This window comes from Vidua macroura, chromosome 15 (assembly GCF_024509145.1).
Source record: "Vidua macroura isolate BioBank_ID:100142 chromosome 15, ASM2450914v1, whole genome shotgun sequence".
Lineage (NCBI taxonomy): Eukaryota > Metazoa > Chordata > Aves > Passeriformes > Viduidae > Vidua > Vidua macroura.
The window spans coordinates 7,374,179-7,446,267 of record NC_071585.1 but is presented as its reverse complement, the minus strand read 5'-3'; the positions used below and the strand labels follow the sequence as shown (position 1 = coordinate 7,446,267).

At 37.2% G+C, this 72,089-nt stretch overlaps 1 protein-coding gene across 3 annotated transcripts; it reads left to right on the top strand.

Annotated features, from left to right (window-relative positions):
- Positions 1 to 23,968: 23,968 nt before the first annotated feature.
- GABRA1 (gamma-aminobutyric acid type A receptor subunit alpha1) lies at positions 23,969 to 65,561 on the top strand. 3 transcript variants are annotated; one of them, XM_053991112.1, is made up of 10 exons: positions 23,969 to 24,052; positions 27,044 to 27,131; positions 30,794 to 30,906; positions 40,485 to 40,552; positions 45,007 to 45,227; positions 46,805 to 46,887; positions 51,351 to 51,494; positions 56,511 to 56,663; positions 59,197 to 59,399; positions 62,744 to 65,561. In XM_053991112.1, the coding sequence occupies exons 2-10, from the start codon at positions 27,058 to 27,060 to the stop codon at positions 63,050 to 63,052; spliced, it is 1,368 nt and encodes a 455-aa protein (XP_053847087.1). In that variant the 5' UTR covers positions 23,969 to 24,052; positions 27,044 to 27,057; the 3' UTR covers positions 63,053 to 65,561. The 3 variants fall into 3 exon arrangements, with proteins under 3 accessions (XP_053847087.1, XP_053847086.1, XP_053847088.1); XM_053991111.1 differs by lacking the exon at positions 23,969 to 24,052 and adding an exon at positions 24,598 to 24,712; XM_053991113.1 differs by lacking the exon at positions 23,969 to 24,052 and adding an exon at positions 25,146 to 25,214.
- The last annotated feature ends 6,528 nt before the right edge of the window (positions 65,562 to 72,089 follow it).

Genomic DNA, 72,089 nt, shown 5'->3' with positions numbered 1-72,089 from the left:
ATTTTATCAACGCATGGCACACCGTGTCCATTTACGGGGTGGGTTTTTTCCCCTTTTCCTAAGGGAAATAGTCCACTTACTTTTCTTTGACATTCCTTCATTTCTGATGGTACAGAGGCACATTTTCCCAATAACATTCCACCAGAGGAAACCTTTAGGGAGATGAACACTACTGCAACAAGGACTTGTGAACAAAACTCAGCTAGAAGTGGTGTGTGGGGACCAAACTGAGTTTCTGTACTGTCTCCCGCTGTAACTTAGGGAAGCCCTACAAATTTGAGATAGTTTAGGTTTTGATTCAGAGGCCTTTGTGAAACACCCATTTCACCTCACTTCGAAGGGTGCTTGGGCTGGGGGAAGCAGAAGCTTCCTCTGAGCATCAGTCGCTTGGCTTGAACAGGTGCATCGGATTTCAGACATGAATTCTGCCCATGGTTAGATAACACATCTGAAACCCAGAGGTTCTGCTGCCTTGAGATGGCCATTCCCCCTCCCCCCAAGCTTATATATAGCAAGAATATTTGTGTGTTCTGAATCATTATTTTTCTTTGAAACATCTAAAAATACTATTGCTGGAGGAAGCCAGCCATTTGAACTATGTATATTTAGTCTTCTCCAGCTGCTGGAAATGCTGATAGGATTTGAATTTATCAGAAATTTGGTTTAGGCTGCAGGTTTTTTTCTTAGCAACAGTTGCTATGCAAATTATTCAGAGAGTTTCTGCTGCAATTGATGCTGGATAGAGATTTGGAATATCAGATTCTTAAAAATCTTTGCTGCAAGACACCAAGTTCTTAACCTTTCAATTTGCTGAAATTTGACAGCTATATCAACACAATCACTTGCCCTTCCTCACTGCTCTTCAGCCATGAAATCTTAATATTTTCTTGATAATACATAGAAAATTTAGTTTCTAATCTTCACAGTATTACACAAGAGAGCAGTCAAACAGACATTAAATTTTCTCTACCCCTTGGTTACCACAGAGGGCTCGGTTCTTTGTAAAGGAGAAAACACTATTCCTGCCTAGTGACAGTGCCAGACTCCTGAGGGAAAAATGGGAAAAACCAGAACTCCCATCTAGCATAATGTCTATTAACATCTTTGTGAAGTTTCGTTCAATTTTGCATTCACTGTACAGACACATAATTCAAGTCATGACTAGGCTGAATCAACTGTTAAAACAATGCAATGGAAGTAGGAATAAAATAATTCCACATTTCCAACACTCAATGCAAGTCTGTAATAAAGAAATACTGATCATCTTTCTCAGGTCATCTCTTGAAGGTGTTGAATTTCCATTATCTGCTACTATGCATTTATGCAAAAGCATTGTATACAAGTCCTCTTGTTCTGCCAAGAGTGCCAGTGGGGGAACTGACCTCATGCTACCACTGCCATTTAGATGTAGATATTAGATATGGGCTGAGTTCTAATCATATTTCAGTCCAGTTTCAAAGCAAGGATTCAGTGTTTCAGTTTCTGGGTGAGTTAGAACTATAGTTCAATCCTCAGTCAAAACTTGTCTTTCAAAAACCCCATGAAGTTAATACAAAAGCATTAATTACTCAGAGATTTTGTGTTCAGTCTAGAACGAGAAATTTAACCACTAACATGTTGAGCTCATACACATGTTTCTAGAGCTACATATCTCAACAACCTTGCCTTAACCTAGGAAAAGGATGACTTAAAGACAGACTTTTCTCAGCTCCCTGAGAAATTTTATATGGCAAATATTATCCCTTTGCTCATTCTATCTTCTTTAATAGAGGGGCAGGGCAGATCACCACCAGTGACCTATTGACACTTCCTGAACCACGAACACATGAGAAGATGTGAGAACTGCAGGTCTGTGGTTATAGTTTGCAAATTGCTACAACACTGATCAGCTTAGAGGAAACCTCTAGCATTCAGCTGGCAAGTCCAAGCTGCATCCAGAGGAATGACTAAAACAACTAAGGCAAGGAGATCCTAGGAAAAAAGCTAACCCTGTCAAAGCTAACTAGGAAGTGAAGAGTAACAAATTTACAGAGATCTTCAAAAACTGAACAGAAATTGAGCTGCTTGGAAAATTTCCCCAAGTTCTAGTTCTGTAGCTCTGTTGGGTGCATTGATATTGTATATCTGGGAAGATGAGCTCAATCTTTATATGCCCTTCTGTAATCTGTGATTACTTCTGCAAATGTCACACTGATTAACCAGATTCTTATTGTCAGAGACTTGTGCATTTCTGTTTTGTGTAAACAATCAATGAACAAGGAGTCCTCTTCCAAGGGCATGACAGGCAAAAACATTATGTAATAGCTTACATTAAGGAAGAAGAAAGCATCACACTTGGGATCTTCTAAACTTTCCAGCTAAAAATGATGTAACAGCAAAAAAAAAAAGCACCAAACATTTGTTACTGTGAAGAGAAAGACATAGATTTCAATTATTGTGTTAAGTAGCATGCAACAGAAGCAAATTCACAGTTTAGTTACTCCTGTCCTCACTGCCATAAGCGATTGTAGCTCAGCAGATGTGGCACTCACTTAACCTTCTGTGTCAGCTGGGGAAGGTGGGCCTTTGGGTAGACATGACAATGAGCAGCACAGAAGCCTTTTGTATAGGTAGCTGGGGGAGAGGAAAAGGGGTAACATCTATTGTAGTAACTTCTTTGTAAGCCATGAGCAATGAATTTACTCACTGAACTGAACTAAGAGACAAAATGTTAAGAAAAGCTTGCCTTGGGCAACAACCTTTTTACAAAAGAAGTTCTCTTGCCATCATCTCTGAGCATTACAGAATCTTCCTCTGACTATTCACCAGAACGTTTGCTCCTGTGGCAGGAGGGCTGCAGAGCCACACTTGGGGTGAACACCCTTTCTTGGGCAGGGTTCATTGCACCTTGTGTCAGACATGCTGTAAGCAGCTCCATTTCATCAGGAGCTCGGACTCCTTTAGGCACACAGGGGAAAACCAGGTTTGTTCTGGGTACAACTTCTCCCACAGTGGGGCAATTGTCTGAACCAGCAGACAAAAATTATACTCTAGAAATGAGTCTGTGAGGAAGTCTAGTTGAGCAGTTCAGATGCAGGCACCTATTTGGTAGGGAGTTAAAATTAGGTGAGGAAAAATTCCCTATCATTCCATCTTCAGTCTCAGTCCAGTGCATACCTGAAGCCATAACATATGGAAGAAGTTATCAGACAGATAAAAATGAGTATTTTAATAACTGTTTTTGAACAGAGTATCATCAGACAGATTCCTTTGTTCTGCTAATTCCTAATATCAAGGTAGAAGGCTTCCCTCTGTCTCAAGAATTGTCTGTTCTATTATAGCTTTGTCATTAACATATTTCTGATAATTTGTTTCTCCCAGGAATAAGCACAGTTCTTTGAAGCTTTTTGGTGTATTTTAGGTACATCATGCTTCACAATCAGTCACAAAATAGGGCCTTTCACTAATGGGTTCATTGGATGGGTCACCAAGAAAAAACAAAAAAAAAAAAAAAAAGGAATATCCATTTGCATTGTGTCCCTTTATACAATAGGGATTAATCATGTTCTCAGAGTGAAGAGTAAAGAAAATTAGTCCATGTTTCTTGTCTGGGTAAAACTATGCTCATTTAAGACAGGTAAAAAAACTATATGAGTTTGGCCATTGAATTTAAAGTACTGGCCTTATGTACAATATCTATTGCATGATATGGAAAACCAATTTTATCTTTGGGATTATTTCTAGAAGCACAATATAAAAATAATGAAAAAAAACTACAAGTATGTTTAAAGTTATTATATAGACCCTAGAAAAATTGAGGAAAGATTAGCCTAACTTCACATGAAGGTTTCAGCACAATAAGCTATATTTATTTAAGCATTTATTCACTTTTCATTTCTTATAGAAATTAAAGTGAACTATTATCTTATAACTTATTATAAGTGAACAAGTTAGATAAAATAGCATATAGATCATTATCACATGGCAAATTTACTGTTATTTTAATTACTTTGCCTCTAGACTGTAGGTTACTAAGATTCATTGAGAGATTTGAAAGTTAAAGTTGATTTTTCACTGTGAAAGACCCTTATTCCATCCTCCTGTCAACCCATTGCTTAGATACCTCCTATTTTGTCTTTTTACATAGCTTCAGCAACCCCAGCCTAAGAAAACTAATTGCTTTGCTGTTTTTGAAATTGCTGTGAGCATTCTACTGTAGAGAAGCTGCTTTTCTAAAGCAAACATATATGAGTTTCTGAGATAGAAAGGCTTCAATTGACATCAGAGGGCTTTAGAATTGCTTCTTACTGTTCACATACTTTTTAACAAGGCTGAATTCCCTTTGTAGAAATCATTAGTGCAAAATTCTTTAGTGGACTATGTTCACTTCAGTCATTTCAGTTGCTGTTTATTCTGAAATTATTTAACATTCCAAGCAAATGAAGGCCTGCTGCAGTAAAAATACAACTTCTTTCTGTGCCTCTCTGTGCCACTGCATGCAATAAATCCAGAGAAGACAGAACAGAATCAGAGCAAGAGTTATTCAAACCACAGCCACTTTTCTAATATGTTTATTACTGACCACTACCGCTTGTTGTGCTGATTTAACTGACAGAGTTGTGGTACTTTGCATCTCTCAATTCCTACCTGTTTCTGTAGAAGTCAGATCAATTTATCTGATCTTAATCTCATAGCTCAATAAAATGCCAAAATCCTAAGCTATGGGAGTAAATACATTCTCCAGTTAAAAGCTGTTCTTTTCTATGAATCTGTCTCTAGTGAGAATCCTTTCCTTATGATTTTCAACTCCTTAAGGTAGGTTTGGGACAGTATTGTCAGACCTTCTCCAGCTTCCACAGTCTACTGAGCCAACCTGACTGATATGGTCCTGACAGCTGCTATAAATTGAGTAACAACTAAATCCCTCCCCAAATCTCATAACAGAGATCCTTTCTGCCAATGACAGGGCCAGCCAGCTGACCCTGAAAAGCCCAATAATGCTACCACTCTGAATTTCACAAACTCAAGGCACAGGTAATGGAGAGGGTCAATCTCACATATTTTCCCTTTTTACACACAAATTTTGTGGCAGCCATCAGCTACTGAATTAAGTACAGACCTGAAGAAAACTTTCATTTCAGGATAAAATCATAATATATGTGAAAATCTAGAAAGAAAAATTAACAAAGCCATGTAAAACTTCTTTTATATTTGCTTTATTGGATTCCTACTGAAAAATTCTCAGAGACAAACACAAGCCCACAGAGTAATGCATTTAATGTTTTCAGTATTTGATAACCTAGTGCTTAAATAATGAGCCAGACTTGGGGTATAAACCAGGAAGTTTGACATGCAAAGCAAAGAGGGAGCTGAGCACATCCACTTCCATCAGCATTCCTGCAGCACAAGCTTTAGTTACCTGGAAACAACTCCTGTGGTCATGCACAGCCCATTGTGGTGCTTAATGCAGCTATGAAAAACATCAGTGCTGGAAAAAAGGCTGTTGCTTGCAGGGCAGGACAATATCAAATAGAAAACGAAGAGACCCTTAAACAACTTAAACAACTTGGGATGGAGTGAAAAAATACTTATTTTTATCTTCAGTTTCTTTAAACAAAAACAGAGGAAGTAAAAAAAGGAAATCTGACTCTTCCTGGAAATTTTCAGTCTTCAGTAAAGGTGTGTGTGAGAGACAGAAGAAAATTCCTCTGAACTATGTGTTCAACATTTTAAAATGCAACAGTTCCTGTTACTTCTCTGCTCTTTAAAGAGCCTCTGCTTTGTCACAAGAGGCTGTCCTACACTTGATAAATTCCACTTTAATCAGCAGGTGCCTTAATTTATGACTCAGAAGAATAAAAATATTGGTTCATCAGTCAAAAACGTATATAATCAAATAAAGAAAAACTCACAGAACCTCTGGGGCACAGTGTCTGAAGGTGATTAATAATTAACATTCCCATTTTCAAAGGGAAGTTTTATTCTTAGAGGTGACTAATTTTCCAATCCAAGATTCCACTTTCCTTGTTGCTTTAATATATTTTTGGAGTAAGGAAAAATGTTATTCACAAAAAATTGTAACTCTCAAATAAAATGAAAATGGAAATGCATTTTAGTACCAACACTTGCTTTCCTGAGGTTAATGTGGAAATTGTTTGTCGTTTCCCTCGCTTTATTTCAAAGGAGAGTAGGCTGATACTGTACAGGAAGAATATATTCAGAAATGAATGACATTAATTAATTATAAACACTGTAAAAAAAATATACTCTTACTTGTCAAAATGTCCTCCATCTTAAAACAATGCCTATCGCATAATATTTGCTACAATGCCATTCACAGCTTTCTCTATTCTCTCTCACTCCATATAGAGATGCTTGAGAACTGAGATGGATGATTAAAGACTGTCCTCCCATTCTAATAAGATAAGAAATAAAAAAATAGGTGAGGTAGAATATATTTGATATGTAGTAAAGAAATCAAGATCCTGCAACACTTTCTCCTGTCTGCAGAACAGTTTAGCAGAACTGTGATAAACTATCCCTACCTAAAAAGAATGCAGTTAACAGTTTCTAGTGGACCATGGTCAGTAGAAATTACTTTACTATCCAGAACTCTAACACTTAAAACTCTGTGACTTAATGAACATAACCTTCAGCAGTAAACCTTTTTCAGAAAGAACTTGTGTGCTTAGACTGCCAAGTGAATTTAAATACCTTCCTAACAGAGAAAGAGAAATTCCCTGTATGGTGTGAGCAGGCATCAGCTCCACCCGGATCCTCCAGCCCAGCTCTCAGACACTGCACACAAGCACCAGATCTGCCAGAGGGCTCTCAGGGCTCTACCAGCTTTCCTTGGAATCCCACCACCAAACCCAAGGCAGGATTGATTTCCCCATGTCCAACACAGCACATCCCTTACTGGATACTGCTTCATCATCCCTGCTAGAAATTACTTTTCCCTGGAGCTTAGGAAGAGGCTTCTGGAGAGAAAATCTCTCTTTCACAGTGTATCAGGCTGCCCCAAATGGCAGGTATTTTCAGAAGACTTGTTCCTGAAGGAGGATAACCTCCCTACAAGGTCTTTACTCTTCTGCTTTACCCATCTCCCCCAGCTGAGCTCTGCACCAGCATATTAGCATGCACAGCATCCCCTTCTGAAAAGCAGAAACATTTCCAGCAAGGGCACTCCGTGCGAGTTGGTCTGCTAAGTGGCTTTGCCTTCTCCTTAAAATATGCTTAAAATAAAGCGGATCTCAGCAAAATAGTTTCCTTGTTATTCCTCTCCCTGTGCAATGTATTCAGAGTCAGGACATTTTTAGACCCTCTCCATTAACTCCTGTGAGCTTGCAGCCAGCCCCTCTGCCTGTTTATGGAGGAGATGTTGCTCCAGGCTGAGGCACCTGCCCTGTGCCCTCACTCTGCTGTGGCACCAGCTCAGAGCAGGCACCCCTTGTGAGTGGGCTCTGGGCTGTGCCAGCAAAGCCAGGCCTGGGAAGCAGCTCTGGGCCACCATTTCAAAGTCAGGACAGAGGATATTGGTGTCTAATGGCTACACATGGTATTAGAGTAGGCTTCAGTATTCCTGTTGGATGTTACTCTCTACTTGGAAGAAATAGTAAGAGGAAATTTATTGGCTCTGTTTAGTCTTTATGTCCTAATTAGGAATCTTCAAGTGCCAAAATAATTTTCCAGATCCTTTCAGATTTCACCATACAAACTACAGTTTCTGGATGGGTTCAAAACCACTGCTGACTTTAACATACCAGAGGTTATTGTACTGTTTTCTTACACCAAGAACAGACTTCACAATTAGGTTCTGCAGCCAAGGCTTTCTTGTCAAAGATAAATACAACTGTGACCTGCAGCTATTGCTATTACTATTAATGTATAATAATTATTTTTATTTTTTCAGTAATCATGGCTACAGATCAGATGTTCATATCAGTTTGCTTTCAATTAATAAAAAATATCAACTGAGGCCAACATTTATGCACTTACATTGCTACAATTTCATACATCTCTGGAGATTCAAAACCCACCTGGATGAGTTCCTGTGTCACCTACTCTGGGTGACCCTCCCTTGCACTGGACAATCCCCAGAGGTCCCTTCCAACCCCAACAACCCCAACCTGCACATGCATCCTGCAGGTCCACATCTACTTCAAAGGGCAGATACTGACCAAGACTATTCTAAATACAATTTTTTATGCACAATGGTACAACAGAATCTCTGATTTCATGTAATGACACAACTGGATTTGAGCTACTAAAATTTCATCCCAGCAGAAATAGCCATTCCTTACTTTGTCATAGAGTATGGATTATATTCTGTTAGATCTTAACTACAATTTGAAATATTTAAAATCCTTTACACAATCCCTATGAATTTTATATTTGCCATTTATCTTTGACACTGCATAGAGGAGTTAAGAAATTAAAAATATCTATTACATAAATAGAAACAATGCAAGACAATCAAAGACAAAAGATCCAGAGGGACTATTTACATGCTTTAAGTCGTATGCTTTGGGCCGAAGGCCAAAGGAGTGTGGCTGTGCTGATGATGAGTTTGGAAAGATTTCACTTTCTGACCCACTCCTGGCCCCAGCTCAGTCTGGAGGTGAGTGAGTGGCTCTCACAAGACCAGAGGAGGGGCATCTCCAGGCTGACTGCACAGCACTGAATCCAACCCAGCCACCAAGAAACTCAGGAGCAGAGTAAGGCTTTGCTCCTCTCCAGGGCCTGTTTTGCTGTCCCAGCCAGCACAGCTGGAGTTCCAGCAGATGGAAACACCAAGGCACTGTAGGTGTTTGCTACTTCACCACTCACAGGTGCTCAGACTTGATTATGCTGAGCACAGAATAGGAATGAGACTGGCAGGGAAAAGAATACAAGCTTAATGAAGAATACCTGTTAAAATACTGACTGGTATCTTTTTTAAATTGTTATAAATATAGACAATACAATCTCTGGCAAAGCTCTCCGACCTTCAAATCTATACTTAGCTCAGCAAGTGAACAGGAGTAGAAGCTAAAATGGAAGTGATGGTATGTATTTTAAGAGAACTAATAAATCATTCATCAGTCTCTAATTATCCTACTCTATAATCAGAGAATCAAGCAATAAGTATTTTGAACCCAAATTGAATACTTCTACCTGGCCATTGACTAAAATTGGGAAGCACTTACAGACTTCTGTTTTGGTTTAATTATAGACAGCCCAATTTCAATCTGTTTATTATGTCATTTGCATCTCATCCTGAAAAACCCATATGCATTTCAGCATCTTTAATTGTGTGATTAGACCAATGGCATTAATATCTGCAAGACTTTTATTTTGAATAACATTACTCTGGTACGAGAATTAATCTGAAAATACTTAGTCACACTTTACTGTATTTTAATAATGCTCTTCAGCACTCAAATGTAAGGGTTCTTCTTTTGCTGACCTGCTTAGACATATTCACAGGGAAACTGGGTTTTCTGGGCATATGGTAAAATTAATATTAAAAAAAAAATCCATCCCCCACAAACAAACAAAAAGCCCAATGCCTAAAGATAAGGTCCAGATCTCCTAAGTGTTCTGGCAGTAGATGCCTCCAGCAATGCTGGGGCTTACCAGCCCTATCTCAGAAATGCTGTTGATAAAACTCTAAGTCTTGAAAACTTTCCAACCAATTAGGTCACCAACACAACTGAAACCAAGAGGAAAAATGTTCACTGATATCAAAGGCAGAAAGATTTGGCTGATTTATTTTTAACCTGCTTAAAATATGAAGTCCTCCAAGACTCTGTGTGAGGGCACTGTAATTTAATTAAATCCATTTTGAGGAGAAGATATTGGTAACAAAGTTGCTGGGAAAAGATTTTCATATTCAAAGGGACATCTTTAAAAAAGACTTTCATTTTTAAGTGATTTTAGACCTTCCAGTGAAGAATACTTGTATACACTGGCTAAATATACTGTAGAAATTGTAGCAGATCTGTATGTGATTGTGCAAACTGAATACCAAAAGTAGTCTATGGGCATGCTTTAAACAGACTATCGAGATTGCTACTTTATTTAGGCTCTGTTAGAGCCTTTTATATCTGTCAGACATAACAACTGAAATAAAATGTGAATGCATATTTTTGACTGAGCAAATCTTTAAATCTTTAAATGTCTCAGAGATTCTCCGTTATTGTTAAAGTTCCATTAACATAATAAAAAAATCTTGCACATATCATTATAGATTATAAGCCCTATTTAAAATTTAATTATGAATTTTTACATAAACATCTCCATTCAGAACATAAGCATAACAAGATTAAGTGGAAAAATACCCTTTAAGAGAGTGAAACCCACATATTTACTAATATATTCTGTTTGTAGATGTTGTGGTTTGACCCTGGCCCAACTCCAGGCACCCACCAAAGCTGCTTGCTCACCCTTCCCTGCCACAGCTGGGCAGAGGAGAGGAAAAAAGTTAACAAAATGTTCATGAGTTGAGATGATGACTGAGACAAACACTTCAAGGGCAAAAGAGGCCCAGCTTAGAAGAGCAAACTGAATTTATTACTAAGAGAGGTCCTTAAATTTTAACAAGGGAAGAAAGCTGACATTATTCCCTGCTTATTGAAATCTCCTCTATATTATCTTCATAATATAAGTTTTCATTGAGAAGATAAAAAATAACACCATGAACTAGCTTGACAATCCATACCAGTTTTATGTCTTGACACACAAATAACTGGTATTGACTGTTAATACTCTCATGTTGTATGTGAAGAGTCTTTCTCCTTGAACTTGGGAGAAATAGAGCAGTCACACGAAAAAATATGGCAAAAAAAAAAAAAAAAAAAAGGTTTGGCTAGTGTAAAGATGTGATTGTGCAAGGGAAAGAAATAGAAACAAAGTTTCACATTTTCTATCAGTTCCTGTGCTTTGTTCTGCCTACTGATTTTATTGACTGGACATGAATGTCAGCAGGTGTCCTGGTACTGATAGGAAGAATAAAAAGAAGAATTCTTTTAATTTTTTTTTCTTGCTTTAAAAAGAATGAATGTAGATTACAAAGAATTTGTTCCATAAACTCATGTATTTCCTTTTTGATTTATTTTATTAGGTGTTTGGTCAAAAGTTGTGTTTGTAAAGTGTAAATGCAGAATAATAATTTTGCTGGGAAAAGTAAGGATTGACTTAATGCTCGAGCTTTTCTTGTTTATGAGGTATGACTTGAAATCCTGGAGACACTGAAATTCAGGATATTTTGAGTGCAAGTGTTTTTATACTTCTCTTGATAGTCTTAAAAAAAAAAAAAAATCAGAAAACCTGCAAAACTGCTCCTAAAAGACACGGACATTTTCCTGGGAAGTTTAGTTATCTGTCTACTCATGCCTGGTGCTAATCTTCTGAAGAGTTTTGAAAGGGGCTTTGAAGTGGCAGGAAGACAAGTGCCAATATCCCCAGCAAGTCAATATATTAATTCCTCTGAATACCAACTCAAGGCTTTGGAAGCGTACATAAAAGGCTGAGGCAGAAATGGCACTTATAACTGCATTCATTAAGAGCAAGTCCATACCCATTTTCTGCCTAATGAGCATCCAAGATAAATCAAACTTACTGAGCTCCCCAAGCTTTGATTTAGAGAGATCCTTAATAACCTAGGGCATAAGATATAAGTGCAACTATAGTTACACCATCAAAACCAGGCCAAGAATAAGGTCTTGATCCTTTGTAATGGCTAAACATCACTTATCATATACTGACACTGAATTTCAGAAACCTTGATTTACTTCCTGATTTGTGAGTAGTTTCTATTCTAAGCAAACAACTGCAAATTCTGAGTTGATGAAAAATGTTGCAATATAAATAAATGTTTAGAATATTAAATTACTTCCATAATTCATCCATGGCATACAGTCACTACATCTCTAGCCCTGTATAAGAACTTACTTAACTAAATGTATTAATAGCTGAAGAATGGTGCTGGGAGATTAAGACTAGGAATTGAGCATATAATGCATGTATTAAAATTACATAATGTTAATGCTCTTTTAAAGAGCAATTTTTGTAGAGGAATTTAACAAACATTCTGGCTTAAAAAATGATGGATGCAAAGTTCAAGACCAGACCCATTAATAGTGCTGCAATATTTTTTCCCAATACAAATCTGACAGTGTTTCATAGCTTTGACTTTCAATTCTCCATATTTTGTTACAGCAAGATCCATAAGGTGTTTTCCTGGCTAGATTTATTCTCAGCTTAATTCAGAAGCACATGTGTAATCCCATATTTTCAAGGGAGCAGTAGCTGCATCAGGAGTGTGTTTCACATCTTGCTTCTCCTACTGTGGTGCTACACCTCTGCTGATTCTTTTCTGTGCAAGCCTTGTCTTTATTTTTCTTGCTATACTTTTTACCACCAAATTACCTTCACTTAGCAAGTTTATGTCCCATGATTGCACACTTGAAACATAGATGTCAATGCATGGACACTCTCAGGTGTCACAGGTCGTTTTTGCAATTATTGTGACCAGCTCAGGGGTATAAAGTCCTGCTCCCTTGCTGAAACACAAACGCTTCTGCACAGGCCATGCTGGGACCAAGGCTGCCTGGTGGTGAGGCAAGAAAACTAAAACTAAATAAAACTTTCTATCAGTGCTGGTAGGGCATAAACCACCCCTTTTGAATGGGACTATTCTACACTACAATAGTCTGACAGAATTATCAAGGAGTAGAGAATACATGTAGATACTATATTTGAAGGTCAGAGAGAGAAAGGACGACAATTCACCCTTCAGGATCTTTTAAAGATTATAGTTTTCATTGTTCTAATATTTCTTCCTCCACAGCAGTAAACCTGTGTTAAGACTAGTTGAAGGGAGCTTGCCTGTTGTGCAGTTCTATGAATTGCCTGTCCCCATCACTTCACTGGAAAAACTCTCTTATGTGGTTATAATAATAGAAGAATCCGGCATATTTTCCAGCAAATTTAAAGAGCTTCAACATAAATTTTGTTCTGTGGTGGTTTGTTTCCTTTTTTTATCTTGCTAAATTTTAATACAAATTGAGTAGAATTACCTGAAATGCCTGTTCAGTTCTGAATCCTTGCTATTGCTTTATAGTTCCACTCCTACTGTAAAGCACAGCTTCCAAACTACAGCAGAAAAGAGGCTTCCAAATTATTCCTGCTGCATGAGTGACATAATAACATCTGATATTGATAATTAATTCCTACCATGATGTCATCATTGCCATCAAACAAGAACACCTTATAGTCAAAAAAGTATTTCCTTCTTACTCATTATGGGGACAGCTCTGTCTGCATCTTTGCATTTTTACATTGAACTCGTTAATAGATAATTTTGTGAGGATTGGACATCTCACAAACATATTTCACATTTCTCTACAGTACCTTCAGACACCTCTCACTTGAATTTCAACTGCAGTGGTTGCTATATAGTAGGTGAACAGACACAATCTGATAAGGATTTCCTTGTTACATTGGCTGACTCTTGCCCTCTGAGAGCTTTAGCTTTCCAATTTCTTCCTCCTGTAAAAAACTAATGAGGTCCCTTCTGTGCTGCTCATATTGTCAGCCATTCTTCATTGCAGTGGTCTTTAAAAAGCTTTTCTGTCAAAGAAGTTGCTCTGAAGGTATTAACTAGGCATACTGAAATAAATGCATCCATTCACCTTAATTATAAAAACTGTCTCTCTTTATAACTCGGTAAAAATATATTTGGCTAAATAATACTTTAAATTATAATCCAATTTTAGCTCATATTTTCCCAAGCAGATTTTTTTCCTTTCATTGTTGAGAGCAGTATTGTTCACTATATAACAGCAATTATATTTAGTTTACATACTTTTTCTAATTTTGTATATTTTGAATAACCCAAAACTTACAAAATAAATGCAAGAGTTTTAGAGTTGTGAAACCATATAAAAAGGCACAGGAAAATACAGTAGGCAGTCTTGGTGAATCCAGTGTCACTGCTAACAGGCTTAAGAATGGGCATTTGCATAGCATTTGCTGACCATTTCTAATGAGATATTTATTTTGAGGTGCTGAAGCTGTTGGGAGGGGATTGTTAAAAAAAAAAAAAAAAAATTTCTTTATATTTCCATTGAGATCAATGAAAGATAAGGAAATCCAAACTTCTCCACCGTTACTAGATCATGGTGGAACAGCTCACAGGGGGGTGGCATTCTAAACCAAATAATTTTTAATTATGTGCAGAAATGTTGATAGAGAAAAAGCTAGGTAATTCCCTAGCTTTCAAAGATTGCTTTGTATTTTGTTCCTGATAATACTCTATACTGTTGAAGCTGTATTTAAAGTTCTTTATTCTGCTGTTGAATATATACCCAGATCCTCATTACTACTGACACAATGATAATGACTGGAGATATTGATCCTGGCTCCTTCCCGTCACCCCACATGAGGCTCTCCATAGCCCTGCTGGGACAGAGGGAGCTGGCAGGTCTCTCTCAAGGGAAATGGGAGGGAAGTGCAGGATGGGCTACATGACTGCAAATTCCTTGACTTGCTGGAAAGGATGAGTCTACCATTCTGAGTATTTCACTTTGCTGGTTTAAATAATTTTCCAGGCAGTCTGAGTTTGTAAAAGGTACTTTTTGATATTTTAAAAAAATCAAAAGCCAAGAAATTAAAGGAGTCTTGCCCAAAGTGCTCAACTGTACTTGCTCAATTAATCTGCATGATTGACCTCATTTCTCCTAATAATAAATATAAAAATGCCAGCATACAGCAAGGGAGGAAAAATCGGACTGGTTCTAGGACACCACTGAAAATCCTTTACATGACAATAAGCAAATCTGATGATGCAGGAAACACTGGCTGTTCTACACAGCCAAGGCCTATTCTTGCAGAGATGAGAAGGAAAAAAAAACCCATCAAAACAGTAAAAGATAAAGGCAGAACTCCATAGGATGTTAGAAGCAGGGAGGCAACATTATAAATAATATAGAGAAATTCATGGCTGCCATAACCATAAACAGATACATGCATATCTGTCCCATGAAAGAATTCTGAGTGTTGGGGACATGGATATTGGCATGTCTAAGATTTATAACATCAGCCTCAAACACATGACAAAAGCTAAAATGAATTAATGTAAGATAAAATTTATTTTGAACATCTAAATATCACAGGCTGGCTTTTCCTTAATGTGTACCATAAACCAGTAAATGGAGGTATCCAAAGTAAACAGCAGATGCTGTGGATCATCACTCAACCTTTTTGAATTTTGAGAGGGTTACTTCTAGTCTGGCCCTGTAGGCTGAACATGCATTACTACTGGACCATATCAGATACACACCTGGAGACCATCATCTGATTATGTTCAATTTGCAATGATTTGAATTTTCATGTTCCAAGACTCCTCCCTAATGTGAGCCAAACTGCAGGGAATAGGAACAGCCATATTTGCTTTAAAAAGCCACAAGATAGAAACACAACACTAACATAAATCCTCATTTACATAAGGGATTGATTAAAAAGGCTATCTCTGAAGCATATTCTGATCTTAATTATTTTCCATTATTTAGATTGTAAGAGCTTCTAAAATATGTATATGCTTGCTCTGCTACCTAGAAAATAAAAACCTTTGAGCGCTAATGGAAAAATGTGACCTACAATCTGTTACCTGCTCCCTGTATGTTTCTACAGCAATATATTAATGAAAAAGGAGTTTTAGCTTTAGACAATAGAAATAATTATGCTTTTTGAGCACATGTTTCAAAACTAGGGGGAAATCCCTAAGTTGCCTGGGTGACTGATACTTTTTTTCTATGTTACTTAATTTCAAGGTCAATGAAAAGATGAAACAGCTAAAAGTTCACAGGAAAACCATGGGGGTAAAAGTGTGAAGAGTACATGTTATCTACTTTGAAGAAAAAATGGGTAGAAAAATATAAATTATAGGCAGAATTATTTCCATAAGCACCTTTTGGCTGATTCTCTTAAATTGCAACAAAATTTGCCATTTTGACAGAACTTATATTTTACAGCAGATATTTTGTGATAGTGAACGTTTTGCCTTCAGGAGACTTCCTTAGCTTCTCTGTTCTGTTTTGTTTCTTTCTGGGGAGAGGAGTAGTCCAAGGCTGAGCCCTTTCTGGTTGCTGTGTGCCAAGGATCAAGCATTAGGAGATTGGAGTAACTCCATTTCTGTTCATTGATCAGTTTTATTTACAGACATGTGCTGCTTTGCAGTCCCACTTGATAAGTTTGTATCACTGTCTCCAGAAAATGACCTCTAGTCTCTTTCTTCAGCATCCAAGGCAAAGCATACCTTGATATATTTTAGTTACTAAAGCAAACCACTCTGCATACTAAAGAAAATACCAGCAACTAAGATTTAGCTAAATGTTTATTGGTATTGTGAGGGTACATCTCATTTTTTGTCGATTACAAATGGTGTCTACATGAGGCTTTTAGGGATCTAATTAGTCAAAACTGAAGATGGGTGAGATGAGCCCTGCCTTTAATAACCTGCAAAAGAGGTTTACTTTGAAAATTAACAACTGCCTTAGTGGTTACCTTACCACAAAGTGAGAAAGTCAGGATAACTTTTTTGTCAGTCTCTGAAATATTGCTAATAATAACATTGTTTTGTCCAAAGTCTGTGCAGTCTGATCCTCTTTGCTAAGAGTAGACCATGGCAATCAAGAGGATGGTTCCATAACCATGCCAGCAAGTACTCTCAAAAATACAGACCTCTTTTCCCCACAGCAGAACACAAGTGAAAAAGTGGCTTCCCTCCCAGTAACTGTTAGCCTAAGTATTCCTCAAATTTCAATTGCTTTGCTCTTGTTTGACAGCAGTCAAAAAGACAAAAGGCTCAATAATCCTTTTTTAGGGAACCAATACTGACCTAGGAGGCTCAGTTTCTATGCAGACACATTTCCTAATTTTCATAAGCAACAGTTTAAGTTATAAACCAAAACCAAATTAATACTAGGACATGGAATCTCAAAGGATGTAAAAATGCACACCAATACCCCTGCAGCGAAGACTTGGTAAATATTAAGAGTTTTTATGAAAGCAGCAAGTAAAGACTATGGATGCTGAATATGGCTTCATGTGAACTTGGTTCATTTCACATATTACCTGAGCAGGCCTCCCTGCTTACATCAGTTCCCAGTTTGCTTGAACAGGGTGGTGGGCAGGGACCAGACCAAGCTGTAACAACCCAGCTGAACCCAGCTCGGCTGGGCTGGTTACAGGTACTGGGCAGCTAATCCTTACACCTACAACACTGTTGATACTATTCAACAGTAAAAAAAAAAAAATGATTGCATTCAAAAATATCACTTGGATTATCTTGGATTATCAGAGACCTTCAGAAATTGTATTGGTAGAACTCTCCCTTAGAATAAAGGGCAGAATTAGATTATAAAACAGTATCAATTCCAACTAATATTTACATTCATTAATAATGTCAAAAAATATTGATTTTCAACTGTTGGGGGTTTGATTCTACAGCCCAGTGATTATTTTGTCTGCTTCAGGATGAAAATGATCATTTCCTAGTATAATATAAGCATCCATGCAAACTACTGCAAATGCAGATTTGATGTTAAAAAACTTGCCATATAAATATAACAACTGTGACATATTTTTTCTATTAGTCAAAGAGATGGAATAGAAATTGTAGTTCAATCAGCATGGTTCAATGAACAAGAAAAAAAAAAAATTAAAAGTTCATCAAGTAGCTCTCTACCTAACATCAAAATTTCAGTTCTGCCTAACACCAGGAGCTCTGCAAGGAAATTCAAATCATATAAATCATGATTTAATCTGTAACAGCAAAAAACAAGCAACACAAATGAGAAAATAAATCAGAAAAACCCATGTTAGAAGGCAAATGAGTAGAAACAAGGAGCTCTGGGCAGAAGAAAGGCTTCCATCTACCATACTCTGTTCTTCTGTTGCCTGTAAATGCCTGCCACTAACACCTGGAGCTTCAATTTCCCAGCACAGCTCTTCTGGAAAAATTATAAAGGTTTTGCCCATGTAATTTCAGTACATATAAAGATAAACATAAATAATTTTAAAATAGGAGGAAAATGAAGAAGATTTGTCTTTTGGACAAGGACTATAAAAGAGATGAATGCAAAAGCTAAGCTAAAAATCATATAATTACATCCCTTTGTTAATGATTGCCCCAGTGTATTCCCCATCTCCATTTGCTATCGCTCACTACACTTGGAAATTTAGCACTAAGCAGGTCATGCAAAAATTAAATTTGAAAATGTGAATATCACTGCAATATTCATGTGGCTGTTTCGACAGCAGCCTTGGACCTCTAGAGCAGGATGGTGCACGCAGGGGAGCTCTGAGAGGGCACTGCAGTTGTGCAAGCAGAGCTCCATGCAGTGACACCAGCAGTCAGGGAGCATATGGTGCTCCCAACTGGAAGACAAATTCATCTTAGGAATCTCCTTGTCATCATCTCTAGGAAGTAGGAAGGTGCAGGAGCAGGAGGAATGGATGAGTTGGAAGCTGTGCCCCTAACTGGGGAGGGATCCAGCACCTGACAAAGCAATGTGTGCCTTACCTCTGCCTCACAAACTTCTGTGACTTCATATTTGCAGGAAAGTTCCAGCTTAGCACTGCTCCCACTGAAATCTACAGGCATTTGGGCAAATTGAACTTCACAAGCTGCACTCTTCTCAGTCCAGATAAAGGCACAGAGACAGGGAGAGAAAGTAAATGTGTCTAAGGTCACCTGAGAAATCTGCAGGGATTTGGCTTGCAAAGAAGCAAAATTCAGCCTAGAGGGACACATTTAAGTTTAAGAATATTTATGACCCATTGCCTTAAGTAGATTCTGAAATGTTTGGCTGAAAAGGGATGGATTTAAACATGTTTTAAGCATCTATCTGAATATAGATTGAGATATTCTGACTCTACATCTTTTAGTTCAATCCAAGGCAAGGACAGGTGAACTGAAGTTTTAATGAAACTTAATGGATTTTTAATGAATTTTTGGACTTAATGAATTCTTAATTCTTAATGAATTTTTGTTAATTTTTAAAAATTTATTTTATTGTTTCTTATTTCTGTAAATATTTATTTCCTTTCATAGTCACTAATTTTCCTTATCCTCAAATAATCAGTATCAAGGGCTTCTTAATGCACTAAACACTGTATAGTTTGATAATTTTTTTCAAGGAAAGAAGTATAGGCATTCAAGAATTTTGAGTAATCTAGAACTTCTCCTTTCATAGATTTTTGTCTTATCCAACTTTAGGAAAAAATCATCAATACTGTTACTTAAGAAACTATGAAAATACAGGTGAGTTCATTGGTCCATATACTTAATGAACTGTCATTAAGTATATCAAACTGCAAGTCATCATTCTAACATCTGAGTCCTAAAGAAATGTTTTCTTTCATCTGCAGAGCAGGAAGCACAGTAAGCCACAAAATTATTTACTTATTTTTGAAGTACAACAGATTGACACACCACAATGCCAGTGGGGAGAGCTGCCTTGTTGTTTGAGGACAGCTGATCTTGTGCTATGAAAGCTCCAGGGGACTGCAGATCTCTTGTCAAGACTTCACCTCAGCAGCAGCAGTGAGAGGGTAGGAGATAACCCCACATGGTGCTTGTATTCCACTGCAGATAAATCCAGCTGTTGGAGGAAAAGCCTCCCAACAAAGATCTCATCAATGATCACCACTGGATTTATGAGTCTCCTGGTAACCCCCAAAAACTCCCAGTTGTGACCTTTGCTCTTTTTGGTGTTTTTTTTTTTTTTTTTTTTTTGTAAATTTCACAATGGGTTTTTTAGAAAATAGATTCATTTCTCATTCTTCTTTACTGACACCAAACAAGAAATCCTATTATTATTTAGGAAAGAATCCTCCACTTTTGGCTTTACAGATTGAACTTTGTGGTGATGTTTGGAAACAGCATGGCAAGGCATAATTAATTGTTGCCTCTGTGGATTAGAAAATCTGAGAAACTTGTCAGTAAATGGGTTTTCTGTTTGAAATACTGTACTCAAAGACTTTAAAACTCAAGAGACAATCATCTTCTCTAAGTTTCTGGGCATCAGCAATTTTATCTCTTTATTCCATTTTTAATAAATAATGGGTTCAAAGAAGTGCTACTTCCAATTTTCAACACAGTTCTATAAAGAACAGTCATATGTCTTTAATGGACATTGTAAGAGAGACTGACTCTTTGAAAAGAGTGCAACTTGTTTTCATGAAGATTCTCAGTTGCATTGCGCTGAAAAATTCTACTCTTTTTTCTCTATCTACTAATTTTTGAAGAGGAAAGAGACAAAGAATTAAGCCTTATTTTAAAATGAAAGAGGCATAATAAGAGTGAACTTTTTTATATATCATCACTTGCCTTTTACAAAAACAAAACAAAAATCCACCACTAAGTGACAAGTATATGTCCTATTTTCTTTACTGTGGCTATAAATTGAAGGGGAAAAAAAAGTTAAGCCACTGAATTTTGTAATGTCTACTAAAAGGTTAACAACTATGCTTTTGGTATATTACTGAAACACATTTAAATAGAAATCAAATTGGAGTAATAGATTTTACAAAATATTTCCATTTAATCACGTGAGCAGGACTTGTAAATAACAGAGCTCAAAGCTTTGGAGCAGATGGTCTTTCTGTTTTAATTCTTCATTTGATCTGCTGTATGCCAGTAAATCTCTGAGTTTCATTTGCTTTATTCAAATCCCTTGTCTATTCAGGACACATTGTGTCAAAGCATTCTGCTGTGGAATTTAAGTTGTTTCATGTATTCCTAAACTAAAATAAAACATATGTATATTTTGCCTACACAAAGAAAAATATGATAAAAACCACAAGACTGAAAAAATATATTTTTTCCAGGTGACCTATTTAAATACTATATATATGTATATGAATATATACCAAAGGAATAGGGCAGACTTCAAAAAGTGCTTATTAGAAATTTAAAAGCAAAAATAGTTCAAACTATGCTGAAAACCTTTCTCTATGTCAATTTTAAGCCATCATTTAATAAATATATTTTACCAAATTAGGATTCAATTGGTTAACTTCAATTGGTTTAACTTGCTACTAATCACTTGCACTAACATCAGGGTTCAAAGCATTGCACAGAGCTGTGCCAGGCTCGCTTTGGCTGACTGTTTATATTTAATAATATTGTTTATAAAGGATATAGTTCTACATTCCCGGGTAACATGAAAGACATAAAACTCTTTTTGAAAACTTTATGGAGTCATAAAGCTGGCTTGAAAAAAACACATCTGCCTGACATCTTACTTTTCCAAATGTGACTGTAAAACTGCAGAGATGCACATCACCTAATACTGAGTTACCTGGAGACGTGTGTTCAAAGGCATCTTTCCTTTCTCATTTGAACAGTTTGTTCAGGAATGAAATCATATGACCCTAAGACTCACTGGTACTGTGCACATTCCTGTATATAACTTGAGATTTTCAAAGATATTCTCTTAAGTTAGGTGCCTGAAATCCACAGACAGACTTGTTTGATAAATGCATTACCCCTAGTTGTGTTTGGATTAGGTCAGTGGAATTCAGATGAAAAAGGGAAAAAGTAAGAATTGCAAGACACTTAGCTTTTTTTCCTTCAAAAGAGCACTTTTGCTGGTAAAAACAATTTGTATTTTCTTGTATTTTTTTAGAGCAGTTGTTTTGATAACACAACCCATAAAACAGCCTATTTGTTTGATTACATCCAAATATTTTTAGCGTTTACTATGGAATGACATGATAACTGTGATAACAGCTTTTGAAAGATAAAATCTGGGTTACATGTGAGCACTGATGGACAGGAATCTCAGCCATGGAGGAAAAATAGTTTTGTCCTACTTTCTGAGCAGATGCGAATTAGAGAGAGAATGAGCAACTTCCAATTTTAGGTCAATATTTTCACCCAGTGAGAACTCAGGAAAACATATAATCCTTTGGCACACAACAATTGTGTCCATGGAGGCAAAAAGGCAAAGAACATCATGTGTAACCCTTGACACTTTAGTAAACTAAAACCAGTTGCCATTGTTTATATACTAATTAAAATAAGTCAAGAAAACTATAGGATGCAAGGCTATGTCTCATGGGCTCTGAAACTGCTTCAGCTGTCCAGTTGCTCAGATTTTAGTGCACAGAGGTACATGAATCTCTGTCCATTCAGTCACCCACCTTGCAGCCCTTTCAGCCCATCTTTCCAGATACCTATGACAGACAAAGTGAAAATACACTTACAACCTCTTTGTTCATGAGCAATGAAGGACAAAACGAAATATCAAAGTTTTGTTGAAAATTTAATTATTTTTGTAAATATATATTATTCATCTAGAAAAAAATAGTTTAAAGGCATTCTAAGAATGCAATTAATGCCTTAATGACAGGGGAAGGAATCTCAGTGGTTTTACAGCCACAAAATGTCCATGTACTTCAATAAAAATCTATTCTGTTGTTTATGTAAACTCAGCTGAGTTTACCTCAGTTTACTTGTTGCTTAAGCAAAGCTCTTGCGTGCTTCAGTGGAAGAACAAAAACAGTAAGTTGTGTTAGCTAAGAGCAAATGAAGGTGAAAACGTTGCATATCTGAAAAAAAAATCCCTCTAGCCAATAAGACTATGTCTATGCAATGGTGATTTGAAAAGTTGCTACTTTCCTTGGGAAGTGGGTAGGTTTTTCTGTTCCCTACTTTTCTGTGCGCTGCTAAGAGCCTTGAATCAAAATGAGATGAACTACATTGGAAATGCCAAGAAACTAAGCACAAAGTTCATTGCAAGCTTTTAAAATAACCTGTGGCTATTCAGTGCTGATCATAATGACTGGGTAACTTGGTGCACCAGGGGACTTTGATAAACAAAATTTCAGTTTTCCTTGTGCTTAGGGAAATCATTGCAGTGTTTGGACTGTTATATCAGGCACTTATCCAAAATGACTGCCACCTTGGAAGTTATTGCCAACCTTAGCTATGAATGTCATTGGTTTCTTGGGTCAAATCAAAACCTTCTTGTGCTGTTACAAACAGATCATGCATTTCATGAGGATGCACAGAATGTGCAATATTTCATTTAAAAATCTGGATAAAGCTTGCAACAGATAGCTTAACTGTAATATAAGATATCAGTTCATGTTACTCTGACAAGATATATGGCTTTTGATCTTCCTTGGAGCAGCATCATAGGAAGGAAGAGAAACTGAATCAGTGATGGCGTTGAGAGAAGAGGGAAAGAAGATGGTATTTCAAATCCAGTAGGTGCATATGATCTTAGGAAAATTTTTTTTCACCCCACAGATGCTGGTAGTGCTTTATAAGGAAGAGCTACTGTTGATGAAGGACTTAATTTTATCTTTACATTAACCAGAGCAAGGACAGCTGACCATGCTGTGATCGTAGCAGCAGTGTCTGATACCTCTGCAGAAGGCTTGGAGCTGGTGAAAGGCGCCTCGAGCTAAAGGCACGATAACCTGTGCTGGGCAGGTGAGCGCTGCCTGCGTTCCCCCGCACACCGACACCTCCCCGGACCTGATGCATCCAACTTTCTCCTTGTTTCTCCGCACAAGTGCCGGCGCCCGCCGGGCTCGCCCAGCTCGTTCCCATCTGAGGGGAGGAGGTCTGGATAGGGGTTAGAGTGACGTTAATGTGGGGCAGGACTGTGCCCCCCGGTCACCGCGGGTGGGGCAGGGCAGGGCAGGGCCACCGCGCGTGTCCGCGGGGCGGCCGAAGCTGCCCCGCCGCGGGACCGAGCGGGCGCTCCGCGGGCTCTGCCGGGGCCGGGAATGTCCCGGCTCCGGTGCCCGGCGGGGCCCCGAGGGACAGCGGGACAGTGGGCAGGGGCTGGCAGCCCCCGAGCACAGCCCTCGGCCGAGCCCCGGGACCGCGCCGGGCAAACGTGGTACCTGCCGGCTAAAGGCGTGTGGAAGTGGAGGAGAGGAGCCTGCTCCTGCAGCTGATCTCCTACGGGGCTCGCCCAAAATGCGTGTTACCTGCGTTTAATTAGTATTGCACAGCATCTCTGTCCCCGTCTGCTTACAGCCGTGGTCTGCCGCCTGGTCCCTATAGGTACGTACAGTCTATAGGCACACGCGCGTAGTGCTGCATCCTCTACACCCCTGGGCAGCCTTCATTCATATTTATGCCGCGACTAAATATTCGATCAAAGGTTGAACGCTAACGCAGATCGGTTATATTTTTAATGTACGAGCCTTAAAATAGACTGTTTTGTAAACTGCGAGTGTCTAAAGATGTTCAGCGCAGCCTCCCCCGGCCGCGCAGCCTCCCCCCCAGTAATAATAATGCTGCAGATTGTAGAAGGATTTGAGTCTGCAGCCAGAGAGAAAGGGATTAGGGCGAGAGCACTGGAAGTTAAATTGTGCTGCATATAAAAAATGGGCGGATTGGTCTCTAGATGAGAGCTTGGTACCACCTTCCTTTCTAAAATAAAATCTCTCTGGCATGAAGTCACAGCCTATTTCACATCCGGTTTACCCTGGGACGTATTACTACTGTCTTGGTAAAGAGAAAGCTTTTGTTGTATAGCGGCGGTCGGAATATTGGGAAGAGAAATTTGGGTGCTGAGCCCGGAGGAGCGGAGCAGCGGCGGCGATGGCCGAGGCGGAGTGAGCGGCGGAGCCGGAGCCGCGCAGCCTCCGCGCCGGCGGGCGGGCACCCGGCAGGGCAGCGCCGGGCAGCGGCGCCGCGGACCCGCGCCCGAGGGCTCCGGTAAGGGCGGCTGCTGGCTCGCACCTCCGGCCGCGCGCGGGCACACACGGGCACACACGCGGGCACACGGACACACGCGGACACACGGACACACGCGGACACACGGACACACGCGGACACACGGACACACGCGGACACACGCCCGCACCCCTCCGGGCGCTCCCGGCTGCGGGCACCGCGTCCAGGCGCGCGGGCGGCTCCTCTCCTCTCTGTCCGCAGGTACAGCCGGATCGGGGTGATTTTTTTTTTTTTTTTCCCCTCTCTATCCCTCCAGCTTGAAAATCCGCAGCGATCGATGGGCATTGTCAATTATCTTATTTATTTATTTTTTAGCGCGGACTGATTTCCTCCGCTCCCTCGCAAAAGGGTTTTGGGTTTGGGTTTTTCCCTCCCGCGGGCGCGGTGGGAGGGGTGGATGCTCCGGGCCGGGGGATGCAAAGTTGAAATGCCGGGAGGAAAACAAGTCTCGATTTAAGCCTCCGAGAGGAGCAAATCTCTCACAGTGAGTCAAAATGCATCAAAATACCCCCCTTTTACCCTCGATTTTGTTTTTAGTCGTTCCCCCCTCCTTTTTTTTTTTTTTTTTTTTTTTTTTTCTTCTTCCAGTGGGCGCTGCTGAAACGCTCCCAGAAGCGTGGCTCTTGCTCCCATTTTGAATGGGAGAACCGGCGCTGGTTTCTCAGGCGGTGCGGGTAGGGGAGGCCGGGGGCTGCTGGACTTGAACGCTCATTCAAAGCCTTAATTAACATTTGCTTTTTCCAGCTGCAAGAAACTTTCCTTCTTCGGGATTTATTGTGCCTGGATGGGTTTATTGAAGCAGGGGGTGGTGTTGGGAGAAGGGGAGCGAGCGTGGAGCTCAACAGATCAAAATAGTTCAGAATAATTCACTTTCCGTTCTTCATCTCGAGGAGCCTTTTGCAAAGGCAGAAGTTGGCAGGACCGGGAGAAGGTGATTTTTGAAGCCACAGATGTTGTCCTTCCCTTTGTAAAGGGGCTGATTACAGGGCAAGTTAGGATGCAATGTCGTCCCTGAAGATCTTTATCCACACTTTCCTGCCACAGCCAGCTCCTTCCTATCCAGTGAGATTAGCTCAGCCCCATTCAATGCATATCTGCCGATCATTTGGCTATAAACGCATTAATTATATCTCATTGCTTACATACCGCCTTGTAACAGTATTTTATTGATTTAAATTGTCCCTGAGAGTGTGCAGTGAATTGGGGGAGCTTTATTTAAAGCTACAACAACATTTCTATGTATAGTGCTTCAGCTTCTCAGGCACGTAAAAACCCCTCCAATTCACTGCTGGGGGAAAACACAGGCTTCGCATTTGTTAACCTTATTTTTGTAATGAATCCTAAAAATCGACTGTATTCCAGCACACTTTGAATTGATATGTAAAGGGACCTGCAACCTCTCCTGGGCAATTAGTTGAATCTGCAGCACTGATGCCACAAATATCAGCTAACTTTTTATTTTATAGTTTATTAGAAAGCAGAAGAAACTTTCTGAGTTGTGTTACTTCTTACTCAAAGGTAAACTGAGAATAACTCAGTGAAATCAGGAGAGAGTACAGGAGATGTTTGGAGAGGAGGAGATGGCTGCTAATGCAAAAACATTTCCTAGCAGCATTCAGAGACTGGTAGAGATTTAGCAGATAGTGTGTAGGTTGTCAGCACATGGTTTCATTATGAATTGTGCCCTTTAGCCCTAAAATGTGCCTATGTAGCAGCAGATCATAGAGTTAGAATCTGCTCATTTTAGTCCTTTTCTGATGCTGTACTTCAGGGAAGAGGAGGATAGTTGTATCTCTAGAAGAAAGTTGCTTCCACCACATCAAGGCAAAGCAGTGGTTGTGAGGAAAGCACCACTCTCCTCAGTCACACTACCACACACTGACACCTTCCCAGAGGTTTGGAAGGGCTCAGGCTGGTTCAAGTCAAACAAAGAGGCAATCACACTTGGTTAGCTGGAAATGCACTGGAGGTGCCTTGACACATTTTCAACCCAGGGGGAAACTGAGCAAGAATTGCCCCAGAGTCTGGGGACAGCAGCTTTTACTTCTAATTGTTTTTGCTAAGGTTCAAGAGTAATGCATAAAAAATACACCCTTACCACAAAATAAACCCCGTCCTCAGTCTGTGGGTCTAAAAGTAAAAGGTAACCAGGAGAACAGCCAAGGCCATGCACCCTTATTCAGAATGGCATCAGCTCTACTGCTGTGAGGTCATTGGCTGACATCAAATGATTCTGCAGAAGTTTCCAATGTTAGATTTTTTTCCCTAATACCTGTTTTAATTTGGGGATGTTAATGGTTATTTTCCTCCTAGTTCCAGAGTCCACCATGAAGAGATTCCTGGTGCTTTGTGACTGCCTCTGGGCCTGGAGCCTCCTCCTCAATGCACTGACTGAAAGAAGGTGGGGAGATATTTTTTATTTTAGGAACCTTTAATTTAATGTAGTAGCATAAGACAAATACTGCATGGGCTGCACTACTACTAACTGTATTGGGGGAAGTTAATCCCTGTTCAAGTTCCACCTAAATCTAAGTGAAGTTTAAAAGAGAACTACAATTTGCTTGCATGAAACTTCTTTGTTCAATGTGGTGAAGAGAATAAGCAAAAAGCTTTCTGAAACAAATTCCTCTTAAACACCTGTGCAATTTTTTTCTATTCTTATATAATGACTACTCAGAAATACAAGTTTCTTCAAAGGGGAAAAAAAGTATAATAAAGGGTTATTTTTAATCTAATTTAAGTACTTTTAGTGACTTTATTGTGTCTGCAAGCAGAAGCATAATTTAACTTCTCTGTCGGTCAGGACTGTGTGCTAACTTAGTAGTTGTATTGAAAATCTGAAGTAGACCTTCCTGCTGAAGGGAGACTGCTTGCATGAAGCATTTGTAAGCTCAAAGCCCATGACAGTTATGTCTGAAAGACCATTCTGCACTGAGTATTTGTGGAATATTTGTTGAAATCATAATCTAAAAATAATGTTAGTATTAAGAAAAATGTGTAACCATACAACACCTCATCAAACAACTAGTAGCTTAACTAAAGACTATAAAGCAGTTTGGAGTATGCTTGAAGTGCTGCCTGCAATTCAAAATTCAGTGAAGACATTTAAGAAGACTCTCAGATGTATTTTTGTAGTATAAAAAACATGAATGTGCTTGTCAGTGGTGTTACCTAATGACCAGAAAGCAGTAAAATATTTTTATTGTCAATAGGGATCTCTAAAAGATCTATTTGTGCCTTGATCTCCACAGTGTCTTCTAATGCATTCATAGTTTAGAGGAACTTATTTTCTGACTGTCTTGAAGATTTTAAATTTGTGTGGAGTGGTAATGGGAAAGGTTCATCTGTACAAGCATTTCCTTAAAAAAAATAAAATAAAGAGTGTGTGATTCATATAACAGCTGCTTTATCAAAAAATCTTTTAGGAAAAAAACCTTTTATTTTTATTAAGATTTGAAGTATTCCTGAAGTGCTTCATCTGACCTAGCTAGAGAATTTTGTGAAAACATATTTATTCTACAGACATTTGCACATATATCTATGAACATATATTTATTGCAGCTCTAATGGGTGCATGTGCATTCTTAATGTGAGAATTAAAACACATTGGACCAGAGTTTAAAAATCCAGTGGTGTGTCAGGAATATAATGACCTGTAGATGGAGTCCGTGCACAGTTTTTTATGAGACTGGGGTTTAATGTGAAAACACAATTGCATGCAGTAATTTTTTCTTCAAACTGTACACACCTTACACGAAGTAGATCTGGGTTTAAAGCCATTCTGTCACTGCCAGTTGCCTTGCTTTCCCTCTAGAGTGCTGTTAGTGCTTTATGATAAAAAAACAACTGATAAATTAGATAAAGTGTCTGTGATACAGACAGTCTTCCCATGTCACTCTTGTTATCATAAAAAAAGCCAGCAATAGGACTATTTTAATATGTGTGTTTTGAAAGAAAAATCACAATCCCTCTGGAGTTACAGTCTACTCCATATGTGCACAAATGTTCAGAACCTTCCCGTGGTGCCCATCTGTCAGTTAAACCTCACGGTGCTTTCTACCTTTGCTAAGATGGCAGGAAGAACAGGTGAGGGCACTGACAAATGGGACTTCCACATGGGAGCGGGGCACAACTGCACTGCCTCCAGCCCATCTTCCTGGTGCCTCCTCACAAACATACTCCTTTATTTACCATTAACATTTCTGAAGTAGTTTTATATCCTTTTCCCACCTTAATACTGATGACCTTCTGCTATCCTTGAGATATGTACGAAGAGCAGCTTTTTTTCTGACAATGAGTGTTGATATAAAATTTAATCCACTAAAGGTCCTGTGCTGAAATTCTGGAGAAGGGGTATGAGGAAAGATCCTTTAAAAGATGAAATACTTGCTAGAGACAGCAGGAGAACTTGTTATTTGGTAACATAAAGGAAGCATAAAAAATATTGTCTGTGACTTAAAATTCAATTGTAGACATGATCAATAAAAATAAATCAACCTATTTTTTATTAAATGAAGTTGTACAATATAGTTAGAAGAAATTAATGCTATTTTTTAAAAACTGTTAGGTATTTTGCCTTTTCATTTGAAATAATGATTTTTATGCATTAAAACATCCCACTCTATGGAAATAAACCAAAAATTATTAAAACTACTGTGGATGTCAGTCCTGAAACTGATTTAAATTTGTAGTGTTAAATACTCAAACCTATGTTGCAAAATAAACTTGGAAGCATTTCCAGGGTACCTATGTACAGGGTATCCTTCCTCCTTCTGTCTGTATTTGATCCAAGTGGAATGTAAGCCTGGGATACACAAAGGATGTCTGACTGATGCAGCTCATAGAAAAAAACATGTCATAGGTATTTTAACAGAACCTGATTGTTTTGCATATCATATTCCTCCTGAGAGGGTCTTTAGTGGTTAGAGCAGGAAGGGCTGGCAGGGCACCTAGAGCCATGTACCCCAAGCAGAAAACAGGCTGGCCAGTGGAAGAATCACTTCTGTCACTAGACCTGATCCTAAGGAAAGCTTTTGGTGCTGCACTGTTTCTCCAGTTCAGTGGTAAAGTGTGCAACAAAATGATGTTTTGAAAAGCAGCACTTTTGCTTTTATCACTGATGTCTCCACGTGTTTGTAATGGAAGTCTTCCCAGCAATGAATGAAAAACCGCTGCCGGGTTAGGATTTAAGACAAGTGTAATCTATGATTAAGGGAATCATCTGTGACAGGGTATTAGGTAAAGGTCTCAGATTTAAGAAAAAGGTTGATTCTGGTGTCATCTACAGCAGACAGAAACCATTAAGCCTAAGGATTTCATTCTGATTTGTATTGATGGAAGTAAGATTTTGGTAGCTGAGTTCAAAGAGCTTTAATTTTATCATCCTTCAAGTAAAATTTCAGGACCTTTGACTGAGTTAGAGATATACATAGGGATCTATAAGGCAAGCTTTATAGACACAAGAGATTTTCATATCAACAGATGGTTCTGTTGCATATTTGAAAGGCAAAGATGGAGATATTCCTCCAAATCTAACTGCTACAGGAAAATGAGAAATAAAAGCAAAATTACATCCCGATCTACAAAAATGTACACTCACTCAATCTACTTCTGTATTTAAAAAGAAGATATCTCTATTTTTGTCAGTACTTTTCAGTGTTCTAAATTACTTTGTAATTTGTATCTGTCTTTGTATGCAAACCGTTTATAGCTATCATGAATTAAACACATTACACTTTGCTGACAAATGAGCATTTTCCTGAGGAAAACACATATTAGCACATTATAAACATTAAGGAGTAATGAGAGAAACATTAAGGAACTGGCATTCTATTTGCTCACCATTTATGGAGGGGCACTGATTATTTATGATTTTAAAATCTTACAACTGAAGGAGAAAATATAAATATACAAGAACTCTACAAAGCACTAAAATCTTGTTATACGGAGGAGGTTATGTGACCATAAACCAGTATGAGCGAGATTAAACGCATTTTGGAATTACTGTTTTCTAAGGTTATTGGTGGATTACCGTTTTTCAGTGTTAACTGTTGTGCATTTCAGCTATGGACAAACCTCATCACAAGATGAACTCAAAGACAACACCACAGTGTTCACCAGAATATTGGATCGTCTTCTGGATGGCTACGACAACCGCTTGAGACCAGGACTGGGAGGTGTGTTGTATTATGATTTTCAATGTTACATGCTAGATAAAAAGTCAGTTAAAACATGATCATTTTTCCATAATATACTTGTTTTAATTCTGTTTGTATAGACACATAAAGTTATGCTGATATATAGCTTTTTTTTCTCCCAAAAGCCATGCCTTCCCTGTCTTTTGCATATTTGGTTTTCTCACACTTACACCCAAAAGAAGAAGAAAATGGTTCACAATTCAAGAAGACCTCTGAATGGGCAATAAAACTTTGAATGTATAAAGAATAGAAGATAAAAAAATACAACCTGTGGCCTGACAAATGACAAGTTGATGAATGAGGCCTAAATAGGCCTCATATATCTATGACTGTTTTCATGAGGATTTGTGTTTTTAAAAGTGAAAGTATCAATCTATCCTAGTAGATTGTCTCAGAGAAGTTTTTAAGATTTTTTTTCCTATTTAGATATGTAAGGATTTGTTTCTGCAACATTTTTTCTTCACAGTTTGATAAAAATGTCTTCTTCTGCTCTTGGTGCTGAATCCAGAGAAAGACATAAAACCACATAGCAATTATGTCTTTATAAAAACATTGTTAAAAAACTTGGTCTTCATCATAATCTCTGTGTTCACTCTTTGATTAATTCTACTGTGACATGGTCCCAAAATTGGGTCTTAAAAGCTTATTGTTCACAAACGTGGAAATTCTAAATGGACAAGCACAAATCTATTCTTTTCAGTGCATGGAAAGGTTGGCTTTACTTCTTTCAAACATCCTTTTTTCATTTTGGACTCTTCAGGTAAAATAAAACAGAGCAACCCACCCCACGAAATATAGTTCAGACTGTTTTCCTATACTCACTCTCAGAGGAACTGCAATATAAGGGGGTATTACATTAAGAATTCTTGTATCATCTCCTGTGGATGAAATGGAAGGTAATTAAGCGTAAGGTTATTCTGTGGTTTGAAGCTACCATCCTGCAACTGTTCTTGAATTGTGAGCCAGGCTCTTCAATAAATTGACTTCACTGATTTTGAGGAATAGCTAAAGATAAAATTCAGATTAAAATTTATTAATTAATATATTTAAAAATGTCTTGGTCTATAAATCTTGCAATTTCAAGAGATATGCAACAAAATAAGAGTAATTTTTAACTTTTATTTACCGGTATTATTGCCTACTTTCTAGTAAACCCTTGACCTAGGGTAGAGAAATATTCCTTTATTCTTTGTTTAATGGAATTGTAAAGTTCAGTCAGCTACTCTATCACAGTAAATAAAGCACAGAAGGCAATAAATAAATGAGACTCTGTAAACTGAGTCTGGTACATGTCTACAAGAAAAATCTGAGCATATGATGTTTTCTTATATGAGTTTTATAGCTATTATGTTTTTTTTTAACAGATACTAAAAGGGAAAACAAAGGGAGATGCAGAGAAAAGATTTTCTCTCACTCTCTGGATTGCAATTTAGAGAACTAAGCATATCAGTATCAACTCTTATGTCTGTGTCTCTGCATATATGTTTCTGAATGCAGACTTCAAAAGTGTACTCATGAAAGAATCATCTGGTCCAGTTAAAACTTACTCCTGACAGAAAGGAAATTAACCTCTTCACAAAATTAAATGGCAATATGTATGGTTTTTGAAAGCAACAATGAGTGATGGGGAGTATGGGGTGGAGGGAAGGAAGGATTAGAGTAGTTTCTCTAACTAAGAGTTAGAGAAATTTAAATAATCTCTGCATCCTTCCTTTTTTTGAATTGTGTTACCTGTTCCTGACTGTAACCAAGAACCTTGAATTAACAATTCTCCTTCTGCACAATATACTGTATTTTCATGGTGTCAGTTCAGCAAATTTCTCTCTTGTGTTTGTCAGCTTTGAACACTAGAAATAAGAGTACTATGGCTTTAAAAAAAAAATCCCACATCTGATTAAATTGTGAGCAGTAAATTAATGTTTGAAATCAACTATAGTAAGAAGGAGATATAGTCTTTTGACCATTGAATAAGGCATTATTGAAAAGATATATATTTCAAAAACTAGGGACAAATACCTAGGCTGATGTTTTCAGTCCTGGTAGCAACTTATAAGAAAGGGTGTGCTCAGGAATTTGGAAATTCACATCTTCAAAACCTTCTCCCTAAGGTATCTAAATCTGAGTGAAGAACCTCAGGATGACTCAATTTTGACAGCTAAGTTAGATTCTCAGTATAATGGGGAAATGTATTCTGAAATGTTCCATGCATAAAAATATCCAGTGAGAAATCTAAATCAATATAAAAAATATAGCATGAGTTTTGGAGTTGGAAGTTCAGTAGCCTTCCATCATAGCATGACTTGATACTGCAAATTTTAAAGTGTATGGAAAAGCAGTGGTTTCATTTTTCTTCCCAACATCAATGATGGCTTCTTGTTAAATATTTTGATCAGAACACAATTTTTATCCACTCTGAAGCAAAAGTTAAGAAATCTACCAATGTAACAATATTTTTAGATATATATAATTGTCTCTAAAACTACTTCCATTTAGCTGTGATGTAGCTATTGGAAAATTTAAGAGGCCAGAGACCCTCCTTATGTGTTATGTTGATAAATTTCATGTTGTTAGGCACAGTGTACATCTGTGTATCACTGAGTGCACTATAGCACTCTTCCAATCATCCAGAATTGTCTATTTTCTTCTTTCTGTGCCTTCTGAGAAGCAGCAGCTGAGGTAAAACAATGCCTGGTGCAGTTACTTTGTTTTACAGAAAAGGGCAAATTGAAGAAAACTCTGGTTATCCAGTGCGACCTCTTCTCCTGTAGTGCAGGTTTTCAAATCTGTACACCCACAGAAACAGAGGTGTGTGCATGAACAGAAGCAGAAAAGAGACCAATTTCTCTCTTTCTCACCTATGGAATAAAAGGTAGATGATAGTTTCTTTCAGTAAGGTTATTTGTTTTTCCTTCCTTGCCATTATGTGTATGCATGAAGGATTCAGCGATGAAAAGCTATCTTTAGTTACTAAAAATTGTAATGAATTGTGGAAGAGGTTTGATCTTGATCTTGGCTCTACTTATTTAGAGAAGTAAATTCATCCTTTTTGAAATAAACACCATGATATTTTTAAATCCCAAGTTTGCAAACACCCTGTTAGTGTGGTGAACAGTTTTATTGTTTGGTAGAAGTGTCCTGATGCAGCCAATGAGGCACCATGAAGCCAAGAACAACCTTCTGGAGAAATCTCATTACCAAGATTCATTGTAGCAGCTATTCTATGTATTCATGGGAAAGCCAGGGTAAAAGGTGGAGCATAAAGATAATGAAAAATTTAGAGGTCTTGAATTTTGAATCACCCTTTGAGCATGCATAGAATAAGTACTAGATTACAATTAACTCTGCCCTTGCCTTTTTTTTGCATCTTCTTTTGAGGTATTACTTCAAAAGGAAAACTAAGAGTCGTATATGCTCCATAAAGAGTATGGGAATAGAAATTATCATCAGATAACACAAGAAGGCCATATCTGAAGTTAAATGAGAACCTCTGAGCAGTTTGCCATTAAACAAAGGGGAAAGAAAGAATTATTTCTTATTAACTAGAATATTATACAGTGGAGTTGGTGACCCACAGGGAAAAATTATAGTGATTGAATATGCTTGTTATTAAAAAAATGACATAGTTGATAAAATTAATCTGATTATTTTTTAAAAGAGCATGCAACACCATGTTATGCACTAGCACATTTGCACTTCTTATCAATAATTATTGATACAAATTATGTTATTTACTTGTTTTGCCTCCTTCATATGTGGGCTTAGTCACTTAGGCAGACACTGCTAGGAAATAGCATCTGTTGTACCCATCCATAAACATGAACAAATAGTTACATTTGGTAATTTATGCATGGAAAATAGAACTTCCAAAATGAATGTAAAAACGTTGTGAATGATACTAGAGGACACCTATTGACTCTATGAGAGGATAATCATTTACAAAAAGCAAGGAAGAGGATTTGCAGGGAGTAACATACTGAAGCTGAAAAAATCATGTCAAACATTAGGGAAAAAACCCAAGGGAAGTCATTGAGGTAATGGCATAATTTTCTGTGGAAACTACCTAGACTGTAGAACTAGAGGTGATAAAAAATGGCCTAAATAATAAAGATGCTGATCTCTATTCAAATACTCAGTCCTGAAAAAAACAAAGGATCAAACAGAAATAAGAAGCAAAATTCACTTCAGTGTCTAGTGAGCTCTCCTAGTAATGCACTGTATCTACAGTGTGATTTGAAAAAAATGAAAAGCAATGAAAAAGGGTGGAAAAAATAAGTTTCTCAGGTAAATGCATATGCCATTCCCTTTTGTCTTCATGTGGGGCATAGAGATGATCCCTGGGTTGCCACCACAGCAGGTTTGAAGTGTCACAGTGGAGACAGGGAAGACTTGCTTAGGCCAGGTTGTATTTGCTGATGAGATTCATTAACATGAAATCAAGGACAGCTACAGATTTTCTAAGACTTTGACCATTTTCATCTCATCTCCCTAAAATTAAAGGATACCACATGCTCTAAGACCTTTTAAATCAGAATAAAAGTAAAAGTGGCTTATCCCCTTGAGAGGGATTTATTAGTAGAAAGGTTAATACAGAACAAACAATGGGTTTCATTTGACAGACCAGAATCTTCCTGAATTAAATTTGGTTTTACTGTTGGGTTGAATGCCCAGTAGATCACCCCAAGTAGATTATCAACTTGACTGTTGAACAGAATTACACTTATTTTATGCTGTCAGTAAAAGGTATTTGTTGATGTCTCCTGTGTGATGTTTATCAAAATTGAGTGAGACGGTTCTTAAGTGGAACATCAGTCAATCTCAGGCAATTCATTACTTCCACAGACTGGAAGGGATGGGGAAATGAACCTCACAATATTATGTGAATTAAATTTTAAGTTTCAGTTGTATGAGAACATATAAATATGTTTATATATAAACATATAAATTTCCTCTTGGTTATTGAGGTCCCAATGGAAATTGTTGGATTTTAACATACCTGAGCTAATATAAAGTTTAGGGAAAATAAGGGTTTTGTTTGTATGCATAATAAAAAGTTAAACTTAAATGATTCTACTCTAAATGAAAAGACCTCACCCCTACACATTATTCTCTAAGTAAAGAAGGACCAGATGTTACACTTTGTAAAACTGAAGGGGCTGATTTTGGTCTTTTTTTCCACTCTGTAGGCACAAGATTAATGTAAAGACAGTTGTAAAAAGCCTTAGAAAATCCTGGGAAAATAGATTTAATACAAGTGTAGGGAGGTAGGTAGGATGTGAGCAGCTTTGAGCAGTTAATTGGCATGTGCAGGTCCCAGTAACCTCAGCACAGACTGCAGTGGCTGATCACAGCACAGCTCACTCTTCTCCCTTTTGGTCTCTACTCTTACTAATGCAGCAGCACAAAATTCCTATGAGTGCATTTGTTGTGGTTCTTCAATCAAAATACCTCACAGGACACAGCTGGGCTGATTAGTCTAAGTGTACACACTGTACAGGTATCACAATTCCTTTCATTCAAAGCCAGAGGAAATGTCTCCTCCACATTAATAATTACAGCACAGACAGACATGAGACATACAGGAAGAACAAGTGCATTACCAAAAAATAGAATTAACTTAAACCACCAAAATGTGCAATTCAAATAAACCTTGTGTTCAAATACTGGCAGATCATAAAGGGAAATATTTTCATGTATGGTCTCTCCTGATAAATAGGCTTATTTCCTGCTGTTAAAATAAATCTGTATTTCTTATTTTGTTCTCAATTTATAATCCAGTCACAATTCTAGCAATAATGAGATCCCTGGGAGTTTAAATCAAAATATTTATTGTTACTAATTTTGAGTTCATGCTAGTCTAGCATCATTAGCAAAACACAGTATTTGTAAACAGTAAAATTACAGTAGTTGAGGTTGACTTATGCTTTCATAGCTGTACCTGGATCAATTCCCAAAACTGTGTTCCACAGTGTCTGGGTGTGGTGCTCAGCTGCTTTTTTGCTGCTCATTAACTGCTTGGACCCTGTGATTGCCTTATAGTCAAACCAATAAGTCATTATTAATTTCCTTAGGGTTTTTTACTGAAATTGTTACATGTTCTACAGATATCCCTACATTACTTACTCCTGGTTCATGAGATAGATGTCATAGTCAAGAGACATAGTTATGCATCTTTAGAGCTGCTGGATTTCTCTTCAGCAATCCAATTAGCTCCTGACCTGAGCCTGTTTAGGTCAATGACTAGAACTTTTCTCCAGTTCTCAGAGATATTGTGAAGGTTTTGAATACAGCTCAGGATTTGTGGTTCCTGAAAAAAAGCATTCTGAGCATTTGAAGCACAATTTAAGCCTTCCCATGGTAATCAAGATGCAAATTGAACATGGGTAACCTTGATTCTAAATATATGTATCTCAACTGTATTAGTAAACACATGTCCTGTGCAGGAGTGACTCAGAACTTCTGAAGCACTTAACTAAGCATAGTTGAATCATCTAATTAGTGAAACAGTAAACAAAAATTTCAAAACTTCCATATGGGTTTGGAGCAAGTAATCTTTCTGTTTTAATACACTCTTTTTCATTGGTCTTAGAAGTGAGGTACACCCCAAAGGAAAAAAAAATGGTGGTCTGTATATTGGTTTATCTGAATTTGAGAGGATTAGGTATACTGAAAAAGTGTAATCAATGTGAAGATAACATAATCTCTTCTGAGTCCATAATCTGAATTTTGTAATTTTCATGTGATTTATGTGCCCCTTAAATTATTTTCAACATTATACAGAAATAAAAAGCATTGCTTATTATTTCACTCCCTTGGAAAGCTTTCTTCTTAGTGCAAAAGTCTTATGTTTCCATTTTGTGTCCTCAAGTGGTTTCCTTAAGCCTCAGCCTCTCTTCCATGACTGCATGTCTCCCAAAGCCAGAACTGAGGATAGCACATGATATGCTGCTGATTCAAAGAGCATATTCTGTGTTTGTGCAGGCAAGCCAGCTGACTTATATTAAATAGAACCTTGCTCAGAGCTGGGACTCTTAAGGGACTCACCATCCTTTTGTGTTTGAAGAGCTGCTAGAATCTTCTCTCTCCCAAAGTGCCTTAGAGGAAAGAGGACAAGAGGGGTGAGGAACAAGGATGAAAGATCTTTAAAAGCCATCTGAGATTCACTTTTCAGTATGTAAAAGGCTAATAGATTTCAGGATGGTATCAGTTTCTCAGTCTTAAGGAAAGGTGGTTGGGTAGCTGGAGTCCATTCAGCAATGTTTTACTGTCCTTTTCCTGCCCACTGTTTCCTACATGACCACAGCCTCTTGAACTTTTGTGACAGTGATGGGCTGAAGGACAGAATCCTTTCCTCCCAAGCCAAGTAATTTCTGAACAATAATATGCCTCTTTCAGTTCCAGAAAGTCAAATAATCACCATGAGCTTCTTTAAGAGACAATTAGATGTCAAGATGTCAAGAAAATACTGAAATTTCTTTAAGTCAATTGAAAAGTTTGTAAATGACTATGAGGTCACATATTAATTCAACTGGACACCTAAGGAGGAAATGTCACTCATGCAGTGCTTTTCGCAATAGTCACTGTATTTTGTACACCTCTCAGTCACAAATATAAAGAATAACAATAATATTAAGCAGTTCAGCCACATCACAGTATTTTACTTTCCTTGATTTTGAAGAATACATTGGAAATGTGATAATTTTAAGGAGTCCTGAATATTCCTTTTGATACCACCTAATTTTTGCATTAATTTATTAACAGAATATAGTTCATCAATTGCATTCCTAGACCAACAGTAGAATCAAGTCTAATACTACGTTTTGAATTTTGCTGTCTGACAAAAGTACATATTTTATCATAACAATACTAGATATTTATAGGAAACTGATTCGATTTTTATATATTTAGAAGTTGCACACAGTTTTTGAATGAAAGTGGAAGACCAGTATGGGCATTGTGGAGCACTGGTTCTCATTAGAACTTTTGCACAGATACAGAAATGTATATTGTAACTGGCTGCTTAATCCTGAGTCCTTTTTTACTTCCCTTCAGTCTGAATTTTCTTGTCAGATGGAACAAATTGTATATAAACAGTCCAAAGTCTTTTAAAGTCAGATGGTTGCATTAAATTAGGGGGTTTTCATTAATTATTTTGTAATATTTAAATAACATTGTACAAATAGCTACATATATATATATCTTAGTCTTAGGAAAATTTTTGTCTGCTACATGTCTGCCTACTATACATATACTATAGTGTTTTCCTTAGGATAACTTTTAATATTCCAGATTGCTCAATTTATTTATTTTTGAAAGTTATTTCAGAAATGTTATCACTTGTTCCGTGTTTGAAACTTCTACCAAAACCCCTATGCTGGCTTGTGGAGCACAATAGTAAATGTGTTCAGACTTACATCACCATGGCTTTGGGAAGCTGATGGGGTTTGCTGCACTCAACACTGCTTGGATTCCTGCCTCCAGGTGGTGTTACTCCCTGCAGCTATATTTAATTCAACTGGGTTATTGTGATGTATGGCATCCTGGGTGAATATTTTGCTAAGTGTGCCCTAGAAAGTACCAGTGTGCTCAGAAGTGACTGATCCTGTGTGTGTCTGTAGAGGGAGAGAAGAGGAAGGGGAGAAGTTCAGCTTGGCTATTTCTCCAAATGTCTTTTGCCAGTCCATCTAGAGAAGTCAGATGTTTGACCTCTTTCTTGAGATCAACACCAGTTAAGGCATCTCAGCACTTGTGACCACTAAAATCACTGGTTTCTTCTGAAATATCCAATGCCATTGTGCCATGGAGCAAATGGACATGCTGGAAATCATGGAGGGCTCCAGCTTTATGATGCAGCATATGCATATAATCTGTGTTATGTGCATGTTACAGATTTCTGAAGTATTATTTGTACTAATCTATCATTTAGGCTTATAGGACTGAAGAGCTCACTTTCTGAAAACATTTACACAGATGATTCCAGAAGGGAAGCTTAGCTGATGTTTATTTGGAAAAATTTTAACTCCTTTTTGTTTATTGAAGTGAAGGGTAATACAGCCATTTCTAACTCATACCAATAAAGTATATTCATGTTTGTATACACCATAATGTATTTTCTCTCTTTCTTCTGTGTTCTTGGTCTCAATACAAAATACATAACTTGCAAGCCCAGGGTTAATTATTAGAGACCTTATTCTAGGTCGCCCAGAAACTGAGTACCCAATGAGATATTAGAGTCCTGTGTACAATATTCAGCACTGGTTACAGTGTCAAAAAAGAAGATTTATCAGTTAAAGAATGAAAAGATTTCCACAACAGCGGAACTGTTCCCACCGCAGCACCTCAAAAAGTTCTGAGGAAAAACTGGGAAAAAAAACCCCATTGCTGACAATATTGACTGTGAAATTACTTCTACAGTAAATTCTCAGGATTGTATTGCAGACCAATTTCAGAATGGCTAATCAAAGCCAATAATTTCTCTATTTATTGTGAGAATTGGTAGTGGTTAGATCTAATGAAGGCTGTTTATAGACACTCACTGTCCTAATTTCCTGCTTCATCAGAGCGTGTAACTGAAGTGAAGACTGACATCTTCGTCACCAGTTTTGGGCCTGTTTCAGACCATGATATGGTAAGTGATGGCCTATATTTCTACAGTACTCATTTTCTCTTGTCTTTTTAATTTTGAGGATGAAAGATCTATGCAATAACTTATTTACCCTGTTTAAGGCTGGGCTTTCTTTAAGCCCTTGATTTGAAAATGCCATCAGCTTTTATGTGCTACCGTTCCTGCTGCTGTGACTGCATTTAAGTGCCCGGAAATTAGAAGCCTCAGTGACTTTAATAACGTGTTTTAACAGACTTTATATTTGCTACATAATATATTATGAAATTCATTAGGGTTTGGATCCATATTCTTCTGAGAGTGATTGCTTAGGTCCTTGCTGGCACATCACTGATCCAATTTGCCAAGAAAGATCATCATCTTAAAATGCAATTAACACTTATGCCTATGGTGTGACATCTGTACAGTCTAACCTGTATTTTTATATTAAAAGCTACTGATCAATGGAAAGTGACTTTCCTAGATCTTGGCTGCTAAAAAGAGAAGATTAATGAGAGAATTACTGTCACTGCTTTATGGAATGAATATTAAAATCAAATTTCCAGATAACTGCAGGGAATGGAGATGTTCAGAAAACTGAATGAAGATGTTGCGAGCCCTGGTCTTAAGAGATACCAAGAGTTGTGTAGAAATGTGGATAAGGTACTTAAAATTCTCCATATAAATGAGGTTTGCACAAGTAGGTGGCTATTGAGAAGGGTAAAGCCTGGACTGCAGCCACGAGTATCTTCTGGATGCTGTATTAGGATGAATGCTAGAAACATCCTTGTTGATCTAAATGAAGAAATTAAAGCAGTTCAAACTTGTAGCTGGTACATTTAGCTAAATACACTTAGCAAAAGAAAGATTCAAGAAAAAAAAGAAAAAAATTAGTAGAGGAAAGGGAACAAGTTCCATTTCTGATTACAAAATTGTCAGCTGCTTAATTTGAACTAAAAATGTAGCTAAGCCTTAAACACCAGGTTATTACAAGTTTCTGACTACTCAAAACAATGTTAAGGAATGGAAAACGAGAAAAAGTAACTTTTACAAGAAGTTTATTTTTCTAAGTGAACTTTATGAAAAGACACCATTTTTTGATTGCTTGGAAAACAGTACTTATAAAAGTACAGTCAAATTTACAAATGCCATGATACCCATACCATGTTGACTCCTGTTTTTCAGTCAGTTAAACAGGAGAAAGAATTCATCATCCTCTTAATAAAATGTGTGACCAAGAAACACAGAGGCAGGTGTTCATATAGTTTGGAAACTAAAGAATTCACAGAAAAGTATTTAGTGTAAAACTCCTACTCACCTCCCATAAAAAGTAATGTGTGTGCAGCCCACTCATGTTAAACGTTTGCTTGAGGAACTAGGTGTGAAACCAGAGACAGAAAGAAAAATTGAAGAGTTTACCAGAACCCAGAGTTTCTATGAATTTCTCTGCACACTTAGTGCAGCGTGCTCTGTGCACTGACAGGTTGGCAGCAGCCACCCTCAGCTGGGGCTGCCCTGACCCCCCATGTGCAGCCTGGGCTGGGGCTGTGCGAGGCAAGGGGAGGATGAGCTGTGCCTGTGCCTGAGCCTGGGCTGGGGCTGGCCAGGGGCTCCTCCAGCTCACACTGAGTGTCAGGAAAACACAGCCACCCTGAGCTGCCAGCACACCTCAGCCATCTGTTCGCAGGATCCAGGGAGGGACTTCCATGGATAAGTCAGGGTGCTCCTACCCACTCTCTTCTAAGAGCAGCATAGACATAACCTGTTATTCTATAAAGAGACTGTCTTGGCTTCTTCTTATGCTTGTAAATAAAGTTAAATGGGATAAAAGCATTTTTTAAAACAATATAATCTTTTTTTGCAAGAACTTTGCAGGTTTTCAGGCATGTTTACAATGGTGAATGGAACTGAACAACCTATCTGGCTATTCTCATACAAACAGTCATTTTTTGTGAAAATGTTTGTTGTATATTATTTGGAATAAGAAGCATTTCAAAATTAACTTTTTCATAAAGACAGATTTTTTTTTTCTAGTAAACCTTCATTCCTAGTTTTTCTGTACAGTTAGCTTTTCTGGAATGATCTTTTCTGTCTTACTATCTTCCCGTACAGAACCTCATGTAGACCATAGAGTGGTCTACCCTGTGAATAAACAATCTCCAGGGAGAAGCATCAGAAGAGTAAATTAGAGAACATTTAAGTCAAAGTGCTATAAATATTCAATACTATATAATTTATTCAAAGTGCAGATAGGAATCTTCTTTTTTTAACCTGCACATTGTGGAATGAAGAGTCTCTGCTGTGGAGAATTTATTCCAAATTCCACCTCACTCATTTATCTGTACATAGGCCACTGCTATTGTACATAGTCTAGAGAAAATCCTTCTGCTCCCTGCTTCTGTATGCCCCTCTGCAGTAGAAAAAAAGCCCTAATCAGAGTATCTGATGGCTCGGCCTTAAGATCAGCTGTCTGTCAGGATTCATTTGAGGAGAATTAATGTACATGCTTAAGTGGGTAGTGAAAGCTGAAAAGCTGAGATATCTCAGCCAAAATTAATTCACTCTATATGGTGTGATGACCTGGGATAGGGAAAGATTCAGCCTATGCCAGGCATGACCTGCCAGCTACTTTTTAATTGAATTTTATCTTGCTGTCAAGACCCTTATCAAATCTTTCTGACTCCTTGTCCTTTTCCAACAAATGAACTTTGTGTTTGTATGACATGAAAAACCAGACTCTCCTTTCTCAACCTGTACCACCTCCCACTCACCCCCTTTGCAGTTGAAAGAGAAAAAGGGAATGGCTTACATGCATGCTGAAAGGATGTCACCTTCTGGGCATGTCTTTTACCTTTCCCATGTGTGTGGGAGGAAATTTTCTTTGATGCTAGTAAAACATGGAGAAAATCCAAAATTTTAATGATGGATACTGTCTCCTACACCTCCTTCTTGCCTACTCTGTTGCACAGCTGGGACAGGATTTGGTCACAATTCAACCTAAGGCCATGACCCAGCAAAATTCTGGAGCAAATAATTGGTTATAAGTGCAAACTGCTTTCACTGAAGCTGAATAAACTCAGCCTTCAGCGATTCACTGAGCAAGTGATTAAAAAAAATGGAAATACAACTAAGTATGCACCCAAATGATTCACAGGTCTGGGATATAAATAAAATAAAATTAAACTTAAAAATCCACCAAACAAACCCAAAATTAGAACAACCCATGTAACTACATTTGCATGAAAAAAAAATTTATTCAGGCATATCATACCCTAAAAGCAGGAAAAAACACACATCAGTAAGAATCACCATTCTTTCTTGCTAATAGTTGCACAAGGAATAAACAGCTCAAAAGTGCTTATGTTGTATGGAGTGTTGCTGGTTGTTAAAATGAAAAATACACAAATCTAAAGGAATTTGTTGTGGAGACATTTTGCATGCTCCTTCCAGAGTGTTTCTCTTTACTATCAGGTTTGTCAGGACAGCTCTATTCCTTATAGCTGTGTGCCTTCACACACAGGAGTTCTCTCTGTTCCAGGATTTGGTATCTCCATTTGCAGGAGATCTCAGCAAAGGTTCCATTTCTCAGCTAAAAGAGTCTCATTCAGAGTAACTCAGAACCACTTTTGGATAACTGCTTTTGATGTTTATCAAAATATCAAAGATGGAAGGGGCAGGATAATCCCATACTGAACGTCCGTCCATGTGAGGATGGAGTTTTTCCCTGGGAAAATGCTGTACTATGCTGCATTCACAGTTTTTCACATTTTCACCCCATCTATACTTTATGTACAATATTCCAATATATCTTTCTGATTTTCACCCTCTCCCTCTTGGTTCCTGTTGCTTTGTCACAAATATTTCTTTCATTTTATAGTGAGCGTTGGTTATTTTGGTTGTCCCCATGCCCATTGAGTCAGGCACTGGTTTTCTCTCTTCCTGCCACTCTTGGCCCAAAGGTGCCCTCAGATTATGCTCTTTGTAGCCCAACCATTTCACCCAATGAACCATTCCACATCTCACCAATCAGACCATAGAATTTTAGTGGACTGTGAACTTTCTGCAGGTTGATCACAAGTTTATGCTAATGAGACATTTAGAACAGAAGGCTGTAGTAAGACCCTGCCTCACAAGGCTTATTCCTGTGCCATACATGCTGGCCACCTATCTGCAGCTTCAAATTACAGTTCAAGCAGGAAAAGGGTGAATTATTTTGTTTCCATTGTATTATATCTAAGTCATGGGCAACTTTTGAAATGCTTCCTGATGTTTATTGTGTTGAACACAGTAATGATATTGTAACTGTTTAATAACCAGCTTCAGGTACATTGTAAGTAATACAGAAAATAAACATTCTGATAATGACTAATTTCATTAATAGTCATCTTGCTTCTGGGGAATGGTAAGAACATACTTTTCAAGTTCTCATATTGCAACATATGACATTATAAGTGTTTCCTTTTTTTTCTGAATTCATGTAGGAATACACTATAGATGTCTTTTTCCGCCAAAGCTGGAAAGATGAGAGATTAAAATTCAAAGGACCTATGACTGTTCTTCGGTTAAATAATTTAATGGCCAGCAAAATTTGGACACCTGATACCTTTTTCCACAATGGAAAGAAGTCAGTGGCTCATAACATGACAATGCCAAATAAACTATTACGAATCACAGAGGATGGGACATTGCTATACACAATGAGGTAAGCCCTAAAATATTACATCCTTCATTTAGTTTTACAATTTAACTTGTGAAAGCATATTTTCCAGATAGGAAACTGGTTCTTTTTTGAGCACAATTTGATTCCTGCTTAATTATTATTTTCACAATGGGCCTTGGGATGATGGGCAAACTGAACTATTTGCAGTGTTTATTTTTCCTCTCCTGCTGTGCTACCTCTACAGTCCCTGGATGTGTCTTAATGCTTGATTTTAAAAAGGCTCTTACAGTATTAGGAATCCATCAGTTTGCAGAGGATCTTGATTTGGCATTGCTTTCAAGGATTCCATCAGCAAGTATAATAAAGCCTGAAAGTTTAGTATAATCTGTACTCCTAAATTGTGTGCAAGGGTCTTTAATCTTTGGATCGTACAGAAAGCAGATTCTAAGAACAAACAGATGCACACAGAATTCATTGACCATTCTTAATATTTCTTGTGCTTGGGATTATAAAGCATGACAGCATAAAAATAGACATTTCTTTTTCTATTGATTAAAGCATTCAGAAAGTTAGGAGAAAAAATTATTTTTCTGCTGACAGCATTCATTGGAAATATATTATTCTCTTCATGGATAACTGAAGTTTAGCTGTCCAGTTTTTAGAGTAGTTAAATCCTTTTGAAATAATGATGATATACAGTCATGCAAACATTCTGGATTAAAAACCTGCAAATTAAAAAAAGGAAAAAAAAGGTATGTTGTTTTTTCTATAGAGCTGTACATTCCCCTTTTTGTCTCCCATGGAATCAAAACAAGGTATAAAGGGACTCTGTTGACTTCAAGCCAAGATGGATAACTTAGTACATAGGTGAACACTGAGTTTTCTTTAAAAAAAAAAAAAATTAAGATATTTTTTAAATTGGTACAAGTGTTTGGAGAAAAATTCTCCAGGCATTTGGAATGTTCAATTTATGGTGCAACATCTTTCAAGACTGGCTAGACTGAAGTAGAATCGCTGGTAGCTACACAAGTCCAGGTCAATTTTTCTTGTCTTTCTAAATGCTCAGCTGTTAGGGATTTAATCCACAGGAACACTATCTTGGCAGCACATTGTTCACATGTGTCTCTTCTTTTGATCATAACCATTCCTATTTCCTCACCTTTGCCAGTGCCTTAATGCAATTTTTAGCCTACTCTTCAATATTACTGTTCATTCTCTGCAGATGTGTGGTATGTGACTGTTTCTAGCTCATTTAACTTCTTTTATTGAGAAACATGTTTGCACTCAAGCTGATAGCAATGAAATGATTTCAGCAAATGTCTGAGCATCCAGAGTGGGCCAATTTAATGATGGCAGCAAGGAAGCAATTGCAGTTGCTAATAGATTTTAATCCTCACACCAAATGAGAAGCCTGAGCCTGTCTCCGATGGACCATGAGGAAGGGCAGAGGGGCAGAGCAGTTGCACCCTCAGCCAGACAATTCAGGTCCCGTTTTAACCACTAATTAATCACATAAGAGATACTGTGCTGTACTTATGCTGTGTGTCTTAATAGAAGTCTATTTGCTATTTCTATGAAACTAGAATAAATGTGTCCTTTTGCTCATTAATCCATTATAGATTGACTGTGAGAGCAGAATGTCCAATGCATTTAGAAGACTTTCCTATGGATGCACATGCTTGCCCCTTGAAATTTGGAAGCTGTAAGTTTATTTTAAATGGAGGTTTCTCCCATTTTTAGGCCACTTAAAAAGAGTATTTTGCAACTGAGAAAACCTCAAGGTTTTAAACTTGTGTATTTTTCACGTTTTTATCAGGGTTGTATCTTTATTCTTTATATATATATATAAAATATAATGGACCTTGCTTACCTTTCTTAAATATCCTACAATGTGATGTCTGGACATTCACCAAAGATGAAAATGACAGTGCTCAAAATATCTAGAAAAGTAGTTTGTCACATAGAAAATGTTATTAATTGTATAATTGCTTTGTTCTGTTAAAACCCAAGATCAGTCTTAAAGAAAAGCAATACACACTATGGATAACTGAATTGGTTTAGGTGAAAACAGTTTTGCTACTGTAGTGTTGGTATGTTTAGATCAAGGTTTTTCCTAGGATTAGAAGATACCCATATACACTCATGGAAGATTTTTGGAAGTGAAAAATCTCAGAAATCTCCAAATAGAGTCCTACACTTGTAGCATACATAGCCCTAGATGAGAGAACATACAGAACAAAGTCATTGAAATATAATTGAAATCAGGATAATTGAAATTAGTGCTATCACTAAGAAAGCTTTTGATAAGTTGGGAATTTTCCCCAGAACTTCAGTGTGAATAGCAACCAGCCTGACACTTAACTAAACATAGTATTTTTGGAAATAAAACATAGAGAAAAAAAAAGTGACGCTCTAATTTAGTTTGGTTTGTTTAACACAAACAAGGAAGTTAAAATATATGGAAGATGTAATAGTGTACAAATTGTTTCCTCAATGGCTACTTTTTTCCTAACAGAAATGGGTCGTTTCACTGATAATGGTTACTTAGTGGCTTGATCAATTTTAGAAGTCAACAAACAGAAAACCCAATTCATTCTTCATGGTACCCGACAGGGTGATAATTTACTTTGGGCTGAATAGTTCTATGTTTGCCATGAGACAGCGCTGATGTTTTGTCTTTAAAGAGCTGCTAATCTCCTAGATAAGGCTTAGAGAACAAAAAGCTCATACAACCTTAGAGTATAACTGACAAGAATAGCTTCCTCCTTGAATGTTCAGTTTTCTTAGAGAGCACTTACAATAAATCTTTCCAAATATCTCGTGAAAGAGAGTGGGAGTGGGGGGAAGATTTACTCCAGTTTATAACAGGACAGATACTGCAGTGGGTTCTTGATTAATAAGAGATCTGTGCACCCAAGATCCCAGCGAGATCAGGAGTGGCTGCAGGATGGAATTTCTTTTGATGTGCTCACTAAAGTGTCCCTGCAGGCATGGTGCTGGCACTGCCAGCCAGGGAAATGGCTAATCCTGCAAAAAACCTGCTAATGACAATATAAGCCAGGAACAATTTCCGAACAAATTTGATTTACTAGACTGAATTTTATAGACACGACAAGACCCCTATCACCACATCTGTGCATCTCTGATCCATAGCCTAAACACCAGACCTTCCCCAGTATGAACAATATTTCCCATTCTTTTCCTGTACTGAGTTCTTTCTGGCTCACTCTGTCCCAGATTAATGTATCTGTTCACGCAGTGCACGGCTTTGCAGATTACTGAGGACTTTGCCTCAGTTAAATGACTAAGATTTACAGAAATTATTAAATAAAAGGGATAGATAATGTGGATTTGCATAAAAGTCCAGAACCACACCAGAAGGCAAGAACAAGACAGCAGAAAAACATGCAAGTGTATCTGCATCTTTTGTATCAAAATTGATCTTTTTATCCTTAAAAAAAATATTTTCATAATATACTTAATTTTCTTAATTGAACCAAAAATCACTGATATTTCTGATAGAAAGGCCATTTGTTACACCACTCAAAGGCAATAATTGACATTCTAAGCTCAGAGTATCGCTGTGGACTGTCATGTTTTACAGGTTTTGAAAGCTGTCCTAAAAAACAAGTAACCATAAATGCATGAAAAGATCATTAGACAAAAACAAGGAGTTTTCAAGGAAACTTTTCATTCTTTCACTAAATTCAGACGAGCTCCTAATCTGGGATCCTCATGTGGAGGAGTTCCTTCTGTAGCATGGTTCTACTGCAAGCACTACATGAAGAATTCACTGTTGGGAACAGACCTTAAAGCTGGATCTCTCCCTTCCTTCTCATCAGATCATATGCCAAAATTATCAAGTTATGGAATATTTCTCTCAATATTTCTTTCTTGATATAAATAGGAATATATCCAACAGGACAAATGACTGGACCCAAACAAGTTAGGAAAGTGGGACTCACTGTTACACATGAAAAAAGAACAGATCTTATAATTAATTTCCATTTTTTAAGTGAGAATCATATTTAAATACATTTGGGACATTTTTGTCAAACTAAATCAATTAATTATATTCATCTTAATGGACTGGAAAATTTACTGGAAATGAATTTAATTGTCACAAAATCCATGCTTAAAGTGCAGACTACAATCTAACACTTAGCTCCCCAAGGTAGTGTTTGCCTAGCTCCATTTGTTTTAGATTAAATTGGATAAGAGGTTTTTTATGTCCTCCACTGTTACTCATCACTTCTTGGAGCTGGATTCCTAAAAGCTTCACAGTGAAGGAGTTGCACATCTCCTGTGGCCTCTGCCCATACTGTAGGGACCAATAAATGTTTGACCCAGCTCCAAGGCTAAAGTGATTTGCCAAAGAGCAGCTTAAGCTAGAGGTTATTCCAATGTAAATTCAATGTAACAAATGCTAGAGAAATTCTGGAACAACAAAGTGCCATATGTTGGCAAAACAAAATCAGAAAGGCAGATGCTCTCCTCAACTCTTACCACAAACATCTGATTGTCAGTTTAAAACTGAGGCCACTCTGGAAGCCAGCAGTGACGGGAGCAGATGGCTGCATTGCTGCTTATGCAACATGAATTGGAAGCTGAGGGGGGCAGCAGAATTGAGAACCAAATCTGGCAGCTCATTTCTAGCACTGCCCACTGCACCCCCTTCCCTCTAAACCAATCCAGTCATTCTCAGTAGCTCAGAAAAGCATTCCTCTCTCCTCCAAGCTATTCTCATACTCCAGAACAAATGCTTGAAAATTAATTTTATTACTGTCTTTGTGTGACTAGATTAGCAAGTCAATTTCTGTGTTTACTCAGGCCATTAAAGTCAGAATTATTAAGATGTAGATTTGCTTTTGCCATTGACTCCAAAAACATATTCCAAGCTATGTTGATATGTTACAATGCTTAGGGAATATGAAGCCCAAAGATAAAGCACCCTTCAGTTTCAATAATGCAGAATCAAATGCCATGCAATTAATTTACCAGCACATTCTACCCAACCAACTCTTCAATTACTAGCTGTTATCTCTTACATTGATAAGGTAAAATTGCTAACTCACAAACGAGGTTAAGTGAATCAGATTCCTCCCTTTCCCTTCCTGCTTGTCAGTCTGAAAAAAGGGAAATTCTCATCTTGTAGGTAGAATCCTTCTGTCATTTTGAATGCCCTAATATATCCCATCCAACTCCAGCTGCCTTTGGTGGGTGCAAGCTTGATGCAGATTCTGGCCACACATTGATGCCCATTCATGCCTTTGGGTACATTTTAGGTGTAAAGAATTACATGAGCTGCCTCTGTGTAGTCAATTAACTCCCACCCAACTGCTCCGAGTGAGAGCTGCCAGATTCCAAACAGCACAAAATGACAGCAGAATTTTACTACAGAATTAGGATTAAAAATATTCTGGAAAGAACATAAATAACAGCACAAAGCCCCTCGATGGCATGTGTAGATGCTGCTGAATTCTCTGTGTAACACACCAGACTGCTTGGGCTTGGAAAGCCCACAGTACTTTTCTTTTGCCTTGTTCCAAACTCAAGTCTTGAGTGTGAGGACTATTCAGAAATTTCCAAAGCAAAAACCAAAAAATAGACTTACTGTGAGTTAAACTCACTTTCTCCTAGGCAGCCTCAGAAATGTCTGCTAGCCCCATTTTACAGCAAGACAGTGTGATGGGGCATGACCAAATGGGAGCTGTAGCCAGGCTGAGGATGAGAAGATCATTGAAGCCACTCTGAGAGGGACTTACAGAGGCCCAGACAACATCACACTATGAAAATTGAAAAGTTTGGGGCTCATCTTTCTTTACAATAGCTGGAAGTTAGAAAAAGAATTGGAGTTCTTGCATGCTTATGAAATTCCACTTCTCACTCTCTTCTTTTCACACTTCTTTACACAGGCAGGAAATATATAAGAGGGAAATATATTCATGCCATAGAGAACCGCCCTTAATCCAGCCCTACAGCAGATATTTAGCTATCTTGTAAAAATCAATTGTACTTCCTATAGATAAATTCCAGTCAGATAGTTGAGGGTTTCCACAGATAATGAGAATTAAATATTCAAACTACTGCTCAAAATTGTTCTGACAAAGCCAAAAGGTAACAGAAATTGCAAAATTTAAATGCAATTTATTTCTTTTAAATCAGATGCTTATACCAGAGCAGAGGTTGTGTATGAGTGGACACGGGAACCAGCAAGGTCAGTGGTTGTGGCTGAAGATGGCTCTCGACTGAACCAGTATGATCTGCTTGGACAAACTGTGGACTCCGGAATTGTGCAGTCCAGTACAGGTCTGTGACAAATATTTTGGAAGGATGATATTTAACTGTCAAGACATAATTCAGAGCAGGATTAAAAAATACAAAGACATAAGAGTGAGGGGCAAATTATAATATATGTACTTCAGATTAGGAAAACATGACTCTGAAAAGATAATACATCCTAGGATTATTTTCCTACTTCAACTAGTGGTAAAGATATGTGAACAATTAAAAAGCTTCCTACAGTATCAAATGTAGCCAGAAAAAACAATAATTTATGTAATAAAGAAGCACTCCTCATGTTCTTCTCATATTATTTGCTACTATATAGGCTGATAAAAATAGCATAACAAATGAATCCTCAAAGATCATATTTCTGGAAGCAGTGAAGTCTCTAAAAGCAAGTACATAGTTTCTCAAGGAAGTATTTAGAGAATGAAAAACAAACTGTCATCAAACTCAAAACCGTCTGTAACATCCAAACATGATTTCCTTTAATGCTGCCACTAGCTTTAACTCCAAAAATTTAATGTGATACAGAAATACATCTGACATTTATAGTATGACATACCTGTAACCTTGAAACTGGCTACAGCCCCTTGTTTTTTAAACTTTGCAGTGCTTGTTTCAAGATGTAAATGTTTTAAAGTTTCTTTTCTAATAATTTGGACGATCTAAATGCAGTAAGAAACTGAGCACTGGGCATGAACAAGAGCTCTGTTGACCAGATTGGTCAAAGGACCAAAAGCAGCTCCACTTTAGGGGAAGTGGTTGTATTGCTCTGGGTGGTTGGGTGCACACCCAACATTGTGACTTAGAGAGAAATACACTTCTAACTGCATAAAATAAATTTCCTAATGTGTTGCTATTAAAGTCAATGAACATTTAAGGGAAAGTGAGTCACTTTAAGGTGAACTGGAATTTGTGTCTGAATTTTTTTATTTAGCTTGTTAAAATTTATTCATCTGCTCTATTAAGCCAAGAAACATCTCACAGACAAGTTTCTAGGTTACTGCTTGGAAGCTTCTGTTCAGTTGATGTAAAAATAAGTGGGATGGCAATAATAGGAACTTTGCATGAGAACAGCATCAACACAGCTCCTCCCACTGCTGAGCACAGAGGTGTGCAACAAGCAGGTAAAAAGGGCAGAAATTTTGACCTGCCCACAGATGGAAATGTTGCCACTGGCATTTCTGCAGCCAGTAATTCACCCCAGCTGCCCTTTGCTGGAAAGTCAATAGGATTTGAGGGGAACTGCAGGGATCTCAGCTCTTGGTGCTCTCAGGGAGACCTTGCCAGCCTGTGGGGGCTGCCTTTGCTCCCTGCCTGCTTGCACGTGCTCTAAGGGCAGCAGGATAATCAGAAAAGACTCATGAGGGAGCATAACTAAACCAAATAGAAACACCAAACATGCTTCAGGGTAATTAGACAGCAATGTGAGGAGCACACTATAAACTGTTAAGAAGGGCAGACAAGAAATTTTCAAACAGAACTGAAACATAAGTGTAATATTTCTTCATGGATTTCCATGAATAAACAAACAATTTGTTTTGCCCATACTATTTCAAAGATATGAATTCTGCCTCCTTTTTCTACCTGAGGAAAAGTCTTTACCATTGTATCTATAAAGTTAAATACAGTATGGTTAATACCTGAAATATGCTGAGATGAAGATATTGTTGTCTAGATGCTGAAAAACAGTACAAAGAACTAACTGGAATAGTTACCAAAACTAAAACCAATTCCATTTCAGAATCTTTTTGGTATTAGCAAATTTACAATCCTCTTTAATTACTACCTGATAAGTGTTGCAGCAATTCAGGCTGCAATAGATAAGAATACAGAGTTGAGGAAGAAACATATTTACTGCTTGCGAATTCAATGTCTCAAAGGAAAAATTTTCATTATTTGCTTTGGAAAGAAAAATGCTTTGCTTTTCCCATACTAAAGGTAAGGATCAGTAGTGGTTAATAATACCTTTTCTCCAGCCACTGATTCATATTGACTCAGAAAGATTTTTAAATGATCCTTTTTGTAAGCACCTTAACAAACGCTTAAAGGGCTTGTGCAGGTTTCTATTTATATAGAATTACTTTGCCACCTTGAAAACATTGCTTTACACTGAGAATCATCAGAATTTATATTCAAAACACTTATTTTTTTTCCTTATCTCTGTAAATATGCAGAGATTATGTTGTTCTTAAGAGGTTTTTTAACTGAGTTACATGGCATAAATAGTAAATGATAAATACTTTGTTTTAAATTAATGGCAAGGAAAGCCTTACTTCTTTACCTACAGTACTAGAAGAAGACATGAAGAAGAAACTCAGTCCCCACCTCAAACTTTGTGTCTGATGTGATGCACATTAACTTCAGGTGCTGATAAATCTGTTTTTTTACAAATAATTTACAGAACACTGACACATAGCTTTAATGTAACTTTACTGAATTATCAACTACTTTTTCTATGGGCACAGGTTAGTTTATACCACCTGCACATTTGACTCACTTATTGCAAAACATTGTAGGATTAAGGGCTGATTAAAAACTGTACCTACAGAAGCACTGAACACAAGAACAAACTCTCCCAGACCTCTGGAAATATTCCAGCGTGGACAGTTATTCAAAAATTAATTTAGTATATATGCAGAATTTTTTTATGACTTTTAAATGCTTCATATTGTGTATTACATATAAACTAATTTAAACATTGGAATAAATAAAAGGAAAACCAGATTTATCTGCACAACACGGTTGTATGTAGAAGAGTTTGGGAATTACAATTTAGCTAAGAGGAAATACCTTTCTTTCTAACTTCCTTGGATAAGAAAAGATAAGAGATAAGAAAATATAAGAGGTATAAGCTACAACTTGTGAAAGCCCAGCAGTCAGACACTGTGAATATAGGCAATATTTTACTCAAGAGCTATTTGAAATTTTAGATTGTAGGGAATTTTATGACTTTGCAATGTTTCCAAAATAGAATCACAGAGGAATTGGGAAGTTATGGGAGTGATCAGCAGCTGTCACAAATGTGGCAACGCTATTCAATTAAAGAAAGGCAGAAAATATGGAAAGCTAAAGATGCAGTGAATAACTGGAGTGCTTTCATGTCCTGCAGTCAGTTCAATCAATCTTATCAAACATTTACTATCTTTTAGCAAGTGACTGCCCAATAAGTGCAGTCCATTGGTACTGTGGAAACTTCAGAAACTTCACATGGCTGTGCCTTATAACTGAAGTGCAGAGCATTATTGGAGGCCTCTGCTTTGCCCAATTCACTCCTCCCAGCGTTACCTTTATCTGACTCCCAGCTCAGACCTGCTGCAGTGCGTAACAGACGAGCGTAATCCCTGTCTTTTTAATTGCCTTTATGCTTTGGATCTTGTTCTCATTTTCCAGAGGTTAAAAATACTTTGATAATTTAGGCAGCTAAATAAAGCTTCAGAGTACAGTGGTGTGTTCACTCTGTATTCTTAGCTTGCCATCTACAATCAGTGAATTAATTCTGACATACGGTGGTGCGCATTCTATATCTGATTGCATTAAAATAGTTTCCCACGTCATATTTTAAGTAGATAAAATTAAATTATTGGCTCTCCTAGCCAAGACTGGCACCTTTTGTAAGATCATAATCTCTGCTACAGAGGAGAAGGAGTTTGTTTCAGTGAAAGTTAAAGAAAGGTGAGCAAAATTTAAGTAATAATTCCCACTATACTACAGCCATTCCTATTTTTGAAATAAAAAAAAAAATCCTTGTATATCCTTTGCTTTATCATTAAATTTAAAATTTATTCTCTTTTCCCCCTTTGCTGCTGTCTTTTATATTGAAAGAGTATTGTCATATCTTATAAATAAGCTTTTCTTGGGGTTAGAAATTGAGCAAGATTGCTCAAATGAATGTTCTTCTGGACTCTGCGTTACAGAAATGGGCATTTGACATGCTCTGTGCATAAGCAGTCAATGTCTAGACACAGTTTTTCAATCAAGTTTAAGCTTTTCCTGTACAAGAGCAGTTTTCTCCATCCATCTGCCTACATTTTAAAATAGAACTACAGTAATTTCACATGTCATCTCTAATCTAGACAGAAGTTTCCACTCAGTTACGTGTCTACTTGTTTCATTCCTAAGATGTTCATTGCATAATAAGAAGAATCAGTCTACTCAAAAAAAAAAAAAAAAAAACCACAAACAATCAAACAAACAAAAAAAAACAACCCACAACAATAGGCTTTTCAATCTTTGGAGAATATACTGTTTGCCCAAATCCATTTAAAATTATATAAATAATGATCTGAAAATCAGCAATATTTGCTCGGCTGGTAAGAAAGGTTTATGGAATGACATAAATATATTAGAATATTAGATATATTTATATTTATTATTGAAAGTATAAATAAAATTTATTTATATATAAAAAACCAATTAATTTCATTGCATTTGGAGTACCCAGCTCATACAACTTTGTTGCTCCAAAAGCTCCCAAAGCTAATGAAAATATTGTGTACTATTCTTGTAGCAATAATTTATTTCAGGAGAGAATAATAGTTTACTAGGGTCCTAAATTAGCAGAAGAGGGACACTTCAGAGTACATAAAGCACCGACAGTGGTAATGCAAACACTGTCACAGCAGCAATTACATCTTAAGCTTGGCCCAACAGAAACGTTTTTGGGAGGCTGTCTTGATTTAGTCTTTAGATTAAGTTTACATGGTTACGCTGTGGTGGCTTAGCATTTTCTAGTGGAATAAGACCTTCTACAAGAGCGTTAAGCAGCCACCAGTTAAGGTAGACTTTCATTCACTACTCAGCAGAGAAAATATGTAAATTTAATTAGCATTTCCCAGAAATGTCTAGTTTTGTATTATTAAGGAAAAATTAGAAAAACCCACCAGGTTTATTAAGTGTTTTCTTCAGAGCTGATCCATTTAGATTTGAGGACTTCTATTTTATAATAGGGGTGAATGTAATGAAAAATACTTCCTACAAAGACCTCTGATGTGTATATTTATAAAAGCTTTAATGTTCTTTTTTTCTTGGCTTTAGGGGAATATGTTGTTATGACTACCCATTTTCATTTGAAGAGGAAGATTGGTTACTTTGTCATCCAGACTTATCTGCCATGCATCATGACAGTGATACTGTCACAGGTGTCCTTCTGGCTTAACAGAGAATCTGTTCCAGCAAGAACTGTATTTGGTAAGCAAGACCTATAAACCTCGTGGCAATCATGAGGCAATTGGGTTTCAGAAATGTTATGGTAAATGTATTTATTGTAACATGGTATTGAAGAACAGTGTGAGCCTGGACATGCTGCAGCACACAAGAGCTAACAAATTTCGTTGTGAAGATATAGCTCCAAAGCTTTTAAACTGATTTGGAATTGACTATAGAAAGAGACCTGAAAATACCTCAAGCCATGCATTACCATTTGAATATTCCAAAACAATCAGATTATGAATAAAACATCTCTGACAGTGGCAATAATGTTAGTCATGGGATTATCAAAAAGGCTTTAATCAGTGGGTATCTGTCATTTGGCATCTTTAGGCTCTTGGAAAATTCTTATTTTAATTTTTTTCCCCCTTAATCCCTTTTACAGGCTACTGTTAGCTCAGCAACAATTTATTGTGCTTACAGCAGTGAATACATGCACTCAAGGAATGCAGTGAGAAGAAAATCTAAAAGACCCTCCAGTTTATACAGCTGGTCCCTAGAGTTTAACCACTGCTTACAAATGCTTATCTTAAAACTCTTATATTCTTTTATATTCTTTGGAGATATTAACCCAAGTAAAGTACATATTTGAAAAAAAATGCAATGAATTTTCATTTAGGAAAGCTAGAACCTGAGATTTCTGCTATGTGACCTAGTCCTTGGTGATATCCAGATGGGACTGCTGAACACCTTTGGCAGGAGGTGGAAGCATCCCCAGCCAAGCTGGCTTTGACACTCGTTTTGCTGCCTCAGGGCACTGCAAGGACAGGATGCTTTGGGCCCTTTGGCTTTGCCAAAGAGAATTAACTCATTTGTTCTGAACATGGCAAAGACAGAGAGTCACTGTTGAGAAATGCAGACTCTGAAGCTTGTGTTGAACAAGAGCTATTTTTATGGATCTTTTCTTGCACCATTCACAGCTGTGCTTTAGTTTCTCAATTTCTCTGGAAATCAATCACAGCTTGCATAGCCTTAGACCTCATGAACCAAGCAGTGGCTTTCTGTTGATATACAGATGTGCATTTACAGAACAGTGGTTTAGACTACAGTATAATTAAATTTGATTTGCATAATATTGTTTAGATTAGCAACTAAAATTAATTCTGAATTTTTAACATCAGCTTTGCCGAGAACTGCTTTACTAGGGGGTTTTATAGTCAAATCCATTGAAATTGTAACAATTTTACCTCTTTTTGCACATATCATTTAAAAAGAAATGTCTGATCATCAGTTTGAAATGCTGTACTTCACTGTCATTAGATGGAGAGCAGAATTTCCTAGTCTCAATAGATAATATATAATACTGCACAATTTTCAAACTGCTATCTTCACTGGCTCAAGAACCCACAAATTTCTCAGTTTTCCTTTTAGAAGACAGTTATTTAGTAAATATGCTTGGGTTTGCTCCATCATTTTGTATCAAGATAGCTTTTTCATTTCAAAATGGCAGTGAAACAAAGTATCAGAACACCTTTCATGAATGCATATACACACAGAAACACAACATTGATCTTTTAGCCCACTTACTAACACAGAAAATAAAATTTCTTAAATTTTTATTTTGCTACTATGTAAGAGAAACATAAGGTCACTAGCAATAAGTCAAAGAACACATTTGATTGCATCTCAAAAAAGAGAAATTGCTTCCTCATTAGGCACTAATAATTCAAGCTTTTCACACTACCACATAAATAAGTTGTTCATTAATTGACCTATTTTAGAGCACTGTTCATTTCTACTAACACTCAGTGCAGCGAAGATGAACTCGCCAGACACATTCAAGACATGACAGTGCAGTTGTCAAGGTAACTTGTGGACATGTGATTTGATGTAAATGCCTTGCGTGCTTTCAGAGATTCATTTTTCCAAGCAGCTGCAAGCAGAGTGAGTTCAGTACAGTCCTGCTTGCTCTGTGGGGCCAGGTGAGAGGAAAGGTTCAGCAGTGAGAAGCTCTGATATCAGAGATGCAAATTACATTGTCATTCTTACATAAAATCTTTGCTATGTTCAGGGTGTCAGTGAATAAAGGGACAGAAATCTGTAAAACCATCAATTCAAAAACATAAAGCTTGGTGCCCTTGAAGAGATCCTTGAAGTATAATATCCCAAACAAGCTGAAACAAGTTTTTTTAGTTTTCTAAGTATCTCAACTGCTGCAAGAAAGAACTAAAGATGCTAAATCGTTACCTCTGTAGTACAATTTGCAGGGCATGAATACAGAACAGCAACAAAATCCTTCAAATACCAGGAAGAGTAAAGTAGTTCACAAATAATATGTCCATTCCAACTTTAAAAATATTATTCTATTATAACAACATCAAAGAATGAAAACATAAAAAATGTTTTGAAAATCCTGCAACTTCCACAGAAGTGGAAACCTGATATCCTCATTTAGCAACTGAACTCAGGTGGGGAAGTTTGTAAGAACCAGAGGTGTAGAAAAGACTTTACCACCTATAACAGCTGGGACATGAAGCACAAAAAACAGCCTGAAGACACAAACTCTGCTTTGCAGGAGTGACGACTGTGCTGACCATGACTACCCTGAGCATCAGCGCGAGGAACTCGCTGCCCAAGGTGGCCTACGCCACCGCCATGGACTGGTTCATAGCTGTGTGCTACGCCTTCGTCTTCTCGGCGCTCATCGAGTTCGCCACCGTCAACTACTTCACCAAGAGAGGCTACGCGTGGGATGGCAAGAGCGTCGTTCCAGAAAAGGTAACACCACCCCACATCCACCCCAGAATATCACACTCTGCCACGCCTGCTCACTCTATGGGAGGAGGTCTAGCATATTAAAAATTCTTATTGTGTACAACAGTTATTGCTCCAGAAGAGTTTACTCCTGTGTCCACGTACAGCATTTCTAAGCCATGATTACTTAGACATTTAATACCTAAATACTACCTCCGACATACTGGGTGACAAGTAATGCTATTAATAATGAAATATTCTACTGAGATTTTGACTTTGGGAATTGAGCAGAAACAAAGATGAATGTGTATTATTATAAGAGAAGGCAATTTTTTTTCTGTTTGAACAAGAGAAAGTGTGGATGCCTCAGTGTAAATGTAGGTAAAAAAATTTTGTGGCTGCAGTATTTGACAGTTCCCAAGGTATAGTGCTCCCCAGCATGAAACTCAGAAGGGCTGCTCTATCATCATAACCAAATAAATCATCACAGGAGTTCTTTTTTCCTTTCTTAGCTATAGGAAAAATGTGTTTGTTTAGAAGGAGGAATTGAGAGCTGTGCTGGGAGTGTGCAATCCTGATCTGTACCTCCATGAATGCACTAGAGAAAACCCTCACTGATTTCTTTCTGTCTGGGATCAGACCTGGTCCGTAAACCACAGCTGCATCAAGAAATTGTTGAGGACATTTAGGGGATGAAAGAGAAGTTTCCTGTTTCCTATGAGTTATCATGTCAGCTGCTCCTGTGAGCAAGCTCATTCAGTTGGGTGAATTTCCCCAGCTGGTAATCCTGAACATTCACAGACTAGAGATCCAACAAAACAGGTATTGGAGGAGCAGATGTAATCACTGGTATGCAAAGATATATTTTTAATTCAGGATTATATGCATAAATATTATTTATGTATATTAGTTGTGTAAGTCAGTGAAAAAACCTACAAACTAAATTAGGGCATTTATACAATGGCAACTACTACAAAAGTCTTGTAGAACAAATGAGTGAAGTATCAAAAGAAATTTACAGTAATGAGCTACACAACTGCTGCTGAATGTTGAGTTTTCAGTTATTGATGATACTTTCACTGAAAATAATCTTTTTGATTCTTTTTGTGTTTTCATGACATTTGTTATAAAAATGAACTGCATTTATAGAACTGCATCCTTAAATATTAAATATTGCCTTGCTACTTTATCCTCCCTTGTAATGTAGTTACTATAACAAGCTGTTTCATTTGTTACCAAGAAAATTACATTCTAAAAAAAACCCTACACAATACCCACCACAATAAACATTGTTTAAGACATTGGAAGATTTATGGCTTTGTGCTCGTTAGCAGGTAAGGGGCTTTTTGTGTCATTTGCTGGTACCTGTGAGTTTTCTGCAGTGAGGAAAAGCGAGCAAGGCAAGCTCACAATGATCAGAGCATCACAGCTTAATCAAATTTAGAGCTCTAATTAGCTGTCATATTCCTCGTTCATGAAGTTGAATTTGACATGAAATATTAAGACCCAGGCTGGTGTCAGGGTTTTCTGTGGATCAGATTTCTAGTGACATTTAAATCTATTGAAAGGGTTTCCCCTGAGACTTCAGTGAAGCTGCTTTTTGTCTGCTGGATTTATTGCTGCTCACCAGAATATCTGAATGAGCAGCAAAGAGGACTGCCTTTACACTCAGCAACCATGTTAGCAGCCTCCCTTCCTGGGAGGGGAAAAAAAATGGACAGCCAAAACAAAAAAAAAACCCCAAACAAACAAACACCAAAACAACAAAACCAAACAAAATAAAACCTGGCATGCCTTTTTTTGTTGGAATATTTTTTTAACCTGTTTGTTAAAAAGATTTGAAGCTTGTTCTTGGCCTGAAGCTAAGAATTTTATTGCCATGAATTAAAAAACATCTACATCAGAGTCATTAGGTGAATCCCTTTCCTTACTAGGTAGCATACTTTTAACATTTGAGCCTACATTTCCTTCCAGCATGGGGCTCCAAAGCTGTTCCTCCACAAGCCTCTCCCCACTAGCCCTCAGGCTTTTGCAGCTTCATTTCCTGTTCCCATGTGTCCAGCACGAGTCTGTCCACTCCCTGAAATGCTCACCTCTTGAACAAGAATTTTTTAATCAAAACTCCATTATTAGCCATTAACCTATAGCTGATCTGTCATTAAAAGTACTGTGACCACATAAAAAGTATTGCCTCCCTGGGACAGCTGCTTCTTGAAAGCAGAGAATTCTATTTGGTGTCTTGGGAAATGACATAAGAGATCAAATTCCACTGATATTTTCTCTTCAGCCATATTCCCCCCATCCCAAGAGGATAAAATGGACAACATTTGCCTTTTCTTTTTGTGGCAAATACTGCCTGAAGATTTTGCTAAGCTGTTGGAATTGGTTTTCTCTATATATTTTGTTGTTGGGTTTTTTTTTTCTCATAAGTGGAGGAATCCTTACACCTTCTTAATGACCCACTGCATCTCCCTTCTGTGTTTATCCTCGGGCAGTGGCTGAAGAACAGGTCTGGTCTGCCAGAAACTGGACAGTTGAATTCTAACTGGTATGCCCAGACATCAAAATTTAATTTTTGTCCTATAATTAGATACCAAAAATAGAATACTAGAAAATATAAGGACCTAGGGATAAAATAAGTTTAAATAAGCTCAATAAGTTCTCCTCCCCTAAAAGATATTCAATATATTCTTGCTTTAGCAATATAAGTAGGTGGATGAAAAAGTCATACAGACATTAAAGTCTTTGCATATGGAATGCCATTTCAGCCATTATGATCCAATTTTAAGATTCAAACAAGAACATTAAGTTCCTAATCCATAATTCATGTGACTCTGGTGTAAACCATTAGTAAGCAGAATACTGACAGCTTTGCATCTTATTGAGCAAACCACTCCTTTAGTGCATGGTTACGTGACAATTTTCTGTGTAATTTTGTGTATAAATTATGTAAAAACTCTTCATTTCACAATATTTGTCTTAATGTTGGAAAGGCTACATTAAGAATTTGGCATCTTGTTTTTATCCTGATGAAGGGAAACAGATGTTTGTGGGAATATTGAACTATGAGTGGTTTGTCACTGCTGATTATCATTAAAGGTGATTTTGCCAGTGAGCCCAGCTATCAGGTCTCATTTTTATCTATCACCTAATTTGGTTTATCTAATACAAGTAATACAAATGGATGATTTTGTCTTTCTTCTCACCTAAATATTTTGCATGAGTTATATACACAGAACTAACTTCTCTCATTCAGCTTTTTACACTTTGTGCTGTGAATTTGATTAATTGCGAAATGTTACAGTGCTTTTTCATAATTTCATCTGTTGAGAAGGTATTGAGAATGAAATATTTTCTTCTTTCTTCAGCCAAAGAAAGTGAAGGATCCTCTCATCAAGAAAAACAACACATACACAGCTGCAGCTACAAGCTACACCCCTAATATTGCAAGGGACCCTGGGCTGGCAACCATTGCTAAAAGTGCAACAATTGAGCCCAAAGAAGTGAAGCCAGAAACAAAACCTGCAGAACCCAAGAAAACTTTTAACAGCGTCAGTAAAATTGATCGGCTATCGAGAATAGCCTTCCCACTGCTTTTTGGGATCTTTAACTTAGTGTACTGGGCTACCTACTTAAACCGGGAGCCCCAGCTAAAGGTTCAAACTCCACATCAATAACCTCATTTATTCATAGAGTTCTGTTTTGTCTTTTGCTCTGGGAATTGCTTCCCTTTTTCACATACAGTAATTCCCATTTGCTTCATTGCCTCTGTCTTAAAGAAAATAAAGGTTTCTTTAGTTAGGAAAAGGTAAAATATATCTGTATATTAAAAAAAAAACAAACTGTGTGAGCGAGAGAACATTATAAACTCTATACTTTGGAAAAGTGATTTTGGAAAGGGAAAAGAGTTGTAGAGTAATGGGAGGGTGGAAAAAAAAAAAGCAACTATTTGTAGCAAGCTTAGTACTGAATATCCCCAAAAGATAGTATATATGTACATGAAAAAGATATTTTTATTCAGAAGATTGTAGGGATGGGGGAAATATTCTTTATGACATTCCTGATGCACACCCTAGACTGTATCATTTTTTCAGCCACTGTTTATAATATTTTCAAAGATGTAAAGCTTTCCATTTGCTGAATCCCATAAGATATGTTATTTTCCTAATCCCTTTTCTCTTATATATGTTCCAAACTACCTGACTTATAATATTAAATAGTCTTTAATGAGAAAGGAAATCTACTCACTCTAGGTACAGTTTGTCACTGTATAGCACATAAGATCTAATGGTAACAAATGCTTTAATCTGCTCTCTTACTGCAAGCTTGTTCCAAGCATTAAGTTGTCACTAGACTAGATTTAAAACCAGTTGCACAACCAAGTGCAGATCCCAAATTTCTACTATCACCTGTGTAATCCAAACAATTCCTGGATGCTTTAAAGATAGCTTTTACTCATCACTATGTTTTAGAGAGTTAAAACAAAAACAAACAAAATTTTTGCAAGCTCTAGATATGTTGAATGTATTCTTTTATAAAATGATACATTAAAAGAAGCTTTAGATGGAGATTTATGAATAGCAGAAAGATAAAATATAGTATTTAAAGAATATCTGTAAATATGCAGCATGAGATTGTACATTTTTTTACTTTTTTAAAGTTGTGTTCTTAAAACATTGTGTAGGATTCACCTCTTAGCTCTTAATATGTTACTAAATGCTCAACAAAACATATTTAGAGCCTGAATTAAATGAGAAAAATAAATCAGTGGTACTGGAAAGCTTACAAAAATAAATAAGCAGAAAGTGCTTGGAATTTATTCCATTTGTAAAGTGGTTAAGTGTACAGCAGCTTGCAATTTGACAATGTCATCCAATGTATACTATTAGATTAATGACTGGTCTGCTCAGGTCATGCATAAACACTAAAGTATGGGATTATATTTGGTAGGTAAAAATGGTGAAATATTTGTTAAGACAGAAGTTCATCTGTATATTACTGCTATATTTGCTGAAACATAACTGTTACAATAAGCGATGTAATATATGTAGCATTAAATACAAAGAAGTCATACATAAAAGAATGTACAGGAAAATAGATTTTATTGAGTAAACTTACTACATTTCATTTTTACTGTAGCAATATATTTGTAGGAACAATATGTAAGGGCTTTAAATACAAGATGTCCATTTTGCAGGTATTGTGCTCCCTTTAAAAAAATTCTAGTCAGTATCATTACTGCTAACTCTTAGAAATAAACTTTCAGATAAAGTTTTTTCAAAGAGACTGGAAGAATGGTGGATATTTGCAAGAATCAATTAATAAATGTAATTTATGCTATGGAATGGATTTTGAAACAGTGCTACATGAGCCTCTAGAAAAACAGCTACTGAGAGTCAAGTTTAATAGGCAGTGATTTCTAAACTCTTAATAAATCAAAAAGTTGACATTCTCTATCTACAAAAGGAAATATTTAATGTTTTATTTAGAGATTTATTTTTAATAATTCTTCATTGTCTAACATTTAGTCCTGTCTGAACTTGATAAGTTATCTGATTGGATCTTATTTAAAAGGGGATGTTTCATCTCTGGCATCATGTGTAGATATATGTATAGAAAAAAATAAACTATGGCTCTTTAACTTCTGTGTACTTGTTTATCTTGTTATTTTTGGCGTTAAACTAGTGTGTTCATTTAGGGCATTTTATCTTTCTAGCAATTCATAGCAACCTTTTGGTCTGGATTTTGCACATTAGATGTGAATATTACTTACCTAGTCTGCTTTTTGCTATGCAATGATTGCATTATATCACCTCTTAGTTAGTCTATGCCAATAGTATTATACTGTATAAACTTGACTGCACAGTTTATCAAAGACAAGGTATACTCTATGTAGCTTTTTTACAATGCTTTGCTAAACCATGTAATAATAGTAAGTCTTCCTTGAAAATAATGATACACTCTTATAGAGGACAGTTTCTGTTTACTCCTGAGATAATTTTAAAAAGATGACATTGAATGTTTATTGCACCTCAGTGCAGTGATGTGGCAATAAAACCTAAATCTAATAGAGGTTGTTTATGGCAGAAGCATGTATTGCTTTACAGAGTTTAGCAAAAGCTCTTTATTTTATGTCAGACTGTAATTCTATTATAATAATAAAGCTAAAAATGTTCAATAATGCAAGTGAATGTTTTACTTTGGTTTTCTTTAGTTACTGCCTTTTATGACACATTGCTTGATTAGCTGCTATTCATTCAAAACCTTCATTTCCTTGGATTTTGTAATGAATGCAGTTTTAATAGATGTGATTTTCTGTCCAGTGTTTTCCAGGGACAAATATAACAGGAATGTTTCGCAAATCTGATTTGACATTCAGAAAAGATAGTTCACTCTGTCCCATGTATATCCAGTAAGGCAATTAACTGCATCAGATGAACAATTGTTAAGGGTTTGTATCACAACATCGACTCATACAAGGTAGGAAGAAAATAAAATGCATTTCCTCCCAGATAAAATGGCAGATAAACCAGAGATTGAGAGTAAAAGTATGACTATTTAAGCTAGAGATTTAACTGGTTAAATAAACACACAGATCTAAGAAAGACTGTTAGAAAAGAACCTCAGGCTGTATAAAATATTTCACTTAGTAAAAAAGTTGTAGGGATAGCTTTCGAACAAGTATATGTATACCTTGAAAATTTTAGTTTTCAACTCCTCTTTCTTTCCCAAATAGAAAAAAGGAGAGAGGAAAAGTCATTCCAGTGCATTCAGCCCTCAAAATTTCTTGGAAATGATCCTGGAAAGCAAGGCTCGTGGTCTTCTGTAGGGAGGCACATGTACAGACATACAGCTTTAGAGGATCCAAAAGGCTGATGCAAGTGTGTATTTGTAGATAACAATAATCACAGTGTTCTCAGACATGAGTCGTGCAGAAGGAATCTTCAAAATGGAAGGAAAGACTGGAAGGACCCAGATTCTATTAATTTATAATGCTTTCCTCTATTTTGAATGAGGATAATGCAGTCTGAATCCCTGCTCCTTGCCTCCTACCACTGACTCCACGGAGATGAATCCCTATGAAATCCCACACTGGCTTTTCTGGAAGAGGATGGTAAAGAAAGTGTTTGAACACCCACCTCCTATGTTCACATGCCAGATGCAGAGCATACATGGGGATTCTCACGTCTTTGTCACTGCTCAGACATTTTTAGGCAGAATTTTACTCAAGTAAAAATGAGTCAAAATGTCTAGAGGCAACAAGATTTGACTCAGAAGGAAAAAAAATATAACACTATTCAGTTTCAGCATGGAAGAACAGCCTCATCAGGTGACAGATTCACAGCCACCAGTCAGTCCAGCATGGTACCCTGACATGGGAGTTCTGTGTTTGTTCTGATGTTTCATCAACAGAAGCTCCTTCATTTTTCCTTGAATCATCCCTAGAAGCTACTGCAGGACTTTCTTAGTGATCAAGAACCTTTTTTACACCACCAATGACTTTTCTAATGAAATTCTCTCTCTTGGACTCTAAGACCTGAAAAACCTGATTTTCTTTCTATCTTCTCCTATTTTTCATCAATATGATAAATAATAACAGCTTATGAAACACTCTAATGTCTGGAAAATGGGGCACACATGCTTCAAGGAGCAAGTAATAAGATAACTTCTTTCAGCCTGTGCTTTGTATCTGAATGACTGTCCAAATAAATTAGTGTGACTGGACAAAGTCAAACTTTTTCTTATGGGCTGTAAAAATATCAAGTCATATTTTAAAATCTAAAAAATGCTATATCGCCTGAGACTTTATAGCAGATCTACTGAAGAAAAAAATCCTTGTGCTATGCATAAACATGACGTAGCTTAAATAAAAATGTGTTTACAGTCCTAGCACATGAATTTTGCAAGTGAAGTGTATTATCAGCTTGTCAAGCTGTTGCTGTCATGTTCCATCTGATTACAAACTGCGTCAAACACAATAAGAGAGGTAAAAGCCTTGAAACTACAAGTTTCTATAGGCTCATTCTCTCTGACCATAGGCCCATTCAAACTGGCAGGATGACTTCACAGATGCTGATAAATTTATTTGATTAAACTGCTTTAAGGCATTTGAAGATGGTCTGAGTGGGTTTTGCACTTTCAGCACAGCTGTTATGGGCATCTCACCCAAAGACTGAGATCTCTCCCCTCAAAAACCTGCAGATCAGCCAACACAGGGCACAGCTTTTCTCAATGTGCTGTCAAGGGAGCAAAGATGTGTTTGCTGAACTCCTCCTTCAGCCAAGGACATTTGAATGCAAACAGATACTATGAATTTCCTTTCAAGTGTCATTATATTGCAGTATTTGATCAGCCTCAAGTGGTACAAGCCTAAGGATCTAAACCAGTCCCAAGATGTTGCATTTGTTTAGCAGTGATTTGCTGTTGGCTCCCCAGCACACTACCTTTGCTACACTCTGATTTTACATGTATCATCTGATTAGCACCAGATCCCTGCAATGCCTCATAGGAAAAAATAATACAGGTGCCATAGAATTAATGAAAGTGACTTAAAGACCTCTCATACTTTGAGATCCTGTTCCATTACTGCCCATAACAGCAGAACCACACTTCAAAGAGGTGGTTTGTAAGCTTCTAGGATGGTGCTCCATTGTAGAGAGATATTAATGTAACAAATTTACTGCAAGGATATGAAAAAATCCAGAAAAAAAATTTAAGAGAAGAAAATCTTTTATGTTATCTAAAACCAAAAATAAAACATAGTGAAACTACAATAGAAAGATCATTTTCCTAAATGAAATTCTTTTTATGAAATACGTTATAAAAACAGTAAAATGGACTTTAGCCAAGAATCTTTCAAATGAATACACCTTTTGAATCAGAGAAAAAGACAGTGGAGGTAATAGTAAAAACCGCTCCTGATTATTAGAACCTGCTGCAGGCACATACATTTAAGAAAAGAAAGTACTATTCCTCAATTAAACATAATCAAATAAGAGTTCATCTCTTTTCTTGATGAAATTGTTCATTTTAATAATTCAGGAGGCAATTCAGACAGGGTTTTGCTGTGATTTTTTTTTTTTGGTACAAAACCCCACAAACTTCAACTTCTGGTTTAATCTTTCTCCTGCCTGTGGCAGGCATGAAAAGGTGAGGGACATCATTCTTCAAGGTAGTGATGTATATGACAGGAAATAGAAATTTTACAACAAGCATTAGCTTCAACATGAGCACAAAGTATTTTTGTAGCTACACATAATGCTCAGCTACACTTTATGGACATGACAAAATAATACACAGATTAATGTAAAAATGTGGGCTTGGTAAAGTTTGGTTTTCATTGGTGCACACATCCCTACCTTGCCTCACCAGCCCTGATTTGTAGGAACTCTGCTAATTTAGACCAAGTAAAATGTGGCTTTGGGCTATTAGGGCCTTTACCAGCTTGTTCCTGATCAACCTCTCATCTTCTCTGTGGAAGGCAAAGAAAACTTTAATGAAGCAACTGGAGCAATGTTTCCACAGTTAAAGGACTGTGTGAACTCAGAGTAATGAATGTACTGATACAATGTTTAACAGCTGCAAAGTCAGAATGTTCACACCTGCAAGAACTTTTACATCCATGTCATCTATCCCTCAAAAGATAGCCATATTTGCAGAAAAGGTAAGTATTTTCCAGTTCAGAGGATGCCAGCCATGACTTCACTAGCAGCTGTCTAAAAATTGGAGCTGTGTTCTGGTCACTGAATTCCTGAATATCAATGTTTATGTGCATCTCTGATCCTAACCCAGGCTTTCTTTTCCAAAAAAGTTTTCAGGGCCAAAAGCTCTGTATCCATTTAACAGTTTTTGGACAGACAGATTTTTGGCTTGCAACTCCCAAACAGTATAGAGAAGAAAAATTTTAAGACTACTGACTCAGAAGAGAAAGGTCATTATGGACAATACAAAGAACTGGTAAAGCAGAAAGTCCTTATCATCACTGTAGTTGATAACTAACCATCCATCATTCAGTCCCCTGGTCTGCTCCTAGCAAATGAGTTAATGAAACAACAAAAATGCTTTCAAGTGGATATGAGCAGATTTAAACAGGTGCCTGATACTTTTGAAAACTTCATTATTTCTATCCATGTACAGAATGACTTTTAAAAGCATACTGGTGAGGTTAAAAAGCAATTATAACACAAAAAACATCATTAGATTGTGCAGCAAGTTCTGCTAACAAAATTTTCTGAGTCTGAATGCTACCAGAGCACACAGCTTAAAATCTTCCTCTTGCAGCTACATGAACAATGCCATAAGTACCTAGGTGGCAAGCAACGGAAACACGAATTTCAAGACTTTTAAAGAGACAAAGAATTCTAGGTTATATTCACTGCAAAACTTATATTGCTAGGTTATATTGCTGCAAAACATTTTCTTAATTATATAACAGAGCTTGAATATTGAGGGTTTTCATAGATCTGCATGGAACCATTGATCAGACAAATCTAAGACACAAGTTACTTGTTATAGTCCTATATCGTGCCTCAGTAGTGGCAATAGGAATAACAATTAGATATCCAAGTAAGTCAATTCTGTGAGATATTTTTACCAAATTATTCTAAATTGACAGAATTTATCTTTTAATGCAAATACATATTTTCATTTTTCCTGAATACCAATGAATTCATTCATTGGTTGAATGAAAAGTAAAAAATACAAAAAGTAAGAATATTAATTTTGTTATAGCCTTAGGTTCAAAAGGAATAAGTAAGCTTCAAGAGATATAACCTAGAGAAAAGCAGTTTTATCTGGCTACTGCAAGAAATAAATGGAAAGAAGTTTATAAATAAACATGATTCATATATTTATAAATGTCTAGAGATAAGAAATAATAATAATTCTCTGATGTAACAAAAGCTGACGTATTTATTACTAAACATAATGTACTTAACAACAAGAGCTGTAAGACAACAGGCTGTTTTACTACTGCCTCTTAATGGGAATTACATGAATAATGAGTCTCAGGAGGTACTTACCAGTGATAAAGGTAAATATTGGCTCTAAAAAATGTCAGACAAGCTATTATATCTCTGTATTGCAAGCAAGCTACACAGATTATTAGCTATTATTTTGTTTTATTATATCTAGCATTTAATAGCTGGGAATGTATATTTAAAAGATAAAACAACTGATAATATCTAAAAGCACAGTCAGTGCAAAGCAAATAATCAATTTCTTTTCACACCATAACTGGTGTGGATGGCATGCAAGAAAAAAGGAAAACAAGCTTACATCAAGGTCATTGCAGTGAGGGATCTTGAACAGAAACCAGCACAGAACAAACAAAATTGCAACAAATCGCATTAAAATCTCAGATGGAAAGTATAACTTGTTTCTACTACCATAAGTAGTATAAGTTTTTCCTTTTGGACTCCAGAATTGATTTTCCTCATCTTGGCATATTTTTACAGCTCTGCCCCTTGACCTCTGTTGCTCTCCACTGGCCAGCAGTGACACAAGTGGCAAAGGAAATGTAAGTCAGACTGGTGATTTCTGGAACATCAGATGTGACAACTGTAGAGTAGAACTGGGTGAGTTAAGACAGTTAAGAACTGTTGAGACAGTTCTTTTGAAGTGTATTACACCTGGGAATCAGTCACCACAGAGAGACCATTCAAACTTAGGAAACTTTATTCTTTATGAAGAAACTCACTGCAAGAGAGGGAATATGCCTACCCTGCAACCACAAAACCCAAAAGGTGTTGTCAAGACATTTTAGGCTTCTGCTAAGAATTCCATAAATTATGTGAAAACCATCTATCTCAAAAATCTTAATGTCTTTGATTTTTCAGTAGAAGCAGGCTGGGATGAAAAAGATCTCCACAAAATTTATTTCTGTTTAATTTAGAATTCTCTTTTAAGGCTGACTTAGCCACAAGGTTCTTGTATGCTATTGCCTAGTATGGGCTAGAATTTTGGGTATTAGTAGCACATTCTAGTGCTGAGAGTTCTGATGTACATGAACATTATTACCATAACTGTGGTGAAGTTTTCAGATTTTCCTGTCTTTTTCTAATTACCTGCCTCTTAGCTCTTTGTACTGTGGAAGGATGGATTGTAAGAGAACAGAGACAGTGCTGAAGGCAATCTCACCCCGAGGAGTTGCAGCTGTGCTAATTACCAAAGAGTAGGAACAGCCTTGCCCTTAATAGGTCACAGCTGTGTCCAATAAGGATGGGTGTTATAAAAGGGTGGGTTAGCTGGTTGAGGGGGGAGTTGGAGTCAGTTGGTTGTGCTGTGAGGAGTAAGGGTCAAGTGGTTGTGCAAGGGACAGTGAGGGTTAGTATGTGCTGCTAGGGACAGAAAGAAGTCAGCTGGCTGTGCAGAAGAAAGAGAAAAGGAGTCAGTGCTGCGAGGAGCTGCCCATGAGAACTCACAGAGAAGGTATGAAAGTTTTACACTAAGATAACAAACTGGTGGTGACAGTTCCTATCCACCCTTGACTGGTGCCAAGCACCGACTCTGACATTGTACAGAATTTGCTGCTGAGAAGTCCCAGTTGCACACCACAGATCCTAGCTGCTGTTAGAGCTAATAGCAGTAATGCCAGCTGATACCTGACATTTTTTCTCAGCAGAATATAAAGGTCATTGAAGAAGCTTGGGAGAGCAAAGAGAGTAGATCTTTGCATGATTTTTTCAAATCTGGTGAACTGCAAACAATTCTCCC

Coding starts and splice junctions, on each gene's coding strand:
- GABRA1 (XM_053991112.1), top strand. CDS start 27,058: ATGAAGAGATTCCTGGTGCTTTGTGACTGCCTCTGGGCCTGGAGCCTC. Junction 30,907..40,484: donor CTTGAGACCAGGACTGGGAG/GTGTGTTGTATT, acceptor CTGCTTCATCAG/AGCGTGTAACTGAAGTGAAG. Junction 45,228..46,804: donor ACATTGCTATACACAATGAG/GTAAGCCCTAAA, acceptor AATCCATTATAG/ATTGACTGTGAGAGCAGAAT.